General features: G+C 46.7%; 2 protein-coding genes and 1 long non-coding RNA gene across 6 annotated transcripts; 1 reads left to right on the forward strand and 2 right to left on the reverse strand.

The window, feature by feature from the left end:
• Positions 1–29,980: 29,980 nt before the first annotated feature.
• LOC149363613 (uncharacterized) lies at positions 29,981–38,428 on the reverse strand. 3 transcript variants are annotated; one of them, XR_016289093.1, is made up of 4 exons: positions 38,204–38,428; positions 36,195–36,521; positions 34,278–34,363; positions 29,981–34,201 (listed from the first exon to the last, which is right to left on the reverse strand). It is a non-coding gene; the product is annotated as an uncharacterized LOC149363613 (long non-coding RNA). The 3 variants fall into 3 exon arrangements; XR_016289092.1 differs by lacking the exon at positions 34,278–34,363; XR_016289091.1 differs by having other exon boundaries at positions 29,981–34,363.
• A 355-nt stretch (positions 38,429–38,783) lies between these two features.
• On the forward strand, positions 38,784–43,347 carry LOC149363614 (uncharacterized). The gene is made up of 3 exons (XM_089573597.1): positions 38,784–39,231; positions 39,766–39,928; positions 42,759–43,347. Exons 1-2 carry the CDS (start codon positions 38,977–38,979, stop codon positions 39,856–39,858), a joined length of 348 nt encoding a protein of 115 aa, XP_089429723.1. The 5' UTR covers positions 38,784–38,976; the 3' UTR covers positions 39,859–39,928; positions 42,759–43,347.
• An 8,363-nt stretch (positions 43,348–51,710) lies between these two features.
• LOC149363615 (uncharacterized) lies at positions 51,711–59,432 on the reverse strand. 2 transcript variants are annotated; one of them, XM_089573598.1, is made up of 4 exons: positions 59,172–59,432; positions 58,932–58,995; positions 55,315–55,477; positions 51,711–54,794 (listed from the first exon to the last, which is right to left on the reverse strand). In XM_089573598.1, the coding sequence occupies exons 1-4, from the start codon at positions 59,315–59,317 to the stop codon at positions 54,751–54,753; spliced, it is 417 nt and encodes a 138-aa protein (XP_089429724.1). In that variant the 5' UTR covers positions 59,318–59,432; the 3' UTR covers positions 51,711–54,750. The 2 variants fall into 2 exon arrangements, with proteins under 2 accessions (XP_089429724.1, XP_089429725.1); XM_089573599.1 differs by lacking the exon at positions 55,315–55,477 and having other exon boundaries at positions 59,172–59,429.
• Between the last annotated feature and the right edge of the window lie 6,875 nt (positions 59,433–66,307).

Raw genomic sequence — 66,307 nt, forward strand, 5'->3', positions numbered from 1 at the left:
ATGTGTTCCCTGAAGTGAACCAGGGGGATATCGTGTACTCTTTCCAGCTTTGTGAATTTGGAAGAAATAAAAGCCTTCTAATCAATGGAAGCACACAACGAATTCTACAGTATAGGTAGGTGAGAAGCCTGTCTGCGATGCGCCTACGAGCCGAAAAACTCCGCCTCGGCACGTCGCTTTCTCTGCCGTCATTGCTCGCTGCGGTCGCAGCGATCCGAACCAGCTTGCCTAGTGCTGTAGCTAGGATGCAACGACGCGGGACCCAGTCTGGGTTTGTGTTGTCAGACAATTCGGATGGGGTCAATCAAAACAGCAACATTCACTTCAAGGTGTAACCATTGCTTCCCACGTTTTCGCAAACATTTAGTTGACGACTCAAGCCTCTTACCTGTCACAAAGTGGGCTCCGCACACAAGTAAATTTGAGTTATCGGGGTCCAAATTGTCGCGCTTAATGCGAGCCAGCCACAGCTCGCGCAGATTCGTGCTAAGTCATGGAGCGCTCGCACTTGCATGCCTACGATTATATGACGAATGGAGGTGAAGTTCGTGTTAATCGGCTTCTCGTTTCACCTGGACTTGTCGCTACGGTTGGAGCAGCCAAACATGGCACACAAAACCATACTGAATCTACGGATGGACGAGAACCAACACGATGCGAGCTACCATAGGCAGCGGTAAGCCAGAGGCGGTCTGGCGGTGGTTCGGCAGCATGGCCGACTAGCAGCCGACGGCCACCGGATGTGACGTCGGTGCAAGCTTAGGCACCCTGCGCATCTAACTCCAGCGCGACGCGCGCGCCACTGGCGGCGGCGCGCGCGTCCCTGTCAGGAAGGCGGGGGCAGCCCGACAGCTCCCGCTCTGCTGCGCGCGCCGTCCCGAAGCAGTTTTGGGCGCCCTTACCGAGCAAAAAATGGCACATAACAACAGCAGGACACACTGCTGTGTTGCAGGATGCAATAATGCATATATAAATTCGCCTGGGACAAGGTTTTGTGGATTTCCAACGTGACATTGGGAGACTGCCCACCCTTCGCGACGGGCAACACGCACGCGCGGTTTCTGGTCAAGCAGTGGTCAAACCCGTGCAGAACCTTACTTGACTCATGCATGGCTGTAAACAATATGTGGTCTTGAAAAGCCAAGCATAACTCGCCCGCAGTCACGCCTGTGGAAGAAGCCGAAATTTTGCCCAGTAAAGAATCGTTTACCTTACTTCCAGTTATGCGCGGAATCCTTGCTCGCTTCCACTGCGCCTTGTCGTCCAGCGTCTTTTTCGACAGTAAAGGCGCGTTTTCAGAGGCAACGGCAACATGTTCCTGATAAATCTTTGCCTCCACATCTGAACGACTGGGTGATAATTTAGTACAATGCTAATGTCGAAAATTTAGGGTACTTGTACTGAATGTGTAGAAATTAAACAAAGCTTGCAATGAAATCCCGCTTTCTGAGCACACGCATTCTGCAAGAATCCTGCATGAAATAGCTGGGATACTCCTTTTTTGCACAATCCCAGTCAAAAAGTTTTGTTTTCCGCAGGAGTTTCAGTGAGCACAGGCGCTTCGCCGCAGCTTGGATCCTTTTCTGCTTGCAAAAGCTCGTTCATTGGACATCTCATATCATCAAAACACTGACGCACGTGTTGCAACGATAAGGACCTGGCAGTTGCTGGAAAAATTAGAAAATATGAGCGGCAGATTACGCCATGGGTACATCATTTCAAGGCGTAGTTTGAACCGGACATTTCACATCGAACACCGAAGTTGCGGCAGACGAGAATGTTATGAAGTCAAGTTTTCGCCGCTCGCTCAAAAACTGGGCTTTTCTAATTACCTTCAATGTTATGCCGCCTGGCCGTCTTTGAAAGTTTAGGGTAAGTTTTTTTAAATGCAGGAACACTGCAGGCTTGCGGGTGGCTCGTTTTGGAGAGCGTTTCACACCGCTCCAAAAACACGGCAACGGCAGCAGCGCATTTACATTTGCCTGCGATGCCTGTCTTGCAACTACAGCTTGCGGTAACAAGCTGTCTACTGGAATATAGCTACATAAAAAAAATGAGTGAGAGTTCAGCGGTAACAGGCACCAGATACAAATATTTCTTAGCGTTAATTTGATGGTTTTCGGTGGCGCAGCGATGCTTGTCTGCGCAGTGCACCGGGCTGCTACTTCGCTCCCGTCGCAAGATACCGCCTCTTTCACGTTGTGTACATGGCCTGCTTCAAAAAGCTTCGTTCCTTTCCTGACGTTCGCTCCCCGAAAGAATTTTTCAGCCTCATGAATGAATAGGTCGAAATCCCGCCTCTACGAACAGCGGCAGCCGCTAGCAGACGCCATCCCTTCGAAGTCGCGGGGCGAGCCTTCCTGACAGGGACGAGGAACTGGCCGCGCGGGGGAGCTGAACGCAGCCTCGACGGTGGCGGTGCCTGGCGGGTTCAGGGTGCCTATTGAGCCGTACGCGGAAGCGCGTCCCTGTTTGTCCGATATGTTGAAGGTGACACGTCGAACACTGATCAAGCAGCTGTCACAACTAAAGTTTCCCTAGATTTTGATCGAAAAATTGGAGGCTATGCTGAAGGCGATTATTGATGCGCGCTCATTCAGGCGCAGACCTGACAACGAGGCTTTTAGCATTCTGCGCAGCACAAGTTGCGGAATGCAAAATTACCATTCTGCGCTTAATTTTGGACAAAGTTAAAATGTCGCGAATGTTTCTGTTCCGTCCGTACATGACCCGTGGTGGCTCAGTAAAAGTATATTTGCAGCGTTCCTTTAAGACGAGTACTTTATAGTGTCTTTCTAGAATGTGCGAGACATTAGGAACAGAGGCAGAGTGTTAGAATTAGATTCGTGCGGCTAGGTTTGTCGGTAGCATTGGGGCTCCCGAGACTCCCTTCGCTGTTCAGTCTGTCCGCTCTGTGTATGGCATCATCAATGATTTTTTTCGGGATGTTTTTATTGCAACAGTACGCCTTTTAGTTCTGTACAGTTAGAGATGAAGCCACCCTTCCTTGAGCAGATGCACTTAGCGGTGTGCTTGGCGCCGTTTTGCAGTGCCGCATATGACTGCTTTCAAAATGCAAGTAATGCTGAGTGTCCATGGGTTTCCGGTAGAGCTTGGTAATGAGCCGATTTTGCGAAATCGTGACTGTGACGTCCAGGAAATTTACTGTTGAGCGCGAGCAATGGCAGAAAAATTTGATGGACGGGTGAGCACTGCTAAATGCTCTAATAGAATTTAGAAGAGCTATTGCACCGTGTGGCCGAATTAAGAAAATACCGTCAATTAAACGTTTATAGTAAAGTGGTTTGTAATCAGATTCTGCAAGAAAGTCCTCCTCTAAGATAGCCGTGAAAATATTTGCATATTACAACCTATTCTTGTTCCCATAAATATGCCGCTAATTTGTATGTAATGGGTATCGTCGAATTCGAAATTGTTAAGTGTTGGAGTCAGTGTGAGTAAAGACTTTAGCAACCTTTTTCTGACCTCTATAAACGCTCGTCTGGAATATGGTCCCCAGTCGAAGCGTCAGCAAACCCTCATGTTTAGGCGTGTGTCAGTCTACTTTATAAGTACACCACTTTTGGTTCATAGTGTCTTCCTTCCTCGCAACAGTTTATATATATATATATATATATATATATATATATATTGTAATGTGGAAACTCGCACAGTTAGCGTGGACGGGCACAGTCCTTGTCCCAGCGGTGCCGCTCAGCAGGCCAGCGTTCGCAAGCGCCAAAAACCCGAACTTCGTCGGCTTCGCCTATCTTTTTCCTCGCCTTCGTCGGCGCTAGCTGCTGGGGCATCGAACTCCAACTCTCTTCCTTACAATACCCCCGGGGTGAAGAGGCGCCATCCTGGCGGCCTAAGGGCACGAGACGATGGCTGGGTCGTAGTAGGGCTTCAGGCGGTCTAAGTGCACAATTTCACGACCGCGGCGGCGATGGTCAGACGAAGGCGTGATGGGCTCGACCAGATAATTAACTGGGGAGACCTGCTGAATAACGCGATAGGGGCCCTGGTATTTGCTCAGCAGTTTTGTAGACTGGCCGGGGCTGGAGGAGGGCACCCACAGCCAAACGAAGGATTCAGACAGATATGACGGCGGCAGACCGGAAGAAGCGGCGCGGGCGCTTTTCTGACGGTGCTGATCGTGAGAAGTAAAGGAACGGGCGAGTTGACGGCATTCTTCGGCATGCGCAGCGGCTTGAGAGACGGTTGTAAAGGCGGACGAATCGGAGCGGTAAGGGAGTATGGTGTCCATGATGGAGGAAGGCTCGCGTCCGTAGAGAAGAAAATACGGGGAAAAACCAGTAGTGGCTTGCGTTGCAGAGTTGTAAGCGTATGTAACGAAAGGTAGAACGCGGTCCCAGTCGGAGTGATCGGTAGAAACGTACTTGGCCATCATGTCGCCGAGGGTCCGGTTAAATCGTTCGGTCATGCCGTTCGTCTGTGGATGGTACGAAGACGTCGTGCGATGAACGATATGACACTCGCGAAGAAGGGCTTCCACTAAGCCGGACAAGAAGACGCGACCCCGATCGCTGAGCAATTCCTGAGGCGCACCGTGACGAAGAATGATATTCTGTAGTATGAAACCGGCTACGTCAGAGGCCGTCGCAGCTGGCAACGGGGCAGTTTCCGCATAGCGCGTGAGATGATCAATGGCGACGATGATCCAGCGGTTCCCGACGGCAGTGCTGGGAAGAGGGCCATAAAGGTCGATTCCAACACGGTCGAATGGTCGGGCCGGACACGGTAACGGTTGCAGAGGAGCAGGTGAGTGCGGTGGTGGGTTTTTGCGGCGCTGACATTCCAGACAAGAGCGTATGTACTGGCGGACAAAACGGTACATACCCCGCCAATAATACCGAAGACGCAGGCGGGTAAAAGTTTTCAGCACACCGGCATGAGCACATTGCGGGTCGTCGTGATAACTGGCACAAATGGCGGAGCGGAGATGCCTGGGGATCACGAGCAGCCATTTTCGACCGTCGGGGAGGTAATTCCGACGGTACAGCAGCTGGTCACGCACGACAAAGTGATGAGCTTGACGACGGAGCGCTCGAGAAGGGAGGCGGGCTGATCGGTTGTCTAAGAAATCCAGAAGAGAAGTAATCCAAGGATCCTTGCGCTGCTGAGAAGCCATATCAATAGTGTCAAGAGAAGGTGTGAGGCCGGAAATAGATGGCGGGTCAGGCTCAGAGGTCACAGGGGAGCGCGAGAGAGCGTCGGCGTCGGAGTGTTTACGACCGGAACGATAAATGACCCGAATGTCGTAATCTTGTAAACGCAGAGCGCAACGAGCGAGGCGGCCAGATGTATCTTTGAGTGACGACAGCCAACAAAGGGCATGGTGATCTGTAATGACATCGAACGGGCGCCCATATAAGTAAGGACGAAATTTTGCGATCGCCCAAATAATCGCCAAACATTCTTTTTCTGTGACGGAATAGTTAGTCTCCGCTTTTGTGAGCGCACGGCTGGCGTAGGCAACGACGTACTCATTGAAACCAGGTTTCCGCTGAGCTAGAACGGCACCGAGACCAATGCCGCTGGCGTCTGTGTGCAGTTCTGTAGGCGCGGAAGGGTCGAAATGGCGCAAGATCGGAGGAGAGGTGAGGAGCTGGCGCAGCGTTGCAAAAGCTTCGTCACATGCAGGGGACCAAGCCGACAGGTCGTGGCTACCAGCGAGAAGTTGCGTCAGCGGGGCGATAACGGCAGCAAAATTCTTGACGAACCGGCGAAAGTAAGAACAAAGGCCAAGAAAGCTTCTGAGTTCTTTCAGGGATGTGGGCTTCGGGAAATCAGCAACTGCGCGGAGCTTGGCAGGGTCCGGGAGTACACCATCCTTGGACACGACGTGGCCTAGGATAGTCAGCTGTCGAGCGCCGAAGCGACACTTTTTCAAGTTCAGCTGCAGGCCAGCGTCACTGAGGCAGCGAAGAACACTCTCCAGGCGAAGAAGGTGACAACATCGTCCAAGTAGCAGAGGCATGTCTGCCATTTAAGCCCACGGAGGATGTTGTCCATCATACGCTCAAAAGTGGCAGGCGCGTTACACAGACCGAAGGGCATCACATTAAATTCATACAGCCCATCAGGCGTGATGAAAGCTGTTTTCGGGCGATCGACGTCGGCCATCGGCACCTGCCAGTACCCAGAGCGCAGATCCAACGAAGAAAAGTACTCCGCTCCCTGCAGGCAATCCAGCGCGTCATCTATACGAGGCAGTGGGTATAGACGTCCTTCCGAGTAATTTTGTTTAGCCGGCGGTAGTCTACGCAGAATCGAATGGAGCCGTCCTTTTTCTTGACGAGCACGACTGGAGAAGCCCACGGACTGTGAGAGGGCTGGATCACGCCGCGGTTCAGCATGTCGGTCACCTGTTCATCAATTATGCGGCGCTCGGCGGAGGAGACGCGATAGGGGCGTTGGCGCAAGGGTCCATGGGTGCCAGTGTCGATATGGTGGCGAACCGCGGTTGCACGACCCAACGGTGCTTGAGGAGAGTCGAAGGATGCGCGGAAGCGCTGCAGCAAAGCGATCAGCTGGGCGCGTTGGTGACGTGGTAGAGCGGCGTCGACAGAATGGGAAAACATATCCGGGGAGGACGGGGCGGCGACGTCGGCGGGAGGGGTGAGGGCGTTGATGTCATGGGTGTCAGGGTCATCAAGGACAGGAGAAGCGTCGTCGAGATCGATGACATCAACCGTGCCGAGCGATTCTCCCCAATGTAAAGTGGTGGGGAAAGGCAACGGGTTCGCGACGTACAGAGCGCCACAACCACCAGAAAGGGTGAGCACGGCATGAGGGAGCAAAACAGACTTGCGGTGCGCACAAAGAGGAGAGGGTGAATAAAGAACAGTATCGTCAGAGAGGGCAGCACAAGTCAGCGGCACAAGAACAGAAGAGAAAGCTGGCAAGTCGACGTCGTCAGCGGCGAGAATAGGCGCGGCGGTAACAGGGGAGGCGTCCACAAGAGCATCACACAGCGGCGACAAATCAATTTGAGCACGTGCACAGTCAATGATGGCGCGATGCGCGGACAGAAAGTCCCACCCGAGGATGATGTCATGAGAGGAGCGGGCGAGAACGAAGAACTCAATGGTGTAGGAGAGACCTTGAATGACGAGGCGGGCACGCTGCGAGAGGGCGAATGGGGTCAGCGCTGGCGGTGCGAAGCGAAAGGTCAGAAAGCGGCGTCATCACTTTTTTTAATTTGCGGCACAAGTTGCGACTAATGATGGACACGGCAGCACCAGTGTCAATAAGCGCGTCAACAGGAAGACCTTCAACGATCACTCCAATAACGTTCATAGGAGCGGCGATAGGGCTTGAGACGGTCGTTGACGGCGCAGTTCTTGCCTCCGGAACTGCGGCGCCTAGTTTTCCGCTTGAAGTGGTGGGGACCGGCGGCGCATAGGAGAGGGCGAACGGCGTCGAGGAGACGGTGACCGATGGCTTCGGTTGTAGGAGTCGGAGCGAGGCAGAGGTCCACGGGGAGAACAAGCAGCACCTCCACCAAGTGTAATGTGGAAACTCGCACAGTTAGCGTGGACGGGCACAGTCCTTGTCCCAGCGGTGCCGCTCAGCAGGCCAGCGTTCGCAAGCGCCAAAAACCCGAACTTCGTCGGCTTCGCCTATCTTCTTCCTCGCCTTCGTCGGCGCTAGCTGCTGGGGCATCGAACTCCAACTCTCTTCCTTACAATATATATATATAAGGAAAGAGTTGAAGTAGACTTCTTAGAGAAACATTTATTTACCGACGGTTTCGGACGGTGGACCGTCCTTCATCAGGGTAAGGTTGTTTGTGAACAAAGACGATGCACTTGCTCACGGCACCGCACACAGATGGAGAGGGAAAGACGCTCTCCTTTGAGGAAACAAAACAAAACACGAAAAGCAAGACAGTGGCGGACAAGGGTGTTCCTGCCGATTAAGGGGAAAGTGAGGGCTGCAAAGCGAGCAGACAAAAAAGAAAAGAACGAATTCAAGAAAGGGGAAAAGAGGGGGTGGGGGGAAGGGAAGGAGGCAAAAGGTTGTAGCGGAAGTGGAGAGGGGTGAGCTGTCTGCGAGGAAAACCGTTGAGAAGAAATATTGTGAGCGGAGGCTTCCTTCGGCGGGAGCGGGACGTTCGAACACGCGGGAAGAAAACATTATCGCGCCCGTTGCATCACAGTGCCAACCGCCCAACAGAAGTGTAGTTACTGGCTGTTTGAATGTGAGTTACGGCGGCGGCGCGAGCACATCGACGTAGAGTTAACCAGCCAGACGCCGGACGGAAACCTGATCCCGTGGCTGGGCCCCGCGGAGCCCCAGCGCCAGCCCCCGGCCGCTACTCGTCGGCCGCGCGCCCCCTCGCAAAGACACAGCGCCGCCGACGAGGTCCCCTTTCCAAGGACCGAAGTGGGGGGCAGAGCAACGAAAAAACGAGAGAAATAGAGGGCGTACGCAGAGCAGGAAAAATAAAAAGAAGAAAAAAAAACAAAAAAAACAAGAAAACAAAAGAAGAAAAAAAAGGAGAAAAAAGGAAAGAAAAGGAGGCATGAGAACTTGCAAAAAAGTAAAAAAAGGGAGGGGGGGAGGGTAGCTTGCTAAGTACCTCCCTCATCTATTTCACCTTTTTGGAAAACACGAAGTAGCCCAAATTCACTTACGGCCCCTTGTTAGCGCCCTGCGCCTTCGTAAGGCAGGAGAGTAGAAAATTGGGCTATCTAGCTGGACGACCGACGAACGGGATTCACAGTGATCCACAACCATATTAGTTTATAGCAACACTCCTAATCCTCGTTCGCAAACCAATGTAATGTACTGAGTATCATTCTTTTCGTTCTATTTGAAATGGCATTTAAAAAAAGGGGGGGATGGAAGGTCCCCTTGTGGTTTACTGCAGAAGTCGTTTCAGCAGCAATGTTTGGGCATAAGGAAGAAAAGAAAGGTTGGGGTAGGAGACAGGCGGCATGTAGGAGCAAACACTCAAAATGGCATGACCTCAGGCGATTCAGTCGAAGAGGCTGTGAATCTCACTGGGCCTCTGATTTCTGAAGTGCGGAGAGAGCTCCGGGGTTCTCATTTATACCTGCCTGCACCGTATTAAATTTGAAAATAAAGTATGACTCCCGTTGTTCCCGCTCACGGGTATTTTTGAAACCGCTCTGTAGCAGAGTGACTTTAATTTTGTCGAAATCATGATTTTCTTGACGGACGTGTTTCGACAGGGGGAGGAGAGGAAGTGATTTGGCATGCGCGCGGTGATCATTGAATCGAATTCGGAAGGGATTCTCGGTCTGGCCAATGTATTGCATTTGACAGTTGCCGCACTCGAGCATGTACAGTACGTTACTACTGTCACAATTCAAGTTCTCTCGAATGGAGTGTTTGAAATTAGAATGTGTGCTCTGAGCCAACGTCGTTTTCTGCATGTGCTTGCAAACTTGACACCGATTCTTCCCGCAAGGCACGCAACCTACAGGCTCTTGTTTACTGATAGTAGAGTGAACCACATAATTTTGCAAATTTTTTGGTCGTCGGTAGGTGACCCGTGGAGCCGTTGGGAAAATCTTTGCGAGTCGGTCGCTTTGTTCGATGATGTTAAAATGTTTTCTTAGAATTTTGTTTACATTCGGAAGGCTGTTCGCAAAGGTTAAGACTAGATTAGAGCGGTGTTCATTGGGAGCTGCTGACGCGGGATCCCCAAACAGTTCGTTACGATTTCTCTCTTCCGCTTTTCTAATTGCATCGTCGACAATAGAGAGCGGATAGCGCTGATGATTCAAAACCTCCCGCATACGATTAGAATTACCCTTAAAATCTTCTGAGCGTGAGCACACTCGTTTGAATCTGATGGCCTGAGAGTATGGAATAGAGGTTTTGCAGTGGCGTGGGTGGCAGCTCTTGTAATGGAGGTACTGTTGTCTATCAGTGGGCTTCCTGTAGACACTGGTGATTAAGATGCCCTGTTCTATTCGAATCAAGACGTCCAAAAAGTTAATTTGATTGGTCGAATAGGTGTGCGTAAAAGAGAGGTTTGGATGTATGTTGTTAAATGATGAGATAAACTGGATGAGCTGGTCCTCAGTGCCGGTCCATACCATGAATATATCGTCCAGGAAGCGTCTGTACAAAGCCGGTTTTGTTGGATATGACCGGAGAAAGTCCGATTCAATGCTGTTCATGAATATGTTGGCATAGTTTGGCGCCATCTTTGTGCCCATAGCGGTGCCACTCGTTTGTAGGTAGAACGAGTTGTTGAATTCGAAGGAGTTGAGTTTGAGAACCAGATTAGTCTGTTCTGCGAGGGTACTTTTGCTGGGAGAATCCAGGCTTTTGTATTTCTCATACGATGTGATCAGAGCCCGGATGCCGTCATCATGCGGTATATTAGTGTACAGGGATACCACGTCCAGGGTTACCAGAAAAGCTCCTTCTGGAGCAGTAAATTGACTTAATTCTTTTAGAAAATGAGTAGTGTCACGAATGTAAGATGTGTGTTTAGGAGGGATATGCCTGATCAGAGAATCAATGTAGCTGGAGATTGGTTCCGTGAGTGTGCCAATGCCGGAAACGATTGGTCGGCCCGGATGATTTTCTTTATGTATTTTTGGGAGCATGTAAAAGCGCCCTGGAGACGCATTTAATGGCGTCAGCGCCTTTCTTACTCGTGGCGGTAATTCACCTTCATCGGTGAGTTGTTTCAAGGTTTTTTCTATAATTTTGCTGTGCACAGTGGTGGGGTCTGATGAAAGCAAGCGATAGAAATTGGAGTTATTGAGTTGGCGGTATCCCTCCTGGATATACTTTTCTTTATCTAAAATTACTATGTCGCCTCCTTTGTCAGCGGGTTTAATAACAACGTCCGTTCGCTTGCTGAGTGATTCCAAGGCGTCACGCTCTTCCTTGGAAAGATTCGGTGGTCCCGGTTTGTGTGCCTCGAAGGCCTGAATGATGTCTCGTTGAATCGCTTTTAGATACATGTCCAGATGTTTATCCCTACCGGATCTCGGTGTCCACTGTTCCTGAGAGGGAGGGAATGAGTTGCAATTTTGGTTCGGCTTATCAGAAAAGTACTCCTGGAGTCTCAGATTTCGAGAAAAATTGTCGAGATCCTTTAGTAATTTGTATTCGTCATATCGGCCAGTATTTGGACAGAATTTCAGTCCACGTGACAATACCGATTTTTCCTCTTTGCTAAGGGGTGCGTTTGAGAGATTAATAATGTTCTCCTGTACATCCGAACCCTCCAATGTTTGATTAAATGGGGTTGCATGATCGCTTGCAGGCATGCGGGTGTATATAGGTTGTATTTTGTCCTCTTTTGTTGCGATGCCACGGCGCTCTCTCTTCCTTCCTCAAGCTGGATGTTATCTCGCGAGAATTTCTTGCATTTGTTATTCCAGATTTGCTTAGTCTTGCTCGACTGAAAGAACTCAAGCTCTTGAGTCTCCATATCCGAAAGTACCACGTTTTGACGAGCTCGCCTCTCCTCACGGCTCAGTGATGCCAACATCTCTTTGCAATGGTCTATAGTTACTTTCAGAAGGTTTAGGGATGCGTTAAGCAAAACTTGGCTCCAAGCTAGGCTATTGGTTTTCGAGAGATTGTTCATCGACGGCGTTAAAGACACGGAAAGGCCCTTGGGCACCGTATTTGATTTTAGGTATATTTTAAGGGACTTTATGTGGAGCTCGTGCCTGATCCTTTTGTCTATTATTTTTCTTAATTTTAAAAAATTTCGAGAGTGTGTAGCAGCAGCTGAGGGGGGAGTATATACAGAGTATATACATACATATATATACATATATACATATATACATATATACATATATACATATATATAGCTGAGGGGGGAGTATATACATATATGTATATATATATATTGTTACGTGACGGCAAGCCGATGAAGACAGGACTACATGATGGATGGCGATGATATGATTTAATGGCTGCGGGCCTAGCACGAGCGCTCCTGCTCGCGCCACTGCCCGCTTCGTCGTCTTCAAGTCCGTCACATGACTCGGGGCCACGAAGCGATCGTCCCGATCGCGCGAACTAGAAGAATGCCACAGACGATGACAAGCAGGACGTGACGATCGGCGTGGCAGAACATATGAACAGAGAAGAGAAGAAGAAGGGCTTGCCGTCACGATGAAAGAGATGATGAGAGGGTGAAGCCAGGTCCACGAAGACTGAGGAGCCACCGGTTTCTGGAAGTCAGCGTCGAGGCCCGTGGACACACCCAACGGCAGGGGCTGGGGTACTTGTTTCTCGTGTGAGTGTCAGTGGTCAATGGGTTCTCTGGTCAGTGGCGGCGGTCTCGGTTCAGTGGGGCCGTAGGTCGTTGGGTCTCATGTAGGTTCTCATGTGGGCGGCGAGTGGGGTCACAGGGCAGTTGCGGCGGTCGTTGTGTCGTCGTGTCTTCTTGTCGGGGCTTGGGGCGGGGCGGTGAAGAGCGGCGGCGTCGGGGCATACCTGGCAGGCTGGGGAAGCGCCGGGAGGTGCGAAGCCGTGAACTCTCCACAGAAGACCTCGGTGTACAGCAGGCTCCTAAGCTCCGGGACCGGGATGAAGAAGGTACCCAGCACCTTACACCAAATGTTACGTGACGGCAAGCCGATGAAGACAGGACTACATGATGGATGGCGATGATATGATTTAATGGCTGCGGGCCTAGCACGAGCGCTCCTGCTCGCGCCACTGCCCGCTTCGTCGTCTTCTAGTCCGTCACAATATATATATATATATGGAGGCCTTTAAAAACCTTTCTCGCTTTTTAGCAGGCCGGGTATTGACATGCACCGGCCAAATAGCGCCATCATGAACATCTCTATATATTACTGCTACTATGCCGCATTATATCCTTCAGATATCTTGCCTGAGCGCTGCCAAAATCAAACATCTTTAACTGGAAATTGCAGAACGCTATATGATTAGGCGTCACATCCCGGGTCACCGGGGTGTTATCGGTAATGAACTTGCGGAGATTGCAACGGCCTCAGCAGCACATCTAGGACTTTCTCGTTACTCTCAGTTTCCTCGCCATTGTGTCCGGACCGCCTTTCCAGCTTCTGTACACAGGAGATGGTTTGCGCAGTGTCATTCCGTAGCATTGAACTTTACCTCTGGGTCTCTGATGTCTCTCGCATTCTATCTTCTTCCCTTCCCCGAAACCCATGGTTCAGTTCATAACAGGCCACTGTCGTTTCCCTATTGATTTTCATCGTTTTGGGCTCCGGCCTAACAACAAATGCCCTTGTGGGCGTGGTTCTGATTCCATATCTCATTATCTTATAAACTAAGCTATAATGTCACACATTGCCTGTAAAATCCATCGCATGCTGTCCACGCATTATGGCACGAACAATCTGCAACACCTTCTTAGTAATTCACGTGCATACGCCCTGATTAAATAAATAGTTTCAATGAAGAGTAGCACAATGCCCGACTGTTACTCATGTATATATTTTTTTTCTCCATCTCGATCTTCTGCTTTAACAACTCTGCGAGGTTATGGCCATGTCCTGGATGGCCTACAAACCCAGGTGGGAGGGCGTGACGCCTGTTTTTTCGTGTAGCCCGATGCCTCACTGCCTATCTCTTTCCACTCCCCCCCCCCCTCGTTCTTTCTTTCCTCCCTGCCTTGCTTCTCCTCACGCTCTCTTCTGCAAGGAGTAGGAGACTCAATTTTTATGCGTAGCGTGTTGCAATCACTCAGTTCAGCCCTTGGGCGCGGCAGGGCAGCCACCAAACCACGTGACGTGACGTCACGTGGTTTGGTGACGTCACCAAACCACGTTAAAAAAAAAGAAAAAGATAAAGATAAAAAAGCCGACTGAGCATGGTGGCGGTTGCCACCGCCCCGTTTCAAAAGGGGCGCTCCTATCCATCCATCCATCCATCCATCCATCCATACATCCACCCATCCACCCACCCACCCACCCACCCATCCACCCACCCACCCACCCACCCACCCATCCATCCATCCATCCATCCATCCATCCATCCATCCATCCATCCATCCATCCATCCATCCATCCATCCATCCATCCATCCATCCATCCATCCATCCAACAATCCATCCATCCATCCATCCATCCATCCATCCATCCATCCATCCATCCATCCATCCATCCATCCATCCATCCATCCATCCATCCATCCATCCATCCATCCATCCATCCATCCATCCATCCATCCATCCATCCATCCATCCATCCATCCATCCATCCATCCGTCCATCCGTCCATCCGTCCGTCCGTCCGTCCGTCCGTCACGGAGGAAAAGCTGCTGAGAAAATCGAGTGCCGCCAAGCAATACCTCGCGCAAAAAGACCGCGCAATGTGCAACGCATTCTTTGCTTAACCAAGCTAAGCCTGAGCATCTTTTTTCTATCGTTGGCGCCCGTTTCTCGACCGTGGCAACGTTATCCCAAATGGGCACTGAAAGTCCCCTCGACGTCCTACGGACGTTCAGGATGTCCGCAGGGCGTCCAAGAGAGGTTCAGTGCCCATTGGGATGGCGCCTGCTTCCCACCCCCACTGTACCTCCAAAAAGAGAAAAAAGAGGGATTATACGATGAGAAACAGCGTCATTTTAATGGTGAAGGAAGACAGAAATAGCCTAAAGCTTCTTTTTTGTCTTTGAGATTTCGTTCTAGAAAACTTGTGTAATATTTTTTTATATATTCTCAATCGTAACCTACGGCTGGCCAAGGAAGCAACAGAAATGAAGAAAAGGAAGGGACAAGAGGTCATGATAGAATAAGAAAAAACCGCGTCGGTGCACCTTACATCTTGCCTTCATCATTTTCTGAGCGTTTGCTCTACTTTGGCTTCTTTCTTTTTGTGGTAGTCGACGCATCCGCACCACCACAGTGGCATCGCAAGCGACATAAACGTCCAGCATGTTCATTCGACGGGTGCCGCACACGTGGGTTAGCCGAGTGACGTTGCGCCATCCACGCTTGAAATCCGATTATAACACTGGTTGCTATGTTCAAGGAAGACTGACCGGTCATATGAGTTAATTTTTTTTTTCGCGGCCAAATCGCAGATGTGCGCCTTCTTTCACCTCATTACCGTGTGGAGCGAGTGCGCAGCTCACAGGGAGTTTTGTAAGTATTATTTCTCCGACGACGGTGTTTCTACCTCACTTTTTCGATGTTCGGAAGGGAGCTTTGAGAACAGAGCGGACCACGATGCAACGTTCGCCTCGGTCTTTCCCTCTAACGAAACACTGTGATTCGATCCCCGATGATGATGATTTTCTGTGCGAGTGCCTTTGCCGTCCTCGTCATGGTGGTAGCAATATTATCTTTTGACATACCCGCTTGTTCGAGGCACGCATCTGGTTGATTCACCTCGATCTTGTTTCCCGTGTGGCTTCGGTTTGTCTGTTTCCGCTGGCAGCCAAGACTATAGCATAACTTCTAAGTTAAGGTTGAAGTCTTCCAACGACGCCCCTCTTCCCGACAGTCTAATGACCTTTTCAACGTGGAGTCGTACACCACGTTGTGACTGATTCGTAGACACGCGTAAACCTCACTTCGTCCACGATATTGAGTTGGGGCAGACATTGCCATCAAGGATATAGTGGGTCTCCATTCAACAGGAATGTCTGGATAGATGTGACGTCAGTCTCAGTTCTCAATAGGGGTGACACATAGCAGCTGTAGAGCGTTTTCAGCGAATATTCTCGGCAATCTCTTTTGATTATTACAGCTCTGCCGATGTTATCTGTGGTCAACCACTCACAGCAAGCGGGGGAGGCGGCCGCCCACCACTGGCTCAGCCACGAGAGGTTCATACGTGAGTGCAGGCTTATCTCGTGAAGTGTGTCTGAGCACTTGACGTCCAGTTATGAAACGCGGTTAAACTCAGGAACTTATTAGTAGTTAAAGTACGAGAACTGCTTAGGTCAAACTCAAGGCGTAGATGTGGGTAATGCGTTTTCTACGCAAAGAGTTTTAAAGGCCACCTGCTTCCGAATAAACAGCCGGTAAGAAAAATGAACCTCATCAATTTTCACGACTTGTTACTGTAAATATGCTGACCACTTTGAATATCTCCCGCGATTTTGTTTTCGTTTACTCGATCTGTGCGCAGTTTCAAATGCACGCGTAGAAAAAAAATTGGCTGTGGTTTAGCTCTGGTTAAACCTGGAGGATTGCGAAAGCAACATCTGCGCGCAGCCATATATTGCTGCGTGAGCTGCATTAGCTTAAAGCATAAAAGCATGCTTAAAGCTTAAAAGATGGTTGAGGTGTCTGCTGCTCAAAGAGGGCAGTGATGCGCCTTCCCTCTGGTTCAGGTGTCCACCGAAATGTGGACACCTCGCCCTCACCTCACGCTACGTATATCCTGGCATAGCAGAGCTATGCCACTGCCAATTTTATATAACCACAAACCGCGCAGAAGGTGCTGCGCAATCACTAATTCGCATCAAAGAGGGAGAGAGAGGGGGGGAGACTGTCGGCGAGGCGATGGAGAGTGCGCGGGGGCGGCTCCGGCGCGCCAGCTGTGCGCCGTGTGACGTCAACCGCTCCTCGCGCATGCGCAGCTTGGCCTTTCCAGAGCTCCACGAAATTTCTCGGCGACTAGCGTAGTGTTGCTTTCGCAACAAAATAAAAGACTATGTTCATATGGCCAGCCTAAGCAAAATTAGAAGTCTTGCGCTCAAGTTTATACAGTTGCCGAGGTTTTTTAAAAACTGGCGCAAAGAATATGCACAATTTTCTCATCGGCGCCGCCTTGTTGGAGAAGTAGCGCCATCTAGTTACTAGTCTAGGCATGACTGCCAAGCTGGCTTGAGTTGAGGTTGTTGTGAGCTACTGGTGGTACTAGTCTTGCGATTATTCTGCTGGCCATTGCTTCACTGTATAAGGACGCGCGTCCGTATACTGTGGTATATACCGCTACGAGGGGCTTTCAATAAAGATTTCCCCTGACTCACTTCTACTTACTGCAGGATGCTGAACTGCGCATGTGTAATGACTTAAGTCCCTATAGGTCACATGCCAATATGCAACTCTCAACTAATAACGGTCTTCCTTTCACAGGTGCTGAAGTCGTGTGAGGTGTGATAATGGATGCAGGAAAATACAGAGCAGTCATCAAGTTCCTGTACTTGAAAATCCGCACTCCAAGGGAGACGTTCGATGAGATGAAAGAGGTTTGTGAGAGGATTCCCCATCATATGATGTAGTAAAGTACTGGCATCGTCAATTCAAATGTGGTCGGACTTTGGTGGAAACGGCTCCGATTTCAGGGCGACCTTACTCCGCTATCGATGAGCAAGCCATCCTGCAAGTGGAAGCCGCCATTTTAGAAAATCGCCGCATAACCGTTCGAGACCTAGCCCAAAATAACAAGATTAGTGTGGGGTCCGTGGAAAAAATCATTCAGAACCATCTTCACATGCGTAAGGTATGCGCTCGCTGGGTTCCCCGGCTGCTCACACCTTTCCGAAAGCAGGAACGAGTCGAATGCTCCCAGGCTCTTTTCACCATGTGGAATGGAAACCAGGAGGACTTTTTCAACAGACTGATTGCACAGTATGCAAGCTGAGTCCATCACTATGATCCGGAGACTAAAGTCCCGTCGACGCAATTGAAGCACTTGGACTCGCCGCCTCCAAAGAAGGCACGCGGCCAGCCCTAGGCGGGCAAGGTCATGCTCACAGTCTTTGGGGACCAGCACGGAGTAGTCTTGATGGATTTCCTAGCAAAATGTGCCACGATTACTGGGGCATACTATGCGTCACTGCGGAGGAAATTGCGGGAGGCCATCAAAAGCAAGAGACGTGGCATGCTCACCAAAGGTGTCCGCCTTCTGCAAGACAATGCCTCAGTTCGCAACTCACGTGTTGCCTAGATGGAACCACGCTGCTGCGGCTTTGAAATTCTACCGAATCCCCCTTATTCACCCGACCTCGCACTATTAGACTGCCTCCTCTTTCCAACAATGAAGTCATATTTTAAGGGCAAGCATTTTCCAGATGATGAGACTCTGATTTCTGAAGTCACAACATGGCTTTTGGAGCAACCTGTCGACTTCTACAAGCGTGGTGTTTACAGTTGCATAAAACAGTGGGAGAAGTGTGTGTCCCCGTGTGGCACCTATGTAGAGAAGGACTAATAAATCTGCAAATTGTCGTTGCTCTCCGCCCAAAGGAAGTGGGTCAGGGGAAATCTTTATTGAACGCCCCTCGTATATACCGGTCAACCAGGCTACAGCGCACAGCTCGAGGTTTCACGACAATGTCCGCTTCGAGTCATATTTTCTTGTTTCGGGGTCACATGGAGACAGCGCTTTTAGCCTCTGCCGTTTTAATGTCGACATTACTTTATTAACTAAGACCTGGCTTTAAACTTACATTTACTACTTGGAACTTTTCGCGACAGCCCGCAGGTTTTGCTTTTGTCGTTGTGAACGCACAACCAAGCCTCTTGTTAAAGCCCCAATTGGGGCTGACATTATTAACAAATGAAATGAAATGAACTCTTTAAGCCCATTTCTGACTGTTACGTTCCATCGAACTACTGCAGGAAGCTAGACTGATTCTTCGCGGTCTCCTAGGACGAACAGATTAGAGGTAGTTGTACCGCAATACCCTTTCCTTCATACGCCCACAATCCCTGGTTCACCTCATTCATACTACAGGGGGCGCAGTTTCAAGAGTTCCATCTTGCAAGGCAGGCGTACCACACCCATTATGGCTCAGGACCAAGATAAAACAATCGATAGCAAGCAGAAGGAAGCGATTTAATTTTTGCATGGCTAAATGCGGAATATCGTGCAACAGCTCTAATTACTGCGGGAAATTAAAGTCCTTTCGTTCTCAAGGCATTTGGTCTAAAGGCCTTTACCCGGAAGGCATTTACCATGAAGGCGTTTGACCTATTGGCATTTCACATAAAAGCATTTACCACAAAAGGGCTTCTCGCTGAAGGTATTTACCTTAAAGGCTTTCAGCCAGGTGTACCCTTCACCCAGGCTTTTACTCTTCACCCAGGAGAAAGGAGAGGCATGCCAGGTGTACATACCTGGCAGGTTACTCAACCCGGTGGTTAGGTGGGCCGCTTGCCAGAAAGCAGGCTTCAGACATGTAACCGTCTTCTCCAAAAGTAACCGAGCAGCCACGCCGGCGGCCGGAGCGGGCTCGCACCCGAGCAGCGGCGCTGCGCTCTCCAGAGCTGGTCATTGCGCGGTTACTTTTGGCTGAGGCGGTACGTATGCGGCCCAAAATCGAAAAATAAGCCTATCAGTACTACCGCGCTAAAACTCGCCAGTTCCCTTCCGCTTATTCTTCAAGGAACGAGGGATTGAGCCCTAAAGCACTGCTGGATCGGGGCGCCTGATCGAAAAGCTGAATGGTGTGATGATGATCGAGGGTTTACGAACCCCTGAAACCTGGGCCTAATACAGTCATGCCCCCCGGCGGCGTTATCTACACAGTGAGTGTACAGCGCAGTCAATCCTGAAATTCCTTAAAGGCCGCGTTATCCAGATAAAACGATTAAGCTTGACGATCGAGGTTTATATTGGAGTTTCATTACGATTCCAGAGTCTCGTACACGAATCAAACCATCTAGTCCGCAAAAAAACAAAAAAACTGCAGGGGTTACTTCTGCTCCGCCTTAAGGGTATGATGTGATAGCGTTGATGAGTTACTGCCCATATATGCGGAATTGGTCATACTCAATCTTACTTCCATAGGTCTCTGATAGTCCTCATACCACTGCGTGCGCAATGGTCCAGCGGTTAAGGAATGTGGCACTGGCCCGCGATGGCAGGCGCTGCCACCCGTGGGGATTGTGCGACCTAAGCTGCTCTGGCCGAGCAACCTCTCACGGTCAATCATTAACTTAACTGCCACCTGACACGGTGGTGAGTTTACTTCCAATCCCATGGTCTTCCAGGATGTGGTGACTCCACAAAGGCACGTGACTTAGGTGGCCTACGGTAGGCGCCATATTTGGTAGCGAAAGCTACACTAGGCTAGTCAGCGGCGCATTTCGGGTGGTCGTCGGAGGCCAGTACTGTGCATGCGCCGTAACCATGGCAACCGGTTGCCTTGGTTGTTAGGCGCGCTCGGCGCCTAACGTACCTTTCGCTACGTATATCCTGGCCTAGCTGAGCTAAGCCATAGCAAATTTTTCGCTCACAACGCCGACGACGACGCTGCCGGATTATCTGGACAACAGGAGGCTTAACGCTGACGGATTAAATATGCCAGGTCACTTTCAACGTGAAAGTGTGCATAAAAAATCACGCACACACACAACACAATACCACACACACACGTCAACACGCGCGCGCACATGGACACACAGATACACACTCACATTGAAATACACACGACCTTTGGTAAATATAATTCATATACAGATCAAAGCCAAGAATGAAACGCGCATACATATCAGAACACATATGTGATTACAGATATTACAGACACCGAACATACATGAATGAAACCCACACTCACAAATCAGTTTGCAGAGACACTGAAACCAAGAATGAAATGTACACTCCACGAACAATGCACACAAGTCAAGAGCAAGGACATACACATCGTGAAATCCAACCCTATTCCCCTGAGATGATGCTGCGCTGTCCATCCTGGGCTGCATCTCCCAGAGGCGGCACATATACTGCCTCCCATCCGTGTTGCAGCACTCCCAACATGCTGTCAACCGTCTGGTGATATTCCACAGGTGCTTTGAGCAATAAATATCATACAAGATTTTCGAACAGTCGCCGTCAGAATACTGCTTCAAAGGTCCTCCGCATTTTTCTCCTGCCACTTAAGATAGAGTGATAGAGTAACTGTCTATTCGCCAGAAGACTCCACCACGCACACCATATCTACAATTTAATAGCCCGTAATGAAGCACCAAATGGAACCCTTTACGTGTATAAATCGAACAATACTAGCGTGTATAACATATTAAGAGGGTTTCAAATTGGGCTAGCTGGTAGTTACGAATCAGTGTTTGTTGTCGTCCATGTGTTGTCCCAAGTCATTTCAAAAGCGCAATTATGTGTGATCATATACTAACCGCAGCTCAAATTTAAAAAGTGTGTTTCACCTGAGACTTGCAGCAATTTTTTAAAAAATAGCCTTTTCACGTTAGAAGAGCGCTTCATTCGCAAATAAATGTCAGCGGTGCAGTGCGTTAGAATACTGCTAAGACGTGGTAATTAACAAGCCGGTTAACTAAGACCGTGTAGTTAAATTGTAAACTACTGCCGTTAGGCTCCTTATTTATGGGAGGCTCGTAGCCCATCGGAAGTGATATTTGTATCAGTTTTTAGATTTTCGAAAATGCCATTCTCGCCTGCAGCGCAAGCAATTTTGGCACCGCACCCGGCCGAAAGCCAAACCTCGCGACCAGAAAGAGCAGCTAGCCACGCCTAGGGGCGCGTCACACAGCGGTGCGGTGGCACGGCGTAAGGCTAAATGGAGGAAGACGATCCTCGTGTCACGTGACTTTTAATGACGTCATTCCAAAATGGCGTTTGTTTAGGTACATTTCTGGGTACTTTTTGTTGCAAAATCAGGTAAAAATGGCGTCGCAAAATTTTGAAACGTCCCTAGCCATAGTTTCTAGGTCGCTGGCGTCTCCACGGTTGCCACGGTGACCATCGTTGTCATCGCCAACGCCACGGTGGTTTGTTGACATGGCTGCGATGGCTGTTTACCGCGCGGTGCATTGACGTGTGGAGTAAGTGCTGCCGTGAAAGTCATCAAGGGTTGGTGCAATGGCGAGTAATATTGACCGCGCTAACGTCCGGACTTGTACCCCAGTGCCCTAGTGTTGTCTTTATTATGCAAGTTTGCAGTGCGACCTGTTCCAGCCGTGGTATGATATCGGAAGCCCCTAGAGACGTTTAGCAAGGCGGTGCTTGACTGAATTTAAGGTCACTTCAGTTCTCTTCGGCACCTTTCGGTATTGTATCTCGTGTTTGAACATTGCCTCCTCTAGAAGGAGGCAATGGTTTGAAGCATTGGATGAGTGTCGAAAATTGTTTCCTTGTGTTGCGCGTAACTGATTCTGACCTCTACGTACTGATAGGATGAGCTCGTATGCATAAAAATGGTGGGTACTGCGAGCCATTTGGCAGTTGCGGTACATATATGCTATGTTCCTGGAGTCCTGCATGTGTGCCCACCGGCGACAAGCTATGCTAAAAAAAAAAAAAAAATGCGGAAGGAAGGCGGAATGGACGTATACACGCTAGCCTTTGAAAGGACAACACATCTTCCGTCATAATGTTTGATATGCCTTCAGTGTCTACCCACCAACTAGCCAAGCTGTAATGGATTACTTCGCGTTGACACCCATGTTGCGCAAAGCACACGGTAGGCCACAGCTGCTTTGTACGACGCCGTAGCGTTGCCCACGGAGAGACTTAATTCACGCAACTCGACGCATCGTGCCACATGAACTGTACGCCGCTTTCTTCGCTGATAGGCGTTTAGCAAATGGCGTAGTATGGTCACACCACCGAACCTTTGAATATCTAGAAAGCTGCTTTTCTTTTATCTATTTGGTGAAGTGTTTATATTCATTAAGTAGAACGTGTGGTTCTTGGTGTATTTCTTGTAACGTTCAGCATTGGAATAAAGCCAGACAAGGCCGAAACTTGTTTTGCTTGCTCTGTCATTTCTGTAATGGTTTGTGATGAAGTGGGAGGCTTGACTTAGGCTTTCAGCATCTGCGTAGCCAGAGTGGCCCTTGTGTTTGTTTGGGAACGATGTTGGGTTATTGCAGGGTAAGTAAAACACAACACAGAGAGAAACGTAAACACTCCGGATGATCAGTTTCTTGCACTTTCTGTGTGTTACATTTTCTGAGCTTCAATTTCTAGACGCCGTGAATGCATTCCAAATTTCACAGCTGTTTTTTCTGCTGCAGCAGTTAGTAAAAACACAGACTGATAGGCAAGTTGGTATGACATAATAAGGCAAAAACAGCAGACCTGCATAAGGAAGATGCTGCGTGTTGTCTCATCTTCCTTCATCCTTGTGCAGGGTGCACTGTTTTAGCCTTATTAGTAAAAGTATGTTGTACAGGGACGTTGGATGCCATGCATGCCGTAATGCGCTGCATTAACATTTGTAGCTAGAAGGGTTTCTTTTTGATATTAGCATTGTATAAGTGAATATAATTTGTGCGCATACATGAATAGCATGCTGGCTTGGCCTTATGTAGGCCACTGCATCATTACGAAGTGTATGAGGTGTCACATTAATTGCGCGCCTGCTTTTACTGCACGTTGCCAGTTTTGAGGGGAAAATCTGTTTTGTGTGGAGTCAGCAGTGACTAGGCAAACGACCTTTAAATGCAAATAAGCTTGCTCCATAGATGGCAGCTCTGTGGGGCAATGGACACACACACAAAAAAAGAGTAGCCATGACCTTTCAATATAAAGTTAAGAAGCAGCATAAACCAAACATCAACACGCCATGCATGTGACATGCTTCTCTGCATGCAGTGAAGAGCTTAAAAATGCATGAAATGTAAACATGGCTTGTCTGCTTATATTTGGTTGTTCCTTTTAGAGGGAAGCATTTTGACAAATTTTTCTCTGGTTTATGGCAAACGTCTAAAGGAGTGTGGGATTTCAGTAAGGAAACATTTACAGTTGGCCACATAAGTTTGAAGTATTCAAATTAGAAGGTCTGAAAAAGCTCTGTGCCTTTACTTTCTAGCTGCATTCTAATTTTCATTCTTCGCTTGCCATGCTGCTGAATGGGTGGGTCTGCTGGTTCCTGAATTACTGTTTTTGTATATGTGCACAGTCAGAACATATGTATATCACGAGTATGAGGCAACATATTTAAAAGCACAATGTGAAAAGAGCTTGTGGATACATTTTTGAAGGTTGGCAGCTCAGTTCGCTGATATGTTTAGGTGCTTTTTATATTGTCAAGGCCCAGTAGGTATTAAAGGAGTAGAGACAACAAAATTTTAGTTGTTTCTTTCGGTTAGAATGATGCGCAGTACTTTAGAAAGACTAGACAGCTGCATGGATTGCGACAAGAGGCAATATATTTATAATTGCATTTTTTCTCTCGCACTGCTTTAGCTTAAACAACCGAATGACGACTGTGATGTCAGGGATGTGTTCAGGTCATGTGAGGCATACAAAGACAGCAGTATTGTTGCAGCTTTGTTCACTGTTATTTGCATCAACTCGTACACAAACCTGTCTAAGAGTTGGAGTCACATAAAGTGAACAGGCAGCGATTATATTTCTTTTTGCATGCCTCATGTGACCTGAACATGTATCTGACTTCAGAGCAGTCATTCGGCTGTTAAAAACCGAAACAAGATGACACGAGAAAAAAAAATTAAATTGTAAATTATTTAGCTGACAAAGTTAAAATCCACATGGTGGCTTGTGTATAGCATTGCCTAGTGCATCAGCGTAAAGAGAAATGTGCATCCAAAAATTTGGTTTCTCTACTCCATTAAAGATGTAGCCCATGACATGTTTGTGGCAGACCTTTGAGTTCATCATTCTTTTATGAGTTGTGAAACTGGCTCACTAGAGTGTAGCATATCAGGAGTCAGAGTGTTACTGGAGTACTCTGACCTCATGGTGATTAAAATAGAAGAAAACTAGTTGAGTCCACAAAGAATGAGGTGCTCCTTTCAGAAGCAGAGCTGCTGTGAAGAATGTTCTATGAAAAGACAACCATCAGCTCTTTGCTACATTTCAGGTTATTATTTTCTTGAAGACCTAGTAATGGGTATTACAGAAATGATAAGAGGTATGTTACAGAAATAATTGGTACCTGCATATTAGCACGACAAGGGGTGACTAATAGAATTTTTGTAGGGGTCTATAGAATTTTGCCTCCATCGAAATGCGACCGCCACAGCCGGGATCGAACCCACGTCTTTCGGGTCAGCAGCCAAGCACCATAACCTCTGAGGCACCGCGGCGGCCAGTGATTTTCTATTACTGGCCCTCGGTACGGTGGGTTCACGGTTTTGCGGTAGAAATGTTATTGGTGTATGCCTGTTGTGCATATATTGGCTGAATATTTTTGTTCAAATTAGTGCAAAATTTGTGAGTTCTTTTTTCTCTTAGAATCCACAATTCATACTGTGGCAGCTGTTACACTTGTATGACACCTTGATAAAACTAGCCAAAAATTATCAGGTCGGCCTGTGGTGGAACCGCGACGGGGACTATGTGAAGTGGACTATGGACAATCACTTCACCAGCAGCCTATGCGAGTACCTCGCCGAAACTGGTCTCCACTCCTTCTTCTAACTTTCTGTAACCTACATTCCACTCCCCCTTTTCTCAACTTATGCCTCACGGCAGACTACTCGAATAAAAAAAAAAGTGTGTAGCAAACCAAGAAGGGCATGGGACAATTATAGTAATTTAGATGGAGTGGGGAAGTTGTCTATCGTTAATTTTTAGATTGCAGATATAGTAAAAGTAGACGATACCTAGGCAACATGTAAGACATAAAGCAGAGACCTGGACTTTTGGTTGCTTAAAATGTGGTTAGCCGTTGCCCCGCCGCAATAGCTGAGTGGTTAGGGTGCCCGCTGCTGTTCCCAAGGACGGGTTCGATCCCAGTTGCGGCAGCTGCCTATCAGTGGAGGCGAAATGCTAGGCGCCTGTGTACTGAGTGACATCAGTGCTCGATAAAGAGCCCCATGTGGTCAAAATTAATCCGTAGCGCTGCACTATGGCGTTCCTCATAACCCATGTTGCCTTCAGACGTTAAACCCCATATTCTATACCATACCATAACTTTGACGTGTTCTGTGTGCTTTACCATTTAAGCTGCAGTAATTGCTGAGCACTTGTTGAGTTTTCATGAGTATTTTTATGTGCAAATGCACAATGTGTGACGGGGTGCATATCGACAATTACGTACGCATGGCACTCATGCTAAGACTGGCGTGCATGTGAATATTCGTGTCCATCGTGTAAATAAACGGAAGTTGCATAAATAGTGAACTAAATGTAGTGTCAAAATGTCTGTGAAGAAAAAATTCTCATGTTTGCATGTGCTGTTGAGTCATTTTGATTGTAATGGCAAGCGTGGTTACGTTCAAGATTGCAGCAATATCTCGGCACATTATGATTTTGAATGGTAAAATTTTGTCTGTCTTGCATCCGTTGCAGTTTCAAGTAAGGTGGACGCACACAGTTTCAGCATTGCTGCCAACATGATTTGTGTGAATGGCTTTATTGTACACTGTTGGGAGTAAGGCTTCTAGTCCATCCGAAGTGCTCTGATGAAAAATACCTTTTATAATGGTACTTGTGGTTTCATGTCATTAAAACTACACTCAAATAATAAATAATGTGAGTTTGAGCTGCATAAGTGAAAGTTATTTTTTTATTTTATTTTTTTATTTCAATACCCTAAAGGCCCAATGCGGGCATTACATAGGGGGGGATTCATCAAAGAAAACAACAGATATAAAACACAGAATACAAACGGCTGAAAACAGAAGTAAACAAGTTAAGAAGGCAGGTACAAGTTAATAAGAGGAACAAAAAAAAAAATTTGGTTCGGTTCAATCCGCTACAGTGATAGAAGACCGTTCTGCTTTGAAACAGCAAATTGACATGCATTCAATTAATAAGCTTGGGATGAGCAACAAGAGAGAAAGCGTACATATTGTTGACGATGCAATGTTGACCCTTAAGTGCCCCTGTTACGTTTTCAGTTTTGTTGCCTTAATTTTCTTATGGTTGCACTGAGCTACCCGATTTAGAAAACTGCCAAAAAATAGTCGCACGTCCTAGCTTTAGTCAAAACCAAGGAGAAGAAAACATGCATATTTATATTTTCGTTTTATTTTTATGAATCAATTTTGTTGGCGTTTCCTTTGAATGAGTGTGTTGATTTTCGTCAACTGCATAAATGACTTTCTTATTTATGTTGCAATTTTTAACGTTTAATGCTTTTTTTTTTCTAGTTTATTGCTGGTTTCGGCTATTTATATTTACTTTTCTTTGAGGGAACGCGCGATGATGATGCTAGCGCTCTTACAGCGCCCCCTACAGTCAGTTAGCAAATAAGAAAAAAAAAAACAACATGGCGGTTGTTTACGTACGTTCGAATCGCGGTCGGCGGCTGTTGCGAGTGAAGTATTCGTCGGTGTCTCGTCTTTGTGGCGTGTGTAGTTCTTTAAATTTGCCCCTTTTTTGTTTGTGACCAGTAGACCGCCTATGGAATGCGTGTTTACCTCCCATGCGTCCCTAAAGGTGAGTGAGCAGGACGCAAGCCCGCGCCGTCCAGTACTGGCGTCCCTGATCTGGGTGTTTCCAGCTCATTCTGGAAAATATCTGTGCATATAACTCTTGTTATAATCATCACGATGCAGTGCGTGGGCTGTGATATGTCGCCACATTGACTTTCTCGTGATGCAAGGGTTGGAGAACATTGCAGCATGTCGTTTCCAGCCCGCCTTCGATCCTTCAAGACTGATCTGGACACCGAATAGTGACAGTACCAGTTGACGACTGTTGTGGGTGCGAGGTGGCGTAGATCTGCTAGATCACAGAGAGAAGCAATTGTCGGCAGAATAATCGCAAGACTAACCCACCTGTGGCTCGCAACCACCTCAGTGGACTGAAAAATGCTCGGGACAGAGCGAAGCAATAAAGCTGCACGGTGCGAACGCTATAGATACGTTGCTTACGTCTCATGTAGTACCTATCTGAATTAAATGTTCTGGAATGCACTGGCAGTGTGTACTTCTGCTCTTGGGGCCGAGTCGTCCTTCATGGCGCAGAAAGAGTGCTCTGAACGCATGTGCATACGCTGGGCGGCGCACCTTAAAAATAAAATTGTTTCCATGTTCACTGCATGTTTTCAAAGGCACATGAGTTCTAAGGTAATCCTCTGAGTTCTCGTTCTGCTGGTATAGTCATATTTGGTCTTTGCAATCAATGACTCTGTGCCCACATACTGTCAAAAAGCAAGATTTGTCAGATCTTTCTCAGCCAGAGATGATGTGCTGGCATGCATAAATTGATATATAGCATCGTAATAGTGTGACACTGAACACTTTATTAAGATTTAATAGCAAGTAATTTCGATGTTTGTGTAAGCCAGTGTATTTGCCTTCATTGAAAAAGATATTCAAGAAAGTGTTTTGGTGTTCGTATGAGGCGGGACAGAACTTGTCTATACAAAGTATGTGATAGCCAAGTGCTCAGGGCCAAATGTCACCTATCACTGCCTCTCGCTGGGGCAGGTGGCTCTCTGGAATTCTTTACTTCAGCATACTGCAAAACTAAAATATGTGAAGAGCTGTGCTCAAATTTCGCTTTACCGACTGTAGTTATTGGCTGTTGATTTTTTTTTTTGCACGTGGTTTACTGCTGATACAATAACACACATGGCTCAGTCTGTGCATTGTACTGCGTGCTACTTACTGCATGCAATGCTTCAAAAGCAAGGGTTCGGGCAAGTTGTTTGTTCTAGTTAAGGTTGGTCGCCGAACAGAAAGGGACGACACGGGAACCAGACACACAGCACCGACTGTCGAGATTTCTGTCAGTGCTGTGTGTCCGGTTCTCATGTTCATGCTGTCTTTATTTCTTTGCAATGTGACCAACCTTAGCTTCAAAAGCAGTCTTCGCACTATGTATAGGGAGGGTGCACAGAGAGGGCCTGGTAATAAGCGTGTTCATTTTGTGCTCGTGTCTGTGTACAGCACCTGGTGCTTGCTAACTGCTCGCTATACTGCACATTTCAATTTAGGTGCCAAATATACTTCCTTGTGATGCAGTGTGTGCACACCAGGGAATGATCTCGCATTTTGCATGGTACAGCGAGTACTCTTTTCCTTAACATGTAACAAACTGTAGCTGTCTTTCAAAAATATCATTTTAGTGCATCAGCATCAGAACCCCCCATGTTGGAATAATCCGTCGGTCTGAAGCCTCAGGTGACAGAGTGGAGGGAGTGAAATCCACCTTCACGAAATTGCAGGGAAGAGGGAAGAAGAGAGGGCGGGAGGAGGCGGTTGGCAAGCGGTTGCAAATCTGAGTCGAAGGGTGGAGTGGATGTGTCACTGATGGATGGGATTTCATCGGGTGAGTGGAGTGGGGGTGTCACGTAGTGATTGATGGTACCCATTCGTACAGTCTGACCCTGTCAGCGGCTGCTCGGTCCGGCAGGAACATAATGCTAACTTTGGCTTATGGGGTTTAACGTCCCAAAGCGACTCGGGCTATGAGGGGCGCCACAGTGGAGGGATCCAGTAATTTCGACCAACAGTGGCCCTTAACGTGCTCCGACATCGCACAGCATGTGGGCCTGTTGTGTGTCACCATCGGAATACAACTGCCGCAGGCGGGGTCATACCAGCGTCTAATGGAATTTGTTTAATTTTGTCGTTACACTCACAGTAAGATTAGTCCTTCCCAAGTACAAGTTGTATTTAATGTCAGAGTCCAAGGAAGGGCAGCTTTCCAAAGCCACAGCTGGGCTTGTACAGCGTAATTAAGCAGCATTAACATCCTTTAGAATCAATTAACGTGTTTGTACTATGATTACACAATGGACACAGTATTTATCAAGGCAAACAATGGCAGCGTATATATGCCTGCAAATGTTTAAATCAAGAATAGTATCTGCTAGCTTATTAAAAATATATCATTTATAAAATGACCGTCCAACTTCTCAGAAGTACCAAATCTGTGGAGAAATACAAATTGAAGATTGCCAATATGCCTAGGAAAATACATTTTGACTGTCAAAAAAGGATTAGGAGCACTTTATTATTAACTACGCGAGGATTGTGGAAAGATGGGTCGGGTCACACCCAATAGTGCAAAACATGAACCCTTGGAAAAGATGCGAAGTTGTGGCGCCTATGCACTCATATGCTGTGCATAATGGGCTGCCTTGCATTACCATAACCTGTCCAGGTAGACTGCCACAAGTCAATAAAAATCTCCGATATATACAACCACAGTTTTCAGTTAGGTAGACATTTTATTTGTGACATTCTTAATCTAGCTGGCAGGCTATCACCAGCCCGAGGTGAATGTGACGTGCAGGATGAAACGGGTGCCATATGTGGATACTGGAGTAAATGTGATGTGATGAGCCTTGGGAGCATTCCTCTTCACATGGCGCCAGGCAGTCTTGCGGCCACATAATACAGCTGACAGTGCTTCATTCTGTAACCTGTAATACTGCAGTTACTTGCATCATGGATGCAGTTTCTTGTGGGAAAAAATTAGAATGGTAAGTTTGGTGCATTTATTACATGGTGTAAAACATGGTGTGGTCAGTTGAACTTTCCCCAGATTTTGATGATTGATGTAGGGAAAGCATTTATTATGCAAATGCATCCATTATTTAAGTAAATATGGTGTACAAAAACCTGGAATGGAAACAGAAATCAGCATCTGCAGGATTGAAACAAATTCCTAACAACTTTGGCGCAGCACCATACCCATGACTGCCAAGCCACATTTTAGCCCCTAGCCTTTCACTCTACACTGTCCTTAATCTGTTCATTCCCAATGGGCCAGACATGAGGCCGTATGGCACTCGGGTATCCGTATCTGCCTATATGGACATGCCACGTTGTCTACTACACAGCTTTTTAAACACTTGTAGCAACAGTGTCAGTTTTCTCAGAAGCATGAAACTTTGTTATGATTAGTTTTATGACACACCCAGCACATTAAAGGGGCTGCGAAACACAGCCTGGGGGAATACCGGCTATACTTCAGGTGGGTTCTTTATGTCACACAGATGCTGACTTAAAAAGAATTACAGGAATCGATGCACAGGAACGGGAGTTATTCAATGAAGAAATTTCAAAATACAAGCAAACAAAACGCTGCCCTCAACTCGATTTTGGCGGGGCTTCCCACTCCTATTTCGCTCTCCCAATGACGGCACCTGGCGCAACCAATCAAAACAGCCAGCCAGAGCACGTCGCGGAAGTTTGTAGTCCATGGTTGCCTGCTCTCTGTGAGACTGGCAGCGTTGTTTCCATGCCAGAGCGCCCCTGGTGGTGTATTTTTATTTTACTTGCTTTGCAGGGCTTTTATCTAAGACAAACAAATTGTTTTTGTTGATCTAATATAAAACGCAGACAGGTAACAAAATGTGTCTCTATTTATTCACACAATTTGCAGTATATTTACTGTTTGTCCGGTCATCAAGCTCGCGCCAGGTGATGTCATATCCGCTGCTAGAAACCCGCCACTGTGTGGCGACACCATCAGAGCCATGAAGTTGTTTTTGGGAGGACATTAAAATATTAAAAAACGGAATGTACGCGGTATTACCGATGCTAATAGCACCATTATAACTCACTGTATGCAATCAACAGGCAAAACAATTAACTAAGATTGTGTTTCTGGGCCCCTTTAACAGGCATTCTAGCCAAATTATAATTTCGTTGCAGTTGGGCTTTGAAGCATTTTTCATAAATGACATTAACTGGGCACTATATGTTTCATCTAAGCTGCCTTCTCAACAAATAGGGGCATGTTAGAATTTCTAGGCAACAAAGTTGGCACAGTGTTCCCATCACACAACAGAAGGCTCATTGCTTGGAAGGCTGGTGGAGAGACACTGTAAGAGCCAAGCAAGTTCATTTATGAAGTGCTTTATCATATCAGGGAAGGCTATTCACGGCTGTTTCTACCATGGCAATTTAAGTTCGTGTCACAAATTGCACCAGCAATGTTCTGAAAAATGAGTAATACTGTTTTTCTGTTGCAGCAGTATTCTCTTTGCAAAATAAGATGAATAGTAGTTTTGCGCTGCAGCTTTCAGTGTGCAAGATGACAGCTACGGCTTAGCCTTTTGTCAAGAATACTTTTTCAACTGTTCTAAAAGGCAAGGTGTGTTACTGGGCGAGTTGGTTGGGGTACATCTTGAGAAAAACAGCACTTGCAGACAAAGGAAACGAGAAGGACACACAACTGCGCTGTTTTTTTTTTGTGTGTCCTTCTTGTTCTGGTCCTTTGTCTGCAAGCGCTGTTTTTCTCAAGATGTCCTAAAAGGGCGGTGCACTGTGACAGCACGACGCAACAAAGAGGAATGCAGCATGGAGCGACACTTCATACTAATATTATTGAAGAGCGCATGCCTCTATGAGTGCATCACATGCAGATAAAATGAAATCAAGCAGGGATGACGAAGAAATAAAATTATAGTGAATGCAAGGCAGGTATGAACAAGAAAATGAGTGCACTAATTTCCCGAAGATGAAAAATGTTTGCCAATTGTCAGAAGTTCTCTGTTGAGCAGTGCCAGAGAGGGCGTACTTACACAAGCAGATTCTGAGTAGGGAATGAGGGGCCTGAAATATCTCAATTTCTTAATTGTCGGGTTTAACATTCGGGAGCGGCACATGGGCTATGAGGGACACCATAATGGAGGTCTCTGGATTAATTTACACCACCTGGGGCCCTTTAATGCACGCTGACTTTGCACAGCACATGGCCATCTTTGTATTTTGCCTCCACTGAAATGTGGCCGCCATGGCCGGATCAAACCCACAGCCTTCGTGTAAGCAGTCTAAGAACGCCAGAGCCAGTGAGGCGCCGTGGCGGGATGAGTTCTCCATTCCTAGGAGGAAAGTTTTGGGAAAAAGGAATGACTAGAAAAGAAATACCAGAGGCCTGTAGTGTACCGTCAATGGTGCTGCTTGATATGGGATATGATGGCGCACCTTTCTCATGACCATGTGGGCTTCAAGAAAATTAGCAAATGACACTCCTCTTCCCTGCTGTGTCTTGAGCTTGCTATGCTAAAGCACTTTGTCAGAATAGCCTGCCAACTAGCTCATAACATAATCCTAATCCCTCACCTGAAATCTGCCATCTTCAGCTGGCAGGGCCTACAAATGCCAGCACAGTCAAATGCTACTTTCTGGCTGCTCTGCATCTGACACAAGTGTAGCTCCATTATAGCAACAGCATGCATGTGCTTGTACATGTGCACATGCGTTGCATGGTCAACACGTACTTGTGTACATGTTGTGGCAAGCCTCGCACTGCTCACAATGAAGCTCACAGCCACTGCACGATTTGCTCGTTCTTTCCACTGTGTGCTTGAAGTTCACCAAACTTTGCGACTTTACATGCCACTGGCCATCTCCCACTCTCTCAGTACTGGACTTAGAAAGCTCAATCCCCACTTTATGCTTCCTAAATAGGGCAGATTTGCGGTGGTCTGCTCCTCCTTTGACACCTGTTGTAAAGTTTTTCGGATGTGAAATTGAAGAGTACTTTGATTAATGTATCCAATCACCCATTTACCTTGCCACCAAAGTGAGAGTACTTCAGTGCCTTGACTCCAAGTGATTATTTGTTGTTAATCCAATGTACTGCCGATAGCAGTAAGCCCACTGACATGCCCTCTTTGCGTATGTTTTCTCAAAATTTCTGACAAAGCCAAAGGCAATTAAGCTGATGCTCTTTGGAGTGGATACCAAGAAGTGCAGGGAGCAACTGTTGAGACTCAGTCTCATCTGTCCACTTCATCAGAGTGTGCAGCATGTCCCTTGTTGTACTCCTGCAGTCCTTGTTTGTGACTGTATTCAGGTGCGTGCTCCAGTTGTGTAGCACCTGCCAGCTGCAAAGCAGTCGACTCTTCAAGGGACCCATCACCAGCTCCCATGCACTGCCATAAACAGGGGCATCATCAGACATAAATGCCTGACATGGTATTGTGTTTTTTTCTTTGATGGCCTCGAAAAACCTCACCACAGTGCCCGTGTTCACCCTTTTTGAAATCAAGTAGGCACACGGGATACCAAAGGCATCTTGAGAAATTGTGAGCAGGGTTGTCAGTTGGAGTTAGTACTTATTTATGCCATGGGTGGAGTCAGTGCACAGTTTCGCTGCCCCCAATTCATAAAGGAGCTCTCGTTGTGGGAACGTCATTAATGCTAGCTCAAAGTCACCATCATGACTGTTGGGGTCACCCTTCTTCCTGTAATACAACAGTGGTGACTCATTTTTTGCCCTCATTTCTTCGACCCATAATTCAACACTCTTAAAATCGTCTGGATCTCTCTGCTCTGTTTTTCCAATCCTAAACTTATCTGCAATGTTACGGAGGTCCTTAGTGGTCACAAGTTGCATCCGTGGGCTTGATCCACTTGTAGCTGCTCGGATGTTGTGCACAATGGTTTTTTCTGGCACTCCTTCTGCTAACCAGCCTGAAAATGGTACAGAAAAAAACTGTTAACATCTCTGGTTCATCTGCCTACAGCCATGTAATAAAGTGACAAATACTTCTGGTCGGATTCCTTCGTCTTCCACTTTGTTCCTTTTCACAGGTGACACACAGTTCATCTTACTTTCATTTCACTTTTGTGGCACTGCAAAGCACACAACAAAATGGTTGTTTCAAAGCCAGATGGACTTTATTTTTATGAGCTTGAGTGTTTAAACTTGCATACTGCAATGCAAAACAGGGAAGTTATATACAGCGTGTTATAAATGCGGAATATAACAGCACTGAAAATGTGGACAAGAAAATAATAAGGACATGTGCTTCTCATCCTGTCCCATTTCATTCTGCATATTCAAAAAATGCACCGATTCGCCTGACAGCAACCTTTAAAGGAGTAGAGACACCAAATTTTTGAACGCGAACTTTGTTTCTTTAGACTTGTGCACAAGACAATAGTGTGCACGAGTCACAATGTAGAATTCACTTACGCCAGGTGAATAATTTCTAAGTGAATATTTTTCTCATGCTGTTTCAGTTTCAACACCTGAATGACTGCTGCTAAGTCAGAGACAATTGGAGGGCATGCCAGTCATACATAAACTGAAATATAAATGCTGCTTGTTCATTTTTTTTTTTGCGATTTCAACTCTTGTGCAGGCTTGTGTTTTATGTTAGTGGTTTTTGAGGAAAGGAAATGGTGCAGTAACTGCCTCAACCATGCCATGAAGGAAAGAAGGAGTGAAAGAAGAAAGAGAGAAAGGTGCTGTAGTGGAGGGCTCCGTAATAATTTCGACCGCCTGGGGATCTTTGGGCACTGACACTGCGCAGCACGTGGGCACCTCTTGCCTCCATCGAAACTCAGCTGCCGCAGCCGGGTTCTAACCCGGGTGCTCCAGCTTAGTAGCTGAACACTCAAACCACAGCCGTTCCTGCGAGCGTTACTGATGAAGTGCCAAAACAGCCAAATAATTCTAATTAATGAAAGTTCACTGCAGACGATCTGTCTTATGAGAAAAAACATGGCCCTTATACAACCATTAGACTGGTGGCGTTGCTTTGATCAGCAACAAAATGCCTACGCTTTTGACAGGCAGCCAAAAAAAGAGGCTAGCATCGAGTGCAACTGTCAGTCATTCAAGACACATTTCATAGAGCTCAAGCCGACTTCTTACGGATGAAGTTCAACGTCAGCCGATTGAGCGACAGACCTAGGATAGTCAATGAAACCAGCAGAAAAACAAAAGAACAGACATTGGAGTAGTTCAGTGCTAGACGACATTCCTAATTATGTTCAGTTCGAAAGACTGGACCCCTTCCACAAAGCATCTCTAAACTAAACGGCATGAAGTTCGTACAGACTGTGCTGTGCATGCAATGTGCCGTGGATCAATTGTTTTTCACCCTTCGATGCGACCAAGTAGGCTCAAGTGAATTGCACTACAGTCAGATACAACTCGAGAACGAAGTGGCAGATGGCCCTTAAAGAAGACCCCCTCAGTCAATGGCGTCAGCTGATTTTCATCAGTTAACCCAATTAAAGCCATAACTAATCCCCTTTCATCTGCCACCCTCCTGCAGTGCTACCCCCTAGGATTAACCATGACATCATGAGAATCGGTCGACGCCATTGGATGGCAGGCTTCCTTTGAGGGGCATTGGCCACTGGGTTCTTAAGCTGTGCCCTACTATAACTTCTTCAGCCCCCTCGTTTTGTGGGACATGCCTTCTCCCACTTTACAATAGGCATTTTCGTGTTGTCCCACCTCTTTCGTGCCATAGATGCATCGCAGAAGAATAAAAATCATTGAAATGATCACTCGAGTTAATGAGCAATATCTTCCCCCTAAAATACATTTCTATTGCACTTTCGTCTCCCATTTATGAAAGGTTGGTGGAGTGTAGCTTCTAAACGTTTTCACATTCCGGTACAGTCAACACAGCATGCACAAATGCTTTGTACAAGAGGAGTGGCTAACCTGCAAGCCCTCTGGCATCATCCTGGGACAGCCTTTGGTGGCAGGCCTCATTGAAGTGTCCGTAGTGTTTCTTTTGAAACACTACATATACCTTGCCCTCTTTCTCCATGACCTCTAGAGTAGCAAAGCAGTGTTTGCTGATTTTGCAGCTTCCTTGCCCCTTTTCCTGCCTTTGGCGCTGTTCTATAGGAAGCTCTTCGTATGAGCCGGAATGGTGGCAGTGCAGGTAGCGTTTAAAAACCCTTGGTGCACATTCCTTCTTTCCTGTAGAAGCTATAAAACGGCAGCAAGTTTTGCTTTCTTCTCCGTCTTTCCAGGCGCGAAATCCTGAAACAGAAAGATTGTAAACATAACTAAGCACTCCACATAGTATTAGTTAATTATTAGTGTGAAAGCACAATTCCGAACGGTAAACCCCGAGCAAGATCCTGCGATGTGTATGTGGGTTTGTGCCAAGAGCATAGCAACGGCGACATAGCAACCACAGCCTCACAGCAGCATTGCAACATAGTTATGACACGATGCCAACATATGATGTTAAGTCCATGACCTCTCATGACTAAAAAGAAATTTTTAAAAATTGAGGCGTGAACAAAGGTGGGCTCCATTTTGATAAAAACGTGTACACAATGATAGCACATGAATAACGGCATAAGGCATCCTTAGAAAGCCAACAGTAAAGTAACAAGACAAGGCAATGTTCATGAAATTCTGCTTTTGCACGTTTATAAAATTTCGGCAAAACTTCTCTGTCAATTTTTTGTGTATCACACTACTTTCATTTTTTGAAAAGCAAGGCCAAATTAAAGTTTGTACTTTTTACATACACTAATGAAAAATGCATGTGCTATGGAGTGGGCACATATGCAGTACTCTCGCACTACTACTGGCGCTCTGCCTCTGCCAAGTGCGCATGACAATCACAGATTTAGCTTCAAATTTTTAGCCTTTTGCCTGCAGTGCAAAACTGCATTTCCCAGCTTTTTTATTGTTAAAAATTTATCAGTCATTCGCTTACTGTTTTTTCCTGCTATAGCGCATGGGGAACAATTTTTGGAGAAAATTATTAAGTTCAGGTTAAGTTATTACACGGACTGTTACATGGAAGTATTTCAATTTTACTACACCCTGCAAAAACTCATTCCTGCACAGCAACCTTTTACATGGCCCTGTCCTTTGACCACAAATTCAGGTCAGCGCTGTTGACTTCTAAAGGCAGAACAATGCTGGGCATTCTTCCTACACACTTCTGCATGTTGCGATTGCCATGGCTTCAGCGCTGCTAAGCCAGTGCATGCCGCGACAATGTTGTGTGTCCTGTCGAGACATTGCAGATGCCTGCAACAAAGCATAAGCAAGGCCTGTAGCAGCGAGTCTGCTGCAAGGACCAGTTTTCCTGCAGTGGCCACTTTAAATATGAAAGAGAGTGCACTGCTTGTCACTTTGCTTATGGAGGAGCTAGGACACCAAAAAAAAATTCTGCAGACACACATAAGACTGCTTACCAGCGAGAATGCCAAAGCATTAAAGTGCACAGTCATGCTATGTTGCAGAATGACGAGTCATGAGTGCAAGGCATGACTACGCAACTTTGTACAAACTATACACCTTACATTACAAATAAGTGCAAAATGACTATGACAAGTCATGGCTTTCAAAGGTTATAGTACGTTACGTTTCACATTTCACTCGAATGCCCGCAAAGGCTACCTCTGCAGATCTGTCGCACTAGACCAAGCCCATTGAAATCTTCATGGTTCATTTAAAAAACGTGCATGTCATCGCTAAGTTTTTGTGCACAAAACCACGTGCAAGTTTCCCCAGGTGAGTGTAAGCCCGTAAATAAAAAAAAAAGAACGCGCTCTGTGTTTACAAACTTAAAATGCGCGCACTCGAAAAGTCAATAAACTGCAACTTTTCAATCGGTAATCTAAGCGCGCGACTGCATCCCGCTTTGGCCCTTTATTGCTTTAATCACAACGTGCGTGCATGCAGACTTCGTTTCTTACCTTTATTAGAGTCGAAGACTAGATTCTCCACCTCTTCCTCGAAGTCGTGGTGCCGTCGCAGGTCACGAAGGGCGACAAAATGCTTCAGACGTAAGTCGCACAAGAACGGCCGTGCCTTACTACATGCTGTTGTGACTGGGAGAAGGATGCATGGGCCTGCCTACTGGCTGGAGCCGAGCCACCACCGCTGCCGCGTGCAGATAGAGAGATCAGAGGAAAGAGAAAAATAAAAGACGCGTCGCAGCAACAACCGCGTCCTTCCCCACGAATATCCTTGATGGGTGTTTTTAAATTACTAGTATTGAAGAACGCCTTGTCGCAAACCGCTGAAGCAACGCCATCGCACGTGTCCGTCTCCATGCTCAAGGCAAAAAAATAAAAAAAACAAGCGAGCAAGAAATGCACCTTGGGATACCTTGGGATATTGAGCAAGGATTTTCAAGAAGAGTTGAGATTTTCCCTGTCGGTTGAAGCGCAGTGTTCCCCAAAAGTCCCCACAGAGTGACGTAGAGTAGAGCAGTGACGTCTATTCTCGGTTGGCCAATCGCAACGAGGATCACCTTCCTCTGAATACGCCGCACGAGACTAAAATCCGCCGGCAATAGGAATGTGAGGTTGTCCCTAGGTTTCCCTGTTGCATTGAACTGCATGTGTTTTGAAAGTACCTAAAAGAAGACACAGATGTCCCTAGTTGGGTCTAACCTGTCACCAGGATTTTTCTTTTGCCCTTTTTCCACTTTTGCCTTTGTCGTCAGCGCAGCGCGAAGATCAACATGCCGGGCAGCGTGCGCGGAGTTGTCGTTGGCGACAACCAGGTGAAGTTTCTCGAGAGAGTCCGAATCCCGCTGCAGAATACGGTGAACGTCGTCACCTTTAGCTTCGGTGGAGCCACAACGGAGACGCTGCCAGATCTTGTCCGGGGAATTCACCTTCGGCCTCAATTAGATTTCATTTGTGTTTACGTGGGCGGGAACGATTTGTTCGTTCGAAATAGCGATACAGTGTCAACGATCGTTGCACGCCTCGAGGTAAGCCACTTTTACTGATGTTCGTCATGGTGCGCCGCGTTTTATAGTCTGGAAGTGAAGCACTGGTGTGTGGGATCTGTTTTGTGTTTAAGGTCATATGCTGCTTTGCTGTTCGAAATCGGCGACAGAGGATAAAATTGCTTAAAACAAAGTACACATTTTGTCCGCGATTGTACTTGGTTTACTAGTTGCTACAGTGTGCAGATGGGGCTAACCTTTCTCCTTCCGGAGCAGTTCATTTTTCATGTATGCTTGTGTTGTTTGGTGACCCTCAATGCGGGAGCTTGTTTTCGCAATGCTGTGAAAGTGCAGCTTAGTGTCGTAGTTGTCTTTGAAACTGTAGGTCTCGTTCTGTATAGAACTTTCAAATAAAGCTGGGAGCTGTGCATGTCATCGATGCTGGAAGTGCTGAAGAGGCAGATGTGGAAAACACGTGCTTGCACTTTGCATTCTTCTGCATTCCTGATGTAAAAATGGTCTTGCAAAAACAAAGCATTGTTGTTCACTGCTCATGATCCAATATTTTCTATGCAGGAGATTGTGGCAGAAGTGAAGCAGTACGCAAGCCACATTTTCGTCTACAAGATAGTGCCCCGAGGGGACGAACTGGGGCGAGAAGGAGGCTGACCGCCCTCACCTGAACAGGCTTCTGGTGCGGCGCCTTTCCAGGCTAGGTGCCACAATTCTCAACTTTGATGTAAGCGTGTTTTACATTCCAGAAATGTCCTGTACTACTTATTCATAGCTTGCACTGATGTCACTGAAAGAAATTCTAGGATATGCTTATACCACTAGCTCCTGCAGTATGCATTCCACATCATTTCAGCACGGCAGCACGCTATATATCGGCAGTCCAAGCGCAGCAGTAGCTGTGGTAGGAAACACCCGACGAACAGAAATTTTCTCGCTGTGTGAGCGAACGAAGGCGCACTGAACAGAGCAATAGAGCTTGCGTGTGGTGCGCATTTAACGAGCCAACTTTGACCACAAAAACCGCTACCATCAAGTATGGGGTGCATTCTTCATAACAGGTAAATTTGCAACTTCAACTGTCGAGTATGTGACAATGGTGAAGCAAGGAAAGCGCCAGTGGTTAACCGGATGTTTTTTGTTGAAATGGTGACCACTCAAGTAGCTCTAGGAGACAAAGCTTGACTGGGCCCCATCGCTTCATGCTTTGTGCCAAGCATGAAAATTTCGCATAGTGCCAGCACACAGTGAGACAATACACAGTGAGAAGAGGCAAGCTGAGGCCCATGCAAAAACAGCATGCGAAGGCCAATGTAGCAGGGACGCTGATTTAGCCTTGCGTAGGGTGCCTTGATGCATCGTTCCATATCAAAGCAGGTAGATGACGACAATGAGCGATTGAACTAGTGGAAGCAGACGAAGACGACAACGAAGTTCTGGCAGTGTTCTCGGTGCCGCTCGGAGCTGCTCCCTTCGCTTGTGTAAATAACAATATATTCTTTCCCGCAACAATATCGAGGCACCCTAGCCATGCGCTGATCTTTTTTCATCCCGCCCACAGCTGACAGCAGAAATACATGTTTTTGTGAACTGTCTATTTTTTGCAGCAAAAAAGAAACTAGCATTTACTGGCAGTGCAATATTAACACCTCGAGATGAGCTAACCCAGCTCAAATAGCCTAAGAGTAAAGAAAGTTTTCCACTGACCTCTAAAGTAGAACTTCGCGTTCCTTGAGCTTGCATTGCTGATGAGCTCTCACCTATGCACTAACATAGGAATTGTGCGATTACAGTGATTTGTGTACTTTCAATCGACGGTCGCAAAGTAGCTGACAAAGTGTGTATTCAGTGTCCGCAAACAGGCTAACGCCTGCGCTCTTCTCTGCTTCCAGTCATGAGGGGCCAATTTTCTTGCACTGTCGAACCTTTTCCTCGTATTGAACGTGCACTGACACGATCAGTTGCCATTTTTAGCCCTAGTGAAAGGACTGCGCATTCAGAAGAGAAGACATTTCCACGCACAGAGAGCAAAGGAGTTGGTTGCAGCACAAAACGCATCTGTTTATCCACATCTTGAAGCATGCGTGGCAGCCAAGTGGTTCGTAAACATGGCCGCCATAGCAGTGATATCAATGACGTGACATCATGACCAAGCTATGTATAGCCTAGGATGGTTCACACTGTTCTCAAAGCAGTGTTGCAGATCTACCAATGCAGTGTACTACCAGCAGACAGCAATGAAGCTCACAGCTTGCATGACTTTTGCAGTGTTGTTCAACCATCTGATAGCCACTCGATTCTAGTCTCCATACATGTCATCATTTTTACATACCTCTGCTTCTTCTCGGCAGTATTGCGTACGTAACCTTCATTTCCAGGAGCACCTCTGACTTTCACTTCCTTTGTGCACGCAGATATGAGGTGCATTCAGTGGTAAGCTGGAGCTGGAATTTTAAATTTCTTGTACAGAAGGTTTAATCATGGTACTAAAATAATTACATTGCTAGTACTCAACACAGCCCTCTTTTAAGTTTTTTTTTTGCCAGTTCTTGGCAAGTGCCTATATATTCTGAGGAAAAATTATTATTTCAAATCGGTTAGCGCAGTTCATGCATTCCTGAGTGAACTTTGTTGTTGTGGGACCTCATTACGTTCCACCTCATACATTACCTCATACATTTTAAAGCAGGACTGCCCTTTCACAGAGGCCAAGATCCTCGGTCCGTGGCCACAACAGTCAACTGCCCTCAAGGCTTACAAGGCACTCTTTCGCTTTTTGAGAGCGACTGCCTTGATTGACAGACTGTGATTATTTCCCTTTACTTCTCTCTTTCCTCTTTAACTCCCCTCATTCCCTTCCCCTGTGCAGGGTAGCCAACCGGAATCCTTTCTGGTTAACATCCCTGCCTTTCCCTCTCTCTCTCTCTCTCTTAAAGCAGGACAAACAACAAGCAAACTCGGTGGTGTGAGGTTGGTCGAATACAAATGATGTGGGATGCCCCAAAACTGCACTTTCTCAATACTAGTTGACGCAGTCTGTGAAGCAGTTTGTGGCGTAACATAGTCGCGGCGGAGACTGTTGTTGGCAGCCAGTGCCATTTCCAGCTTATGAAAGCTCTATTCAGTCAAAGTTGCTGTTTTGTTATTAGAACACAGTAATCAGTCGATATAGGCATACTTCACTTTGACCTTGGTGTTCTTTTCAATTCTGTTCGCAGTCTTATGTCTGCAGCTGTATACATCAGCAGTCTTTATAAGCCATTGTATGGGTGAAAGATTGTGCCCTCTAGTTTTGCTCCCATGCAGTTACTATTTGGAATATTTCTTTCAATGAACTTCCTCTTTTCATCTGCATGTGATGAAACTGCACCTGCTTTGTCTCTGGCTACTGATGCATGACAGGTGCGTGCCAGTGGCCTGAAAAACCTTGCCATTTTTCTGTATGCCTCTTTCCTTAAAAAATTACATAGCTCGTTCAAAATATATGTAAAGGTACTGGTGTTGAATGGTAATGGCCTGTACAACCTGCCTGATCAAAATTATGCCTATTTTTCTAGCACCTCTTCCTGACAGCTCAGCGAGAGCCAAACCTGGAGATGCTTGCTGTGGATTGGTACCATGTGTGCCGTGTTTGCGGCATACAAGCACTGGCTTTTGTTTAGAGCCGGGGAGTGGCCGCCCTCTTTGGTTCTGAGCATCGTGGCAGGACTGAGGAAGCTGCAGCCCGGTTTCAAGCACCGTTTTTTATTTTATGTTGGGCCAAGGGACACCACCGTGGAGGATGTGAAGGATTCAGATTTGGGTTCTAACAGTTCTTTGAACTGCTTCAGTGAAGTGTTAGAACAGCTCTTTGAACTGTTAACAGTTCATTGAATCCTAACCTGAACCTTGTAAGTGAACAACATGAACTGGTGGGCGAGTTGGTCTGACATATCTAGTGAAGCAGCGCTACGGCACAAGGCCAAGGGAAGAAGAGGACAAACACAGCGCTGAACTGACAACAAATGTTTATTCCGGATGCTAACAGCATATATATACTCTTTTGCACCTTAGAAAAAACAAAGAAACAGAGAGCAGCAGAAAGTATCAATCCCAGTCACTTTGCGCATGCAGCTGTATCGCGTGTACATCGATCATTTGAAACCAGGAAGTTGTGCTCTTTCACCGAGATGGCAACGGAAGGAGTGCTGATACAATTTGCACCCAGCTTCATGATCTCAGATGCCTCAATAATCTCTCGTGTAAGCTTATCCTTGTGTTTGGTAACTACTTGGCTGTTTTTGAATTCTGGGTAACACAAACAGTCACGACAGTGAATACCTATGTGGCGGGCCGCGTTCTTAACATTGTTTGCATGCTCTTTAAGTCTTTCATTTAGACACCGGCCAGTTTGGCTGATGTATGAACCACCACACGTCAACGGGACTGAATACACCACGTTGTCTTGGCATGCCAAAAACAGAGGGAACAGAGGAAATTTGCTCTACATGCGTAGAGCAAATTTCCTCTGTTCCCTCTGTTCTCCCCTTGAGTTCTTCAGCTGTCTTGAGGCCTTCCGGTTTCAAAACAAAATCCCTCTACGACATCTCCCAGCAAACCAAAAACCTCTCAGAGACGTCTAGCTAGATGTCTCAGAGAGGTTTTTGGTTTGCTGGGTCTGTGATGTTGGCACCCGAATCAGAATTGGCATGCACTTAGTACGCTTTTACCTGTGCCGTTGGCAAGTATGCCTTTTGAAAGTAGCTGAATCAACGACACCGAGAAACTGGTCACTTTTTCAGGGTCTCGACCTATGCCACATGGGGATTACACCCATGCACATCTTACATGCATTTGCTTCCATGTCTGTAACTGCACTGCTTGTGCTGCATTTACATAGTGATGATTCTTTTATTGTACCGCAGAGGCAGCCTAGTGGTCTGAGCACCCGCCTCGCATGCAGGAGATGTGGGGTTCCATCCCCATTGCCGCCGGGTGCCCACCGGTGATACAATGGGTTCAAGCATCCCCTGGCCCAGTGCTCGGCTTAATCAGGGTGAAATTCTTGGGAATTGGTCTTTGACCCCACCTTGAGCAAATGAAAAATACCTTGCGCCATGGCGCTCTTTGGCCGCAGATGCCCTTGCACCATAAAAATTCACTATCATCATCATCTTTTATTGTGTATGATAATTCAGCATCAAAATGACATGTTCATTGTGCCCAAAGGCCCTAGATTTTTGTGCTTTAATGAATTTGAAAGGTAGAGATGTGGAAAATGTCAGTGTGTGTAGTGGTGAAGAAATCATGACTATGGTTTTGTCAGCGCTCGTGTGTGTCGTGTCTCCCTTCTTGTCCGTGTCTTAGTGCGCGCTGTTCCGGTGAAGCAGCGCTCGTGTGTGTCGTGTCTCCCTTCTTGTCCGTGTCTTAGTGCGCGCTGTTCCGGTGAAGCAGCGCTCGTGTGTGTCGTGTCTCCCTTCTTGTCCGTGTCTTAGTGCGCGCTGTTCCGGTGAAGCAGCGCTCGTGTGTGTCGTGTCTCCCTTCTTGTCCGTGTCTTAGTGCGCGCTGTTCCGGTGAAAATGAGTTACCAACTTGCCCAAGCATCTGTTTTATGGTTTTGTGTTTTGAAGCCGTGGTCCTTGCTGACTTTTCCATCACTACACATCTCCCAGTACTATTGCCAGGTACCTTTCATTTTAGTTTACTGCTAGTTACATGCTTTGTTGCAGTTTTTTTCACTCCTCTGCTCTGTGCTGTGGTCTTACCATTTGTAATGATATCCATTCACCACATGTGCAAGGTCCTGGCAGTGTTTTGTTCCGATTTTCGTGCAATCCTCCTGGTGCCCCTGAGCTACTGACTGCTGTCAGCTGCTGGGGAACCGGGCTACATGGAGTTGGAAAATAAACAGTTCTGATTTTGAGATACTTTGTAGACTCCTCAGTGATCAGCCACTGCAGTGGTGTGCTAGCTGTGAGCAGCTACAGACAAAGGCTGCTTTGTGTTCCTTAAAGCTGTTGTGAAAGGCATTACTTACTTGTAAAAATGTGAAAAGTTAACATGGGCGCTGCTGTTAAATACGGTTTGGTTTATGGGGTTTAACGTCCCAAAGCGACTGAGGCTATGAGAGACGCCGCTGTTAAATACATTACCAAAGGCGCATTGCTGTGCAACTTGCGACTGAAACTAGTGCATACTTCCAGAAATGTGTTAAAAGTGACTGCAGTACAATGCTGCTTATACAGCACTGTTCGTTGTTAATGGTTACCATTATTTTTACTCGTCTGTGCATTGCACTTCAGCCTGCAGCTGTAAAGTGCAATGAATGGCTGCACTGAGTAACAGGAACTTTATGAAGAATGCAATTTTGCACTGCTGCAGTGCTGCGGGATCCTAATTTTGCAATACATGGCTGCATCATTCAGTAAGACATTTTTATTAAACCTGGTTGGATGGTCATACGGCCAAGACAGGACCTGGTGTAGTCCAGATACTAGCTTAATTTTGCCAATTATACCTTGTGGGAAGCCAGAAATGATGCATGATGCTGAAAATCAAATTTATGTTGACATGTATTTTTATGCTATGTACGACATGGAATGCACTTTACAACCTTTCATACCCGTTCGGGCGCGGCGAGCACGTATGGGGAGTTTACGCTTTTAAACGTTCCGAGAAAAATTCGCGCTTTTTTGAGAACAAATTCAAAACGTTGGCATATCATAATATCACTAAAAATCAGTATGATGCCCTGTGGCGCCACCTGTCGGTTTTGTAACAAAATGCGTTTGCACTCTGGCGCCATCTGTTTACTTTATAAGAAAACGCTTTTATAAACACCGTTTCCAAGATGGACGTCTCACTCTTTGGAGCGTAAGTGGCTGTCTGCATTATTTCTTAATTTATTCGAACTAGCTTCTTACCTGAGACGAGTATCGACAGTAGTTAATGCAAGATAAGGCGCCCTGCACGCCTGTGAACGCATTTCTTTTTGCGGCTGGAAAGATAAGTACGTTTTGGTCGGAACAGCGATCGCGCCTCGCTGTTGCCTTTTTTTTTGCAGCAGCAGCAGCAGACAGTTTCTTTTTTCGCAGTGAAAACGTTAGATTACCTTTTCACTACGTCCAGAGCAAGAATGACAGGAGGAGGATAGCGATGCAGTTTACTAGGGCAGCGCCAGCTTCTGCCGAAAATAGCTGGCGGATCTGTCTGCATGGAGACTCCTGACGTTGAATCGGAATTTGACTACCACTTTTCTTTCACAGCATAGCATGGTCTCCTGACATGCTTGTAGCTGTTTTCTTTCTCAGTAAATCATGGTAAGGCGAGTGCGTCTGTGGCCAATGCTCGTCACATGCCACGGTCCCAGTGCCGTAGGCGACTTCGATGGGGCATAAGTTACACCCAAGTGGAAAGAAAAGTACGTGTATGTGCCCACGAAAGTTTTCGGAATGCCGAAATCACAAAAAAGCCTGAATTTTCGCTCTACGTAGAGGCCCAGCCTGGCATTAAGAAGTGCATCGTGTTGTTCGCGAAGGAAAACACGTAGTTCATCCGTCAGTTCGTGGATGCATGCTGAAACTGTTCAGAAAATAAATTTTGTTGTAATTTGCGTGTCCCGAAAACTTGTATCGGCACTTGTACTTTGCTCCCTGTGACATTGATTGCCACTGTGAGCTGGAAGGAGGGTCCTGCGTCGACGACTTGTGCACTTTTGTCGCATTACTTTCAGGGAGCAGAGCTTGCGCTTTTGAAAAGCGCAAAGATTGCGCTACGAAGTGTTTTTTCCTATTGTTGGTTTTTGTTTTGTTTCTTTAATATCTGTGCACGGAAATGTGTAAAGTGCTGCCAGAATCCCTGCCATACCTGTTTAAGCATGAGTTGTTTCTTCAAAATTGGAGCTTTTCGATGTACAGATTCAAATGCAGAAAGGGGCCCAAAGAACAGGAACTAGTTCCTCAAAAGTCAAACCTTTGCTGGCAGACACCAGTGCTTGCTGCTTGTGCATTTGGAACGAAGCATTAATAACTGAATAATACAGCTGACAAAGTGCATTGCTTGATAGCAATCTTCGAAAGGAAAGCCAAAAAAGCCAAAGGAAAACAGTTATCGTTGTCTGCTCCAACTGTGATGGCCTTGCTGTTGAAATCATTGGAAGGAAGCAAGCATAAATAGTGTATGTCTCCACTGGGGACTTGGCAGATCTGTCGTAGTGCAGCACACAGGAACTGTGTCGAAGCGAACACGTCGGATGCCACATGTATGGCTACTTCATTTGGTGAAATTTTTTCCTTAGCAGAAAAAGGTTTGAGAGTTTGGCTGGTGGCACTATTTGTGGAAACCGCATGGTAGGTTGAGCAGTGAAAATAGAAACAAAAGTGAGAAAGGTAGGCTGTGGTAGCTACGCCGAGGCTTCCTACGTAAAGAAGCATTGCTATTATAGCGTTTGGTTTCAGTTCACATTAAACCCACCCTAGATGAACATAACAGTTGCTCTAGTTTCTTTCCAAGATAACGAGGTCATTGCAATGGCCTCAGCCCATGTGGGCACTGGAAATGTCTTTAAGGCCACGCAGATCCACATTGATATAGTTTGTTTTTTAATAGCCGATGTGTCACTTTGGGACATTAATTTCCAAAATTTTCAGTTTCTTCGAGTTCTAGGTGGCAGCATACTTGGTATGGTATGCTGCAGTACGGTGTATGAGTTCGGCATCCTGAATTGACGCACGGACTCTGACTGAGGTTTAGATTTTTCTGTGTGAAAAAAAAATACTAATAAATTTGTACTAAATTCAGTTTTAACCAAATCCGTGCCACAGCTAGCTGGCTATTGAGTAGGAGTCATACTCGGTGGAAGGAGAAAATGAAAATACTGAAAGCGGGGAGCGTGGTGAGACGGTTGTACCCTTGTACCTTTGAATTAGGTAGTGCAGTGGTGCTTTTTGCAGCATTGTCCCGCTGCCCCCAAGCAAACTGGTGGGTTTCATCATATCGCCATATGTCGTCTGCTAGTGTAGCGCTGTTTGCCGAGTGTCATTGCCTGCTTAGGGCAGATACTTAGTTGAGCAGATTTTTGAACTGCATATGAGGACACTGACATGAAACTATGAATAAATGTCACCAAAGAGTGTCATGTTCTGGCTGCTGTTACAGTTCAGTGGCGGTTCCATATGGCTGCGATCAGCACACACACCATGCGGTGTCTCGCCCTTTCACTCAGCCCAGTGCAACAGCCCAACAGCAGCATCACAACCCAGTTTTTATAAGTTAATATTCCAGTTGCAAAGTTGGTTGATATGCATACTGAAAAAATTGCGCAGAAAAAACGAGGACAAAGCAAAGACTAGCGCTATCCTATGATAGCGCTCGTCCTTGTCGTGTCTTTGCTTTGTCCTCGTTGTTTCTGCGCAATTTTTTCAGTATGAATCACAGTTACTTTCCTAAAAAGGGAGTAATTACTCATCCGCATCCGCCCAAGTGCAGGCATACGGCTACAGAGGAAAGCTGTACAGCTTCCTCAGAAACTTTGTAGGTAAAGAAAAATTCATCCTGGTCCGGGGTTCGAACCCGGGGCCCCTGCTTCATCAGAGCAGTTACTCTATTAACCGAGCTAACCAAGACGAGAGCAAATTGATCAATAACTCGTGTTGGTGAAATGTTTAGGGGTCATCGCTGGTCAAGTGTTTGATCAACAATGTTCCCATTTCAAGTTATTGATCAATTCGCTCTTGCGCTACCATATGCTAACTTCGACATAAAGGGTAGTGCACAAGGGAGACGCACACAGAAGGAATCCAGACAGGACAAACGCTAGTGTCCTGTCTAGTGACGTTAGTGACAGGATTCCTTCCGTGTGTGCTAGCCATTATGTCGAATTATAGCAACCAACTAGCCCAGTTAAGAGCCTTGGCATATGCTAACCTTCTCGGTTAGCTCAGTTGGTAGAGTGACTGCTCCAGTGAAGCGGTGGTCCCGGGTTTGAACCCCGGACCAGGATGAATTTTTCTTTTAACTACGAAGTTTCTGAGAAAGCTGTGTAGCCTTCCTTTGTAGCCGTATGCCTGCCCTTGGGTGGATGCAAATGAGTAACTCCTCCCTTATTACAAATCTACCCCACCTTGGGGGTTTCCCTGCACATTTGACCAACAGTTACTTTTCCTAATGCAGAAAGCATCTCTGCAAGGACAGGTGGAATAAGATGCATTGGACATTTAGCATCCAACACAATGTGTGCGCTTAGGTCAATGCCTAACTTAACTTGAATAATCAAATACTCATTTTGAGAACTTTGGGACAGACAAAGAAGTCACCATCGTCATTGGCATTCTTGCAAGCTTCTGTGACTCTCGTGTTGTAGTTGCTTCTTGTGTTCACTTAAAAAGATGATTTCCTGTCACAGCTGTCTTGGCCGCACTCTCTCGGATGTTCATGGAGGAGCAGGACGACGGTCAGGGATTGGCCCGTCCATACAGGCCAAATTTGCTTTATCATCAGTGTCATTCTATGCGTGTGCCAAGGTGTAATCTCAGGGTAAAACACATTGGTTTTGTGCTGCACACTTCACACTGGCCTGCTGGCTCAAATGAACATTGTAAATAGTTTGCAGAGATGCTGCCAAGTGTCAGTGCGAAAAAGGTTGTCTTGTTTCCTGCAGTCATTAGGGATTAGGCACCCAGCTGATTGAACAGGTTGCAAGCATTATTACAATTCCTCACCAGGAGGCGAGCCAAAAAACCTGAATCTTGCTTTCAACAGGACAGCTTGCTCATGAAGGTTGTGCAAGCTATCTGGATTTTGGGCTGGGCTAGAATTGTGTCTTTGTGCAGAGTTTTGTGGGCAAGCCGGACTTAAGGTGTGCTTTTCAAGTTCTGCAGGCAAACAAAGCCTCGAGGTTGTGCGCAGAGGCACGACAGTTTCTTTGCTCACGCAGCTTTGTGAGCAGGCTAAACTTTAGTTTCGGCAATATACAGGAATTCGGGCTTTGTGGTTTCTCAGCATGCAACAGCAAGGCGAAGTAATTTTGTCAAGGTGATATTTTGCTTAACCTGATGGTTTTTCCAGCTGTGTGCATACAAATATACTGGGTGTTTCAGCGAACACTTTCAAGAATTTTCAAAAATAGGCTTTTTGGGGTGAAAATATAGCTTTTTTGGCATAGTATTACTAGTGTTGGTGGTTTGGTTTGGTTTATGGAGTTTAACGTCCCAAAGCGACTCAGGCTATGAGCGATGCCGTAGTGAAGGGCTCCGTAAATTTCGACCACCTGGTGTTCTTTAACATGCACTGACATCGCACAGTACACGGGCCTGTAGAATTTCGCCTCCATCGAAATTCGACCGCCGCGGCTGGGATCAAACCCGCATCTTTCGGGGCAGCAGCCGAGCACCATAACCGCTGAGCCACCACGGCGGCTAGTGTTGATGGACGCCAGAAAACCTCTTAAATTTCTTAATTAGCAAGCTCATTAACTAATATTTAATAATTACTAGTAGAGTTAGACAGTTAGTTGCAGTTATTGAAGCCTGCTCTGTAATCGCCACACAAGTTTTAAGAATTTCGAAAATGCGATTACCCTCGCCGCTGTGGCTCGACAAAATTTGGCTGCATCGCGAAAAAACCTAATACATGTGCTTTCAAAAGCATGCAGGCAAAGCAACCCCTCTAGTGTACGTAACTAGTCGAAAAAAAAGCCAAATTTTGTCGAGCCACAGTGCCGAGGGTAATTGTTTTCTAAATTCTAAAAATATATGGCTATTACTAACGACCGACTACAAATCGCTAATTGCTACTAGGTACATAGCTCTACTAGTTAAGATGATTCACCCATTTTCTGATGTCCGTCAATACTGCCACAAAAGCCATAGTTTTCCCTCAAAAATAAAATTTTGAAAATGTTCACTGAAACACCCGGTACATGCAGCTAACATAAGTTTGTTGCAAAGAGGCACTTTTCACTACACCCTAGAGTGTGCCCTAGAGGCAGCACAGGCTGCGGGAGGGCTGGGCTTTGGCCACATGTACTTCGCCTGACCAAGTTTCACTGGAAGTCTGCTTGATCCCAAAACTGCACACAAGCTAAAAGAACCTGCATTGTGGAACTGTGGTTACATTGGACGCACGCCCTGCAGATATCCGATTCACTTCCACAACACACGGGCACTTTTGCACTGCAGCTCCATTGAAATTGCCTACGCTAGTGTTCACTTCCTTTTCGTTCCTTGTGAAAGCAAACAGCCAGCATCTCATTCTCCGAGTAATGTGTCGACTATGCCTTCATTGAAATAAAGTTTGTGACAAAGAATTTGTCGTCTTGTTCAAACATGATGAGGTGCCGAGCTCTATATCACGTAACTTCCTCTCTGCACCCACAAAAGCAATAACGACCTCGATACGAGACCAACATCAAACCCTCTAGTGTGTGCTCTGCATGGCCCCTTCTTTGGAAACATTCTGTGTTCAAGGTGCTCGCAAACAGTGCTGTGCATGTGAGGAATCTCATGTTGGAGCTCATTCATCAAAACACAAAATATCTGAAAATTCTTTATTCAGCAGCATGTGCACATGCTCAAATGAGCTACAGCAAAGTCGCGAGCAGCTTCCAGCAGACGAGCAAATGCCTACATTGATTTTAAAAAACCAACACGAGCATAAAGGTATTATGTTTTCTTTGAATGAATATTTTCAAATGCAGAGAACATAGCCACAAATTAAGCCCGCGGAAGTAAAATACGCATGGACTATATTTGGTTTTGAGAGACTCGACCTCGTCAATCTGCGATGGCCAATGAAAATACTATCATCTGTTAAGATACCCAAAGTAATTTTCACTACTGTTTTTGGACATTGTGTGAGTAGTAATCTGATAAAACTGGTACATATTTGTTGTTCAGAGAATATATCACTGAAGTAAATCCGAAGCAATTTGACAATGTTTCCTCATCTGCAGCTACAGTAGTGATGTGCCCGGCCGTCTGTTACAGCTGTACGTAGTCCAAACAGCAGCCCACACATTTTCCAAGATTACTCTGCATGCATATTACTCAGCCAACGGCACAGCGGAGCTGAAACACAATTGGCTGAAAGCCACTCCACACGCTTTTTACCATACCAACCATGTTGGCTGACTCCTCCTACTCTCCATGGTGACTTAAAAAAAAAAATGTGGGATCCAGGGCATTTGTTAGAATGTTCGCAGCATGTACACTGAGACAACAAGAAATCCTGTTTAGTGCACCTTCAAGGCATCGCATGCAAGAACCATAGTCCTAAACTGTCAGCTGGATGTGTCTGCGCTGAAATGTTTTTATATTAGTAGCTTCAGCCCAGTGCCATGGTAACAAGAGGCATGGCACACTGGCCATCACTGGTATTGTGCACAGCTGCACTCATAGAGCTAGTAACCAATTTTAAATATTTTCAAAACAAACATCAACGTTCTGACATAACTGGACCCTCAGCCATACTGCTGTGGTATGGCACGCAGGGTTTCATGCCCGAAAGTTGCACAGTGGCAACAAGGAACGCCCTAGTGGAGGGCTGTGGATTAATTTAGACTGAATGTACGTGTTCCTTGACATGCACTGACATCTCACAACACACAGGAGTTTTTACACCTTTATCGAACTGTGGCCAGGATTTGACTGCACCACCTTGCAGTCAGCAGCCAGAGCCATTACGGCGGGCCCTCTAACTGTATTTTAGTTAGCATCACTGACCGGTGCTGACCAGCAACCTTCTCAGAGTATGCATAAGGAATCAAGAGATAGGAACAAGAGAAAAAAAATTAAAAAACATGCAGAAGTTCACATTGTAGATCATGGCATGTCTGCAAAACTGATATCAAAGGAAGGAGCATGCTGGATGGGGAAAGAAAAAACGCTGCTCCCCAAGCGGTGCACATGCCATCACAAGGCAGTTCAGGATCATGCACAATTTTAAAAAGTAAATATGCGCTAGAACACTAGCATAAACATGAGCAAAGAATTCTAGTGCTAAAATGCAGGCAGTTTGCAGGTTTCCTCAAGAGCAACGGTGCAATATCCAAGCGTTGTGATAAAACTGCGGGCAGGCAAAATGTAGATTAGTGCACTGCACGGGCTCGGGCCGGCCCGAAAGCCCGGGCCCGGCCCGGCCGGGACACGATCTCTTTTGCCGGGCCTGGGCCGGGCCCGGGCCTGAAGTTGCGGGCCTGGGCCGGGCTCGGGCTTAAAGTTGCGGACGCGAGTGGGCCTTGGGTCCGTACAGAAACAGCTGGTGTCCGACTATTCATTCACTATTGCAGAGTCAAGTACACAACTGCGACATTGGAGCAGCGACACGAATGAGCTATGGGTTATAGTACGCGCTGAGAAAAAAACTAAACTTTATTCATTGACTTATTTATTTCCTTATTTCTACGCCGTGGTGGCTTAGTGGTCAAGGCGCTTGATTACTGAGCCGGGGAACCAGGGTTTGCTTCAATCCTCGGCGGCCGCATTTCTGTTTAGGCAGCAAGCATGACAGCCATGTACTTTGTAGTATCATTTCTCGTTGAGGAAACCCAGGTGGTCGAAATGGTCCGGAGCCCTTTGCTTCGGTATCTCTCACAGCCTGACTCCCCTTGGGCCCTTAAGCCCCAAAAACATAGCCTTAATTTTATAGCTATATTTTTCTCATGTGAGAAAATTCACAAACTAAAGCGCGTTTGGTTTTCTTTTTGATGAGCTGACCGGAACGTCTCGTAAATGAAATAGCCACGAAAGCTCGCGAGAGTTTGTAAATCTCATCGAATAAGCACATCTATCTCTCCTCGCTTCTTCAGCCTGGTTGTGATGGCAAGGGTTTTGCCCTGTAAATTATCACGTCGTTCGCACGTTATCTTCTGCTCCACCAGTAAGAGTAAAAATCAACCGGTCTTAATTGGCCATTGACCATTCGTCATCCCAAAGTTTAAGACGCTTATAGTCTTCCAAACACACACCATGAAATACTCAGGTCATTTAACTTTTCGTTTCTGCTGAAAGGCGACCAGTTCGGCTATGATTTCAACCTGTGAGATCGCGTTCACTAAAAAAATGTCATCCCACTGCTTGCTAGGTAGCTTTAATGTTTATTCTTCCAGGCGGAAAAATATAACTGATTAAAATCATGGGGGAATGCAAAGTCTATTACGCGCGTATGCAGCCCTTTTTATTTCGCTTTCGGAACTTCCGAGTTTATCTTTGCGCACCTACACGAGATCACTGTCCAAAAGAGGGCCTGGTGAGCACTACTCTTAATCACTTCCTTCTGGGTTAAAAAGAACCAACTTTCTGCAAGCCAAACTGTGGTTTCAGAACCTTTGACGGCCAGTTCCTTATCGGTCTAGTAGCAGTCTACTTGCTCAGAGTGAGCGGTGTACCTCAAGCGTTACTGTGAAACGGGCTGGGCCGGGCCCAGGCTGGGTCTCACTCCGGGATTCACGGGCCGGGTCGGGCTCGCTAGAGCGATAATTTAGCGGGCCTGGGCCGGGCCCGGGCTTGAAGCCGCGGGCCTGGGCCGGGCTCGGGCTTCAGGTCTCGGGCCCCAGATTGAGGCCCGTGCAGTGCTCTAATGTAGATGGACCAGAAACGCAATGATGTTCACGCTGAAACCTGTAAACAGAGAATATAATACGTGAGAATGCATACCGAAACAAACTCTGCCAAGGATACATGCCTCAGAATGCATGTGCCCCATTTAAGGTTTTGGCATGCCAACATTTCAAGATGTGGTTTGCTTCAGGCAACCACACAAACTGCACTAAGAAAGGCAAACCACAGATGCATACAAAAAAAAAAATTGCAGGAACACCCGATTACCACGTGTGTTAGCAATTGAATAGCGTTAGATGCCGCTGGTGCCTTTACCACAAGTGACCTTGCTTCCCTCTAGCCAAGTGGCGAATCTTACGACTGACATTTTTTTTTTCCCCAGTCAGGCTTTTAATACTCTTGCATTAAAAAATAAAACCTCAGAAACAACGAATAAAGAAATGCTGCATAAACTCTACTATAGTAAAGTCTGCATTTTTATTTCGCAATTTTGGCAAGGTGCAGCCCTTACACGAAAGCGACACTTATTGTTCAATCTCCCAACCATATTACGGGAAAACTACTTTACTGTACTATAGACCTTTTTCAGGTGCACGTGGCCATCTTTCGACAGCAGCGCCGTCTTGCGTCTGGCCGATTTCTTCGCCATGTTGGCTTGGGTGGCCGCCGCTGCAATACACGCAGCGAGTACTCGCCGCGCTGTTCAGCCTTATCCCAGTGTTGATTTTTGCACGATTTTTGACCTGCAAAGTATTGCACTGTATGCACTGAGCAACTGTGAACAAAATGGCCCATGCTTCGGCGAGCGGCGACGCGGATGTTTCCCTGCAAGTTGTGCTGAAAATAGACATTAGAGGCGCACTTCTACGCAAGTGTGCGCAATTCATTTAACGGCTTTCTGGTATCAATAATCGAGACATTTATTAATGTGAGCATGAAACTTGCTGAGCGCTTCTATGTAGTAGTTATAATTATAAAAGAAAAACCGCTCCGTTCCGAGCTAACAGCAGTGTTGCTGTCAAGCACTCAAGCGGTCTGCTCTGCATTGCGCCGGTGACACGAACAGGTTGCAACTGCGTTCGACCGCGTCTTTCACTACATTTTCCCTCCGCACTGTCCTAAAAAACAGTACTTTCTGCAGTGCTACATGGAGAAGGCACCGCTGGAGTGCATAAGCGCAGAGTTCTGTTGCAGCTTTTGGCTTTGCATAAATTTCTTGATTACTTCGTACTAACGGTAAAATAACTGGTGAAGTGTGCAGCTGTAGGGTGGTCCACTCTTAGCGTGAACATGCGAGTGTGTGGCAGCGCTCTTCGGAGTGCCAGTGCATCCGACGGCGTCGCGCGTCGAAGCAAAGTGTTGGAGGAACAGAGGAAATTGGATTTGGAGCTTCGCGCCGTGTGATATTTCGCTAAACTCGGAAAAAGATGTAGTAGAGAGGCATCTGGCCTTCAAACGTGATGTAATTTATACACTCGAAGCTGGTGCACCTGCTGTGACAGTTTCTGAGGGGCACATCTGCTTGGTCCGTCTCGGGTGCGGCTGCTGATTAATGCCGATAAAGCGAGAAAGCGCGTGCGTGTGTTCGGGTGGGCACTGCGTGCCTGCTGATTACATGTCCCTAAAAGGCACATTTTTTTTTTAAACAATCGGCACTTTGCATTATGGCATCAGTTGAAAATAGTATTTGGTCGATGATGTGTCACGATGCAAGGTAGACACGTCAAAGCTGCGGCCTTCAGTTTTTTAAGTCCTGCTGGTTTATCGGATATTTACTGCAAGCAAACAGCTGTGGCATTTGTGCAATGCATCATGGCTTTCAAGTACTGTCAGGTAGCTATGTTTACAGTGCCGTTAATAATCAGTCACCAGTGTCGGCAGTTATAACAGAAATGTTTCACATAACCCGCAATTGCTGCTGCATCGTTTACCCAAATTATTGCTTATGTTTTGATTTTGCAAGGGTCATAGACGACACATACCGTAGCGACATCAGCAGTAGGTGCTCGCGTGTAAGGTATGTGTAGCTGAAACAGCCCGCAACTGCACTGCCGCTGAGGCTCTCTGTGTTCTTCACACTGCTCCGATTCAAGCTGCCTTCGCTTCCTGTAGTTGTTCGAACAGCAGACGACTGTGCAGTGGTTTCCCGAAGACCTAGTTTCAGCTTTAATCGCACATACACCCAAATCGAGCTACTACAGCTAAGCAACCGCATACAGTAAACACGGAGAACAGCAGAGAACGCACGGACACCACCTTTCCGAACCAGTGAGAGAGGAGGAAAGCAATATGGCGGTGTTCGGCGCATTGGGAGCGAGGCTAAAACTGAAAAAGGTCTATACAGCCTGATGCTATATCTGCTGTCCAGTCGCAGGCACCTTTATGCTTCGTCGATACTGCTGTCACGGATGCTTGGGCCCAAATCCTTGCTACCATAGTAGATGAAGTCATTTCTGTTGTATTCATTGCATTTCAAATTCCTGTAATTTTAAAACAATGTCTGGAGACGCCACACACTAAGAATTTAAAATCTACAAGCAGACAACTTAGCTGTCCAGTCGGCATCATTTCATGGTCGGCCGTTTCCATTGGCTCTGAGCACATGCATGCTTGAAGATGACAACAATGATAGCAGCAGACAGCTGTCATTACTGGTAGCTCCTTGGGTAGCGTGCCACACAAGGAAGGCTACACATGCGTGAAGTGCAGTTGCTTTTTGCAAATCCCCCCCCGTAATTAGTGGCTCCCAAGCCGGGCATAGTGGCCCATAGACGAGTGCAGGGCCCTTAGTCAAGTGTATATGGTACATGCATAGAACAAGCAAGTGGTATGTTATAACATTCAGTCATATTCTTCTGAAACTTAAAGCACAGGAGGCACCTTACCACAAAAATATTTGCACACACGCATGCACACAAAAAAAGAACAAGGATGCAACAAATGCACGCCTGAAATTTCAATGAGCGTGATGTTCAGTGGGCACTGAAATCTCTGTAAGCAGCCCATAGCAGCAGTAACCCAATCTACTACGCCGTTTAAAGGAATGCCAAGGTATGCTTCTACACTTCACCATTTCACCGTTTTTAATATTTTGTTTACTGACACTTAGCATACCAAACACACTTCTTGCAGGCAAGGCACTATTAGTCTGATTTATTATTTCATTTTGCCAGCTGTAACAAATGTACACACAATGTTATATTTTTGTCACATTCATTTCTGTGTTACACCTGCTCACATACTTCAGTTAGAAAACTAAGGATGACAGCTGCAGCAGAAACGCACGACATGGAAGAAAAGCTGCTGTATATTCTACTTGGTTGATGCGATGGTCATCGAAACCTTTTCGTCAACCCTATATATGACCTGGATCGCACTACAACCTCAATCTGTCTGCCTGTCTGAAAAATGACTAATGTGACAGAAGAAATGAAAAATGCACCCGGCAAGATATTTCTTACTCAGAATGTTCATTCCTTATGTGTCAATTGTCAGCTAGCTACTGGACTGCACATGTGCATGCTATAGCTACATAATGAATACTTCATGGCTTTTTTTTTTTTGTGCATTGAAGGGCGCAGACCAGGAAATAGTTTCTTTTTATCACATTTAAGCACTGAACAGATTCCTGTTCAAAACAGTCAAGGGGACAGTAGATGAGCAGTTCAAAGGTGGGAAGCACAAGCGTGCATGCATCCTGTACCTATTTGTCACACACAATGCAGTGTACTGTTTCCATAATTCGTTTCGTTTGTTACCGCTTATTCCACTTTGCTCTAGTAAACACATAACTAGCAATCAGTAAACGAGTACTAAGTGCTTAACATGCACGCTACTGTTTGACAGGTGCGTGGGGTCACAGGTATAGTCGGCAATTCAAGATAATGAGAGGTTGAGTGAGAAGTAAGAATGCAAACATGCCACGCGGCTGAAGTGGGGCATTGTCATATGCGTTCAAAGCCAGCATGCGGGATTTCACAACATCCTGCAAGCATGGGGAAAAAGGCACAAAGGACTGGATGCAATTAACACAATACGCGCCGCAAAAGAGGACAAAAATCTTTCATGCACAGCTAATTATGCTGAACAACTGCAGACTGGGCGAGCTGGTATTTATAATTTCCCAACAGCGCTTCAGGGCGGAGGGAGAACGAGAGGGGACACAGACTGCGCTGACATGCGTCGTGTAGCGCTCACCTTCAGTCGTGCTGAACTGGTGCGTGCTGTACGTCGGCACAAAACCGTGCAGGCACTGGTAGTCCTGCATCAAATGGGACCGATTAGTAAAAGTTGCATTTCCACAAACGTCACACGAAAACGGCGTTGCAGCATTTTTCACAAAGGGTCCACACACGTTAGGATGCTTTCCTTTCAAATGAAAATTCTTAGCAGTATTAGAAGCATACCGCATTGGACAGAGCGGACAATTATGCGTACCTGTATGTGGTGAAGCTGTTCCATGACGCTCGTGGTCGCACAGATAAGCGGAGCACGTGAGCACCGTGAATGCGAAATGCAGCCGCCGTCCACCCATGGTCCACCGTTCTGCCGCGGCCGCCCCGGCCCCCGCGCCACCGACACATGGGGACGATCCGAACTAGGGAAGTCTAGGGATTCAGCTCGGCTGAAGTGCAAAAATCCAAGCAACACTGTGCTCTCTGGGGGTTACTCGAGGTTATTGCGGGCGGTTGTTAGCCGCTACCGAATACGCCCTCCGGGTGGCACGTGCTCCTTCGCAACGACCATGGAGGGAAAAAAAACTGAGGAGGGAGCGTGACGTCACACGGCCAGCGTTCGCAAGCCGAGTGTTTACGAAGCCGTTTTTTTCCCTCAGTTTTTCGCTCTCCCAGTCAGTCCTGTATGTTTTAGTTCTGGCATGTTTTAGTGCACGCGTATGCGAGGCGTGTGGCGCGGAGCGTCAACAGCAAGGAGGTTGATCTACAGTCTGTCTGCCGCGCTAATCCGCGCATGCGTGCGCGCAGTGGGGCTAGATTTTACCGCGCGCTATCACGTGGCGTGATCACGGGGGGACAAACTCTCTTTCTTTTACTATATCTTTACTTGTTAAGGCTAGGCTTCAAGGTTGTCGCCGGACGCTCCCTCCTCAGTTTTTTTTTCCTCCATGGCAACGACCGACTAGGAGCGGCGAGTTAAAGGGTAGAGGGCGCTCTGAATTGCTTGCGCTGCAGTGGCGACGGGAATGGCATTTTCGGAAATGTAGAAACTGGTATGGATATTACTTAACGCAGGCTAAAAGCCTCTCAATAACTGAGGGGCCCTAACAGTAATAGATAAAAGATAACTATCCAGTATAAGTTAAAGAGCCAGATGTTTGCGCGTCCTAGCTCTACCCTGAAGCAGTATACACTGCTGGTAATGTTATGCGCAAAAATGCGCCATTCTTACTCTAAAAACATTTAAAAAAAAAACTTGCTAGTAGTCTTAGGTGAAACACCCTGTATATCATGTTTTGCTCCAAAGAGGACCTTTTTCAGTACGCTTACTTTTTTAGAAACCGAACTGCATATCACTTATTACTCCACATTTGGTGCATATATAATTTTACTGAGTTTACATTTATGGCGCCCACAAATACCTTAGGTAAAACAGGCAGACTACAATTCGGCCTTTCTTCATCAACGTCGCCTACAGCACCCCCCGTGTCAATAGGATAGATGGGCGCTATCTTGTGATAGCCAGAAAGTGTTCCAGTTTCATACTGTAATGATTATTTCAACTTTGATGAGGGATATTACTGACATATGTTTAATATTGCTTTCGTTTCATCTAATCTGACTGCAACATTTTTAATCTTATTAACCAGCTCTTTAAATCCGTCAGAATTTACCGGTGCGAAACAACGGAGTTCGCTAACGTCACATGATTATCAACTAAGTTTCGTTCCCACTCATAATTTTGCTTACCACATACGCCGCTAATAGAAAAACAGGTATTTAGGACAGGGACTGCTTTTGAGTCTGGAATATAACCATACTTGTGAGTACGACTATATTTAAACATTAACTTCCTTCACTGTGTCCTCTTACCAAACTCTTCCCGGCGAATAAGATGTCTTACAATCAATCCTGTAAGGTTTTTTTCTTTTTCAGTCCATATTTTCCTCGAATCCTTACCAATTTTGGCAGTTCATAATATTCTGTGTCTGCCTTTTAATTTCGCAATTAAGAAGATATATATAGCTCTAGATACACTGCAAAGTTGATATACTGACTCATTTCAGTATACGGTACAATAAACTCTATTAATATTGGCGCGCGACCGCTAAGACGTTTAAGCGACTCAGCAGCTCCGCGATGTGCAGCGCCTCCCTTCGTGTTACGGCTCGTCCAGCAAAGAAGCGAAGCACGCGACTGAAGAAAGATGGCGCTTCCTGTCTGAATATACTCTATGGGTGTAGATCATTCTGGAGTCGCTTCATACGGGGCTGTGTCTGACCATAAAGCCTTCGTATTGAGCTTTCGGCATAGAGCTAATAGGCTTTCGGTGATACGAGGAACACTTGGTAGTGTTGATTTATTTAGTTCCTTTTGTTGCCGCAAAAAGCGTGATGAAAAGACAGAAAAGAAACCATAGAGCATGAAGCAATTAACTTTATTGAAAAATAGAAAAGTTGTGAGAGACCCTATGCTCAGTGTCTGTCCACTAGGTTTCCGTTCAACCTCATCAATTGTTTTATGTAATTAGACAAAATTAACTAACCTATTTTTTAGCAGCTATAGTTAGCCGGACTGGTACATTTTGGCAGAATTGGCTTCTCATAATAAACATTTCTGTAATGAGCGGGAAGCGCCGCAAAGAAAACATAAAATGGCTGCGCCGATGAATCAATAAATCAACCGGAAAGACGTATCGACCGCGTATCCTCCTGAGGGTCGACGTGTAAATTTGGTCTGGGATTTAATTTCAAATGCTTAGAATATGATAACTTAGGTTCCGAAACAAGATTGCGATCTTTTGTTGTATTTATGCTGGAGTGTGCCAGGAAATTTCCAGTGTGGAGAAAATTAAGAAATTTCCAAATCCCAGAGGAAAATTACAGCCTTCTTTCCGCTGGGCGTTTATGTGTGTTGGATGCATTGTGTCAAGTGCTAAACAAGTTCATAAAAGTTCTTGACCTACTGCAGAAACGCATGTGAATCTGGTTTCTTTTGTTGTTGTTTTTTTGACCCTCCCCATGAAGCGGGATCGACCTGATCCCAACATTTCGAGAGCTCATGAAGAGGAGACAAACGTTAAGAGTTCGACGATACTCATTAGAGACCACTTTAACCAGAATAGCAAGGTTTCGGGCTTGTTGGTAACGCATTTAAAAGGAAGCAACAGAGCGAAAAAACACGGGATTACCCACCCTCTCATGTTTTCTATAAGCGTCTTTCCCCCACAATAAAATTTCAGTTGCGAGTCAGCGCTCGTGTGTCCGTGTTTCTTGGTGCTGTTTCTTCCTTTTAACCACTTTAATATTATGGCACTATCATAAATAACAAAGCATAACCACGATAAACAATGACAAACCAATAAAACAGTGCGAAACAATGGCCGTAGAGAGATAGTGCACCTAGTTCATATTTGGTCTAACTACACAAATCGACGGTCATTTTCTATTGTGCGCGATGGCCAGGGCTATCTCCTCTGTTGTTTGTGTCATTCTTGTCATAATCGACGCGTGGTGATTAGTCTGTCTTCCCATTAATTATTCTAACTCTAGAACGCGCTAGAACGCTCCAGTGAGCAGCACCCTATTGATCGGGCACCCTGCTGCCCTGAAAGCAGCTCGTGTGCGCGGCGTTCAGCAAACAGCCCAACAGAGTGTTGTTCTCGTCATGCCTAGTTTTGTGTCGAGAGTGAATAGCCACGTGAAATATGAAGTGAAAACTGAAACTAAAGGCTTCCTTCGAAAGAAACTGGGAAAGGAATGTGCTCCGAGTTTTTTTTTTTATTTTCATGTCTTCAAATATTGTACTTGCTTCCGCCTTGTGTGCTGCTCACACCTTTCTGTTACCTTTTTTTTCCTTTCCCTTTCCGCGGTATTTCAGTGGCTTTGTCCCGAGGCTGCTCACCCCAAGGTCGCACATCGAATTTTGCTGCGTTTCGATTTTGACGAAATACGAAGCCGCATTCGTATGCCGTTGTCGAATACAGTGCCGTTGGTATACCGTTGTCGCGCTAGCATATATCCGCTTCTGCCGTACGGTCGTAGTTAGCGTATATTGCGTATTTACCGTACAGATATATAAAAAAGATGCCCAGGCTTAGCTTGGTTAAGCCAAAAATTCGTTGCATATTGCGCGGTCTTTTTGCGCGAGGTATTGCTTGGCGGCACTCGATTTCCTCAGCAGCTTTTCCTCCGTGACGTATGGATGGATGGATGGATGGATGGATGGATGGATAGGAGCGCCCCCTTTGCAACGGGGCGGTGGGAACCGCCACAATGCTCAGCCGTCTTTTTTCTTTTATTTTCACGTGGTTTGAGGACGTGACGTCACCAAACCACGTGACGTCACGTCACGTAGTTTGGTGGCTGCCCGGCCGCGCCCAAGGGCTGAACTGAGTGATTGTAATATGCTACGCATAAAAAAAGTATGTTAATCCGGAGCCCTCCAATACGGCGCTGCCCGTAGAGCCTCACGTCGACCTCACAACCCACTAACACTCGATGCGCATCGACAGGGCACATAACCCAATTGCATGGCGGCATGGGGTAGTCTATAAATCTGCAGAGCCGCGCTGTTACCGCGTGTGTACGACACAAGGCCAGTTCATATATGTGGAATGGCATCTGCCACCTTGGCAGTTGTACGCGCTGCCAATTTACTCGGCAACGGCCGAGTAAGTCCACTTATATTGAGGGTCCGCCGGTGCGCTCTATGTTGCTGCTGGCGATGGATCATTAGTATTATTTTCTAATCACTACTGCAGCGCCCGATACTGCACCGATACTTCACCTGCATTAAACGATTCCTGCCACCTGCGTAGATTTCTGTAGACAGCACACACGCCTGTAAACGAACGCGTCATTTGAGGGAAGTCCGCGAGACAAAAAGCTTGACGCTTTCCCTTCCCCAACCACGGCGCCCCTTCGGTCATCGCTAAAACTGGCCAACACTGAACGTATTAGGCGTACTGTGCAGCGCCGGGTATGATGACGTCACATTTGGGATATTTTGGGGAGGGGATGTTGGACGCCTGTTATGTTGCCCACAATTGTGGGAGCACTCATGGTGTCCAAATGAAGGGGATAGGGGACGTGGAGGGGAGTTCGCCGTCGTCGCTGCGCTCTCGGAATCCTGGGCACGTGGAGGGCAGCTGGTTCTCCACGATCAGCAGGCAGCAGGTCCACGACAGCTGCAACATCAGCTTCAGCAAGACGAGGATAAGCCGCGGCACGGTGGGATATCGGGGGCTTGCTGGAGACAAGCAGGCTATACTTCGACCAGCTGCAAGGCTAGCCAGGGGCATAGCGAGGACTGCAGGGCAGCGATGACTGTCTGCAGGTAGTAGTGCAGGGCACCAGCGCGGCGGGCACGCTGGTTGCCACACGTGCGCGCGGCAATGACTTCGGCCGGCAGGCACCACGAAGTTGTCAGGAACACAGGATGCGAGCCTGGCAGGGCGCTGGATTCTGCAGCAGGGCAGCAACGTGGCGGATCCGCTAAAGACCCCCACGGAAGCTGCGCCCCGAAAGGAGGGGCTTAAATGTCCCCAATTTCTTTCTGGGTCATTTCATCGCACAACACACGGGCCTCTTTTGCGTCGCCTACTTTGACAAATGACCGCCGAGGCCAGAATTTTATCCCGCACCCTCGGTCTCAGAACCCAAACACCGTAACCACTGAGCTATCGCGGCGGGTTATCTACTTGCGGTTTGGTGTACTGGCGCCATCTCCTTCAGCAGCAGAACTGCTGGAAGAGACTACTGCAGAATGCATGTGCCTTTGCTTATCACCATCAGCACCCAAGCAGCTAAGTGCGTCACTGCAGGACAAAGGTATCTGCCATATCTCCATTTCACCCTGCCCTGTGCCAGCTGCAGCCATCTTACCCCTGCACTTTTATGTTGTCTATTGCGGGCGTGAGTCAGTCGCACCTCAGTAGGGACTTTTTGAATAGGGTGGCGCTATCGGTTAGGGCTTCGGGGAATGGGGGGGGCAGTGCACAGGAGAAATACGATAACCGGAAGGAGGGGCGCTATTATCCTGCGCACTGAACCCCCTTTTTCAGCACAATAAAACTAGGACAGCGCTTATCATAACGACACGATAAGCTAGGAATTTTTTAAAAAAGATATCTGAGATGTTCGCGCGCGCAAAACCTGGGTCATTTGGAATCAGCTCGCTTTGAATTCAGAGCCCAGAGATAACGTTTAACCAGAGAAGTACGTTAATCACCAACGGAAATTGGGGGCACGCTGACGCATCGGGATACCCGTCTAGCAGCCGTCCTCATTTCCCTCCTGGGGTCTGACCAGGATATAAAAGAGGACATCAGTGGAAGTCCTGGCGTCTAACGACGGCGAGCTGTGCAGCGCTGCAGTCTGCATCCATCGGTCTCAACCTCCGACTCCTTCAAGAGGCACCGTTCGTCCAGGGGAATCGTAGACACCCGAGACGGTAATCGAACAACCTTCCTGAAAACTTTCAAACGCGAAACACATAGACTACATTTCAGCGTACAGCCTTTGCCATAAATATAGCACAAAAGAGGATTTGCTTCCTAGTCGTGTAGCGGGGCTCTCAACACATTGGGCGGTCGCAAGCTTATTGGGAGGGTTGAGGACGCGAGTCCCTTTCGCCTTTGGGAGGGTATAATTATAGGGGTTGGCCTTTTCAGTTTTTATTTTTGGTAAATTAGGGGGGCTTTTTTCGGCGTTTGTTTCAGAATGCAAGTTCCGTTTCTTTTCGACGAATATTTTTTTGGACAAATTAATTACAGATTTTTTCGATGATTTAATGCGGCAATTATCGTTGCTCAAAAGCTACTTAGAGTCTATGTCGGCACTTTTCGGAGTGAACAGTTCGTTTTCCAGTAATTAACATATTTTACCACTGATTTTGTGCCGCCGGGATGGCTCAGTGGTTGTGGCGCTCGGCTGCTGACCCGAAAGACGCGGGTTCGATCCCGGCCGCGGTGGTCGAATTTCGATGGAGGCGAAATTCTCGACTCCCGTGTACTGTGCGATGTCAGTGCATGTTAAAGAACCCCAGGTGGTTGAAATTTCCGGAGCCCTTCCCTACGGTGTCCCTCATGGCCGGATATTTGCTTTGAGACGTTAAACCACATAAACCAAACCGTAAATAAACTATTTTGCACTTGCAGGTGTTGTTGCAGAAGAAATTGTTTCCTTTTCGTGGTTTTATGGTTTTTAACGTATCAAAGCTACTGAGTCTATGAAAGACGCCGTAGTGGAGGGCTCCGGATAATTTCGACCACCTGAGGTTCTTTAACGCGCGCTGACATCGCACAGTACATGGGCCTCTAGCATTTGGCCTCCATCGAAGTGCAACGGGCGCAGCCGGGGCCGAACCCGCGTCGTTCGGGTCAGCAGCCGAGTACCA

The sequence above is a fragment of the Amblyomma mixtum genome, chromosome 2 (genome assembly GCF_055824585.1).
Source record: "Amblyomma mixtum isolate Tamu chromosome 2, ASM5582458v1, whole genome shotgun sequence".
Lineage (NCBI taxonomy): Eukaryota > Metazoa > Arthropoda > Arachnida > Ixodida > Ixodidae > Amblyomma > Amblyomma mixtum.

What these genes read in the sequence shown, in the direction of transcription:
- LOC149363614 (XM_089573597.1), top strand. Translation starts at nt 38,977, where the DNA reads ATGCCGGGCAGCGTGCGCGGAGTTGTCGTTGGCGACAACCAGGTGAAG. An exon ending in CGATCGTTGCACGCCTCGAG is followed by an intron (nt 39,232 to 39,765) that starts GTAAGCCACTTT and finishes TTTTCTATGCAG; the next exon opens with GAGATTGTGGCAGAAGTGAA.
- LOC149363615 (XM_089573598.1), bottom strand. Translation starts at nt 59,317, where the DNA reads ATGTGTCGGTGGCGCGGGGGCCGGGGCGGCCGCGGCAGAACGGTGGAC. An exon ending in AACAGCTTCACCACATACAG is followed by an intron (nt 58,996 to 59,171) that starts GTACGCATAATT and finishes CATTTGATGCAG; the next exon opens with GACTACCAGTGCCTGCACGG. An exon ending in GCCACGTGCACCTGAAAAAG is followed by an intron (nt 54,795 to 55,314) that starts GTCTATAGTACA and finishes CTCTGTTTACAG; the next exon opens with GTTTCAGCGTGAACATCATT.